Here is a 72,089-nt window from a genome sequence, read left to right as displayed (position 1 = left end):
ACACAAGGACATGCCTTTAAATGCAGCCCCCAACTGCATTAAAAACTCAACTCTGGAGATTGAGGAAGATGATAAACCTTTGCCTGGCCCTAAAGTGGCCCAGGAGTTATTTCCTATTTTTATGCCTGAGATTGGAAAAGAACCCCTGGACAATAAACCGGAGGTAAAAGAAGACAAGGGAAAAAATGGTAAACATATAAATAATAAAGGGAACTAGACGAAGCCAATTCGAAAATACAGAAAGAAAAAGCAGCGCAGGATTATTTTCCAAAATATTGCAGAGACAAGGGAGAATGATGAAATTGATGTGGAGCCCTCTTCTACTTCCCTAAAGGTGGACATTGATTTGAACTTAACTACTTTAACCTCTGTAAAGGGGGATAATGAGCAATGTAGTTTTATGCCTCAGGAAGTTATCCCTCAAACGGGGGGCTCTCTCCCATGCTCTCCTCCACGGAGCGCTTTAGGAGCACCAATTTCATATCCACCTGGGGCTCTTAACCCTTTGCCCCCCCCCTTTACTGCAGCATTTGAATCCGAAAATCGCGGGCCTCCTGTCCGGTCTTTAAATATCACTAAGGCCCCGGTGGATGTGCGTGTGTTAGACTTCTTACCTTTATTTGATACTGACCTTTTGTTAAATAGAGCTTGGCTTCTCAAACGTTTTAGTGAGATTGAAAGTCTCTATCATATTCAATCTAGGGACATAGAATTGGTATCTCTGGTGGGTGGAAGTAGGGTAGTGAGTATACGGGTGAAATTTTACTCGCCTATTATAGTAAATTTGATACTAGAACAAGCCGAAAACTTTCAGCGCTTAGGTATTGACATTCTCCCTATCTTTAACCCAGGCAAGTCAAATCTCTTATGCAACCAGGTGTTTGGGGGTGATGAGCAAAACGGGGTAGCCTCTCCCCTTAGAGACCTAAAAATTTGGGTCTCTAGGGGAAAACGCTCAGTTTCCCACGTGAAGCCACTTCCACTAACTGAGAACTCTTCTCTTATAGACGACAATAACCGGTGGAATTGGCTCCACAGTGCATTATCAACAAAAACAAAGGATAACCCCAAATTGTTTCATCATCTTTAACACCTCATTAAAAATAATCTCCTGGAATGCGGCTGGGTTCCACAGTAGCCCAGAGAAATTTGCCTTTTTATCTTCTCTGGGTGCGGACGTATTGTGTATTCAGGAAACATGGTGCATTGATAGGTTAACGCCATCAAAAGATTTTTATGTCCTGGAAGTACCCGCTGCGCCCTCTAAGAAAGGGCACGCTAGGGGGGGGGGATTGCCTGCTTATTGTCAAATAAACTGCAATGGAGATTCTCCCATTACATTGATCCTAGTAGACTTTTCCACACAATAACCCTTGAAAATTTGTTCCATAATGGTAAAACATATTCTATGGTAATTTTTAATGTGTATATACCCCCTGAGGAGTGTTTTAATGCTAGTCTGCAGCAGGTTCTCCGATATATTGAACAGATTAAAAACACCCCATCTTCTCCGGTAATCTTGCTTGTAGGTGATTTGAATTGTAAAATTTCGAACGCTAGTCTGAAACTTTTTCAGGAATAAAGTTAAGGAAGAGGTACATTTTATTCCCCAGACGCTTTTTCCTGATAAGTTGGTGACAAACAAAAGAGGGAAGATCTTGTTAAAAGAATTAGCGACTGGCGATGGTCTTATTTTAAATGGAAGATTTCCATCCGACGTCCCCGCTAATTATACTCATAAATCCCCCTTTGGGTCGTCTATTTTGGACTATGCTATTGCAGACTATGGTCTGTTTCCCTACATTCAGGACCTTAAGATTATACCTACGTCACTCAGCGACCATAGTATATTGTTTTTAACAATGTCTTTAAACCCTTTGAATACTGTGTCTTGGTCGCTTAATGGCAACGAGGCTACCTTCCATGCCTCTTCTGGAAGGTGCTTCTGGAACCCTGCCGCTATTAATGGGTTACAGGACCTTTTGGCCGACACCCTAATGGTAATAAATGAGTGGAACGGTAGCGAATTAGTTTATTTTGAAGAATTTATGCGAAAGATTTTATTGTACGCAAAAAAAACTGTACCCCCTAGGAAAGGAGAAGTGGTCCCTAATATATATGCGTACTCTGAATAGGGAAATAAATAAACTAGTCCGCGAACAATATTTAGACAGAGTCCTGGAACGTGGGAAAGAAATTGCAAGGTTAAAAAGAAAGAGAAGCAGACTCAAGAAAAAAATTTAAAAGGAAAGGGAGGACAAAGTTTGGATTAATCTGAGGGAATCTGCTGTACATGGTAATATTAAAGATTTTTGGGCAATAATTGGGAAGGGGTGTGGTACGCGTCAAAGTCCCACCCCCATTCCTATACCAGAAGAGGTATGGACCTCTCATATCCGTGAGCTCTACGCAGGGAACGGGACTACAGGTATAGATAACTCCATATATGCTACACCTGAAGATATTGAATTCTATCCCTCAGAAAAAGAAATAGAGATGGCTATAAAAAATATGCGTCCCTCTGGGGCTATGGGCCCGGACGAACTCCCCATGACGGTCCTTAAACAAGATCCTTTAAGATGGAGTAAAATCTTGTACCCCTTGTTTAAGGCTTGTCATCTCTCCAAAACTGTACCTGCATCTTGGAGAGGAAGTATTTTGGTCCCCATCTTTAAGAAGGGTACAAGGGATAGCCCTAGTAATTACCGCCTGATTGCGCTCCTCGACTCCATCGGAAAGGTTTTTGCGAAATGTCTTCTTAGTTCCCTCTCTGATTGGGTCGAGGAAGGCAATATTTTGCCGTTTGAACAGACCGGTTTCCGTAGGGATCATGGTACGCTAGATAATCTCACCGCCCTTCATGTGATCACAGATAAATATGTCCAGGTGAGAGGAGGAGTGGTGTATGCCGCCTTTATTGATTTCTCCACAGGGTTCGATAAAGTAGATCGTGGAACGCTGTGGAGAAAATTGGCGACGCTTGGTGTCCCTACCCTCCTGTTGGAACTGGTTCGGTCTCTACATACTGAGACCTGGTGCAGGGTCTTAATGGGGGGCGAAAGGGGGCTTTCTGCCAAAATACCATCTCGGAATGGCCTCAAACAAGGCTGCTTATTGGCTCCCCTTTTGTTCTCCTTATATACGGTTGACCTCCCTGCCGCCGTGTCTGCCAGTGAGGGGATTGCCCCGATGGTGGGAGGGACTCCAATATCCTGCCTGATGTATGCCGATGACGTTCTTATTCTCGACTTGACCCCAATCGGTCTTGCAAATCGGCTACAGGCTCTCTATGCTTTCGCTGGTGATCATCACATGAAGATTAACATTACCAAAAGTAAAGTGATGTGTATAGCTGGTAAGAAGAAGTGCCGTTCCACAAATTACGGTTGGGCTATCGGGGGGCATAGATTGGAGGTCGTAACCTCCTACACTTTTTTGGGAAAAATATTTACGGCTAATATGAGTGAGAAGCTCCACATAGAGCACTGCTCTCGCAAGGCTCTTGCCCATGGCAATGGTTTAAAGTCTCTATACCAGGCAACGGGGAAAAGGCATTTTTCCAGTCTTCTAGAAGTTTTTAGAGCAAAAATCCCCGCAACTATCTTGTATGGTATTGAACTAATAGAGGTGAAAAACTGGGACTTTTGCCATAAGATTGAGGGGAAACTCCTAAGATCCCTCTCTACCCTAAACAATGCTTGCCCACTTGCCGCTTGTAGGCTTGACTTTGGACTCAGGAGTACCTGGGTTCAGGGTCTTTGTGCCCCAATAAGATGGGTGGCCAGTTTGGCTAGAGCGGGAGTAGGGACCCTGCGAGCTCTCCTCAAAAGTGAATTACTGGGCAACTTCAAAGAGTTCTCTAAACTCGTAAGTAATTTTAGAAGGGCTGTAACGCTACTTAAACTTGATGAAAGTGTTCTGTTCTCCTACTCTCCCTCACAGTTAAAACTTGTTCTCAAGGAGGCTTCGTGGGAGTTTTGTTTCCTCTCTGATAAAAAGTCAGTCGGTGACAAAAGGAACGTGGAACCTCTCATGTCTTCCTATAGGTTGAAGCAGCCACAACCCTATGCCCTATGGAACCTACCGCATGGTATACGTAGATTTTGGTTTTTGTTACGTAATGATTTAGTTCCACTAAATCTACTGTTATCCAAATGGCATGGCACTTCTGCTTTGTGCAATTTATGTAAACTGAACCCCCAGGACTGTATGCATGTACAATTGATTTGTCCCATGCTCCGTAATCTGCGCAATCGATGGCTAAAAGTAATTTGTCTTCGCCTTAGCATTGTCACTTTAAAGGACTTTCTTCATGCACTTTATTGCCCTCCGAACGAAATGTTCTGTTCTTATATTTTTAACTTTTTTAAAGAATTTTTAGTTATTTATTAATATGTAACTGGAGATATCTTGTCTGTCCGACCTTGTTAGATTAATTTTCCGGTGTATACCACTTGTGGATTGAATCTTGTTTCTCAAACTTTTTGATTTCTTGTGTACTTGTTGTTGTTTATTGTATAATTTATGTGGCCCTCTTTGAGAGCCGAAACATAATAAAATAAATTTGAAAAATTTGAGTGGTAGTTTCCTTACAAATCAGTCGACATGTTTCAGCCATGAAACGGTGTAATGTTACTAGGCATTCTTCAGGACTTATTGATGTATTAAACCCTGGTGGTATTGACGCGCTAAGGCCCACCCTTACCTAGGGACGTGAAAGTGAAAATAACAAAAAAGGGTGAAAAAGTGCAAAAAATTTTTAGGAAGTCAGATTTGCTGCCTAGTTACTCCTGGTTTAGGAGGCTTCCAGCTTTATGGTATCTGCACTTTTGTGGTGTCAGGGAAGTACACCATGGGTCACAGGAGTGGGGTGGGAACGTAATTGGCACACCGCCCTCGACGCTCGGCACCCTCAGTGTACCTGCATCACCCTCAACTGGACCCCAACACCACAAAACAGCAGATACCATAAAGCTGGAAGCCTCCTAAACCAGGAATAACTAGGAAGCAAATCTTACTTCCTAAAAATGTTTTGCACTTTTTCACCCTTTTTTGTTATTTTCACTTTCACATCACTTCATACCTTAACTGCTTTAACAACCCTCTGTCTTTATACGAAAGATGTGTTTCCATCAACATAACTATTTGGGGATTATACATTTTTAGTTCCTCTGTTACCAATTGCCTCTTAGTCTTACTGTTCAATCCGGACATATTCCATGCTAGACACTTAAACTGATCCATAAAGAAAAGCAACGCTATCAACGCTGTCAACGCTGTCAACCATACCCTCCATTTGTATGGCTTTGATACTGTATTCAACTACTTTACTAAACTTTTGGTTCCTAATTGTCCTGCCTTTATTTTGTCCCTGTTTTTGCCCTCTCCCTTTCCCCCACCACCCCTGCCCCCAATAAAGCAAACCCCACCCCCCTACTCCTAGAAGGAGGAATCTTCCTCTTCCTTTTGCTGCCACTGATTTTGGTAGCAGACTGAGACTCCGGTCTCCACAGTGGCCCCCAAGACTATTTCCCTATGATCTGTCCATCATTTTATCTGATGTAAAAAAAAACAAGTTATATTTTCAAATGTTAGGGAAAAGAAAAAATCCAAAACACTACAGAAAACGATATCCCAAAAAACTATCCCATAGTGCCACATCCCAAACATTGATCTAATCATAAACCCTTTTCCAAATCCCGTCCCCCCTTACTGCCATCTACACAGTGCTTCCTTTGCCTCAAGTTCAGATATAAAGGCATATGACTGTCCTTCCCTTATTACTTTCAGACGCGCCAGTTCTTGCAGGTATGCTTGTACTCCAGTTGAATTTAATGGGCCGATCAGTAGCCTTAATTGCCAGCGCCTTTCCAGTGTCTCTTTACAAAAATCCGATCGAAAAAAATAGAGTACAATTCTACTGAAATAGGTACTCTAGGTCTAGCCTTCTGTGAAACGGCTTGTCTATGCAAAAAATTGCCTAAATGAATGAGGAAGAAGCGTAGGTATCTAGCATCCTGCCTTCGCTGACTTAATGGTAGTCTATGTGCCCTCTGAATCTGGCAGTCTCAATCCCAGTCTCCCAAATCTGGGAAAGCCTTCTGCATTAAATGTACAACGAAACACCTCGGGTCAGTCCCTTCTTGCCCCTCCGGAATTCCAAACAATTTCAGGTTATTCCGCCGCTGGTGATTTTTCATGTCTTCAATTTTCAGCTGTATTGAAGTTAACAAGTCATGATGTTGTTTGACAGTACTAGTCATCTGAGAAGTTGCGTCTTCTGTGCCAGCAACCCTTAATTGAAGTTCCACTATATCATTAGTGATAGTCCTAACCTTCGAGTTTACTTCTTTTAACGACGGCTGAAAGTCATGATTATTTGCTCTAACTTGAGAAAAAGTTCCCTTGTTTCCTCTCTTTGAACTTTAAGAGACTGCAGTATAAGTGAAAGTAATGATGCTTCCTCCATTGGAGTGTCTTTACCCAGAGGGCTCTTTTGGAAATCTTCTTCTTCTTCTTCTTCGACAAATAGGGCGCAGGCATCTTGTTGACAACATACTGCATCAGATGGCCCCTCAGGGGTTTCTCCTGTTGACAGCCTTAGTGCCCCACAAATATCAGCTGCTAATCCTACAACCAAAAGTCTGGATATCAGGGTTTTAACCCCTCCTTTCGCCTGAACCCATCTCCGTATGGGGCTAAAATCTTCTATATTTTCCCATGCTTTAATCCCTGTTTTCCAGATGGATGGCCCATTGTAGGTTTTCTTCAGCTCTCTTGTATATCCTTCGGTGTTGTAGATCTAGAATTTTTCTTTTTACCTATAGATCTCAGGATTTGTTTTTGCTTTTGCTTTATGCCTTCTGGATTGTGTATTGGAGTATTGATCACCCCCTTATTCCTTTGAATCTCTGTAGGTCCCCCAGTTTCAGGATGCGCACTTTGATTGACCAAGACAAGGCTGACATGAGTGTTTATAGAAGCCATAACATCCTCCTGTAAGTCGCTCTGCCTTGGGGTACCTTCTGCCACATCACCCTTCTCAGCTGGCTCATTTATGAACATTTCACAATTACCCTGCAATGCCTTGTTTAATCCAAACAAGAAACATTCCAAAGTGCCTCCTGCTGATTGTATTTAAACCCAGACTCGAGACTCTTTTCAAGCTCTGTCTCCACATTTTCAGAAAAAAAATGTTTCCCTCGGGATTGTAAGACTGGTTGAGGCTAGAATTAGCTTGCCTGAAGGCTTGAGTCTCTTTATCTGAAATTATGTTACACTGTTTCACGTTTATAGCATGTGTAACTTTTTCTGCCAGTTTCCATCGCATATTTCTGCCCCAGATTCAGACAAAAATTGGTCCGCCGAGCGTTTTGACTGTAAAAACTGCAGCTCTGACCTCCCAGGCTTCGCAGCAGCAGCCATATCGCCTTTTTGTGATTCCAAGCCTTGGCCTCTTCTATACATCCCGCGGTACTTACCAGTAGTCTGTTTGTCGCGCGGGTGTTCCTCACAGTTCCCTTCGGCGGAGACATAGACTGAAAGGCACTGAATATTGCACAAGCCTGCCAGCACACGATAAGCCGATGGCGCAGTCTCGATCTCGGCAGAAAGCGCCAAGCCCACCGCAACCCTCGTAGCTGATATGTGCCTGGATCCAATCGCCTGCATTCAATACGGGATTACCATTCCTGTTTCCTGGGAGAGTATCTGGGCAAGCTTCTCGATCAGCCCCTGGGTTTTTAGTTTTAATTATCCAGCAGATCACTCAAAAGCCGCTTTGTTTTTCACCCTTCTCCTCCTGTTCCTCGTTTCTCCTTCTATCTTTCCCGCTCGTCACTCATCGCTCTGATTCCAAAGCCTCTGGAGCTTCTCTGTGCACCGGAGCAAACAGACAGCGTCAGCCCGCCATCTTGTCACCTCCCCGACACAAACGCCTAAACCTGTCTCTTTCTATTCATTGCTGACCTTTATTTCTCCTCTTTCTGCTCATATCTGACCTTTCTCTTGGCTCTTTCTGCTTATTTCTGACCTTTATTTAGCCTCTTTGTGCTTTTTTCTGATCTCTACTTTGCCTCTTTCTGCTCATTTCTGATCTCTATTTTGCCTCTTTCTGCTAGTTGCTGACTTTATTTTGCCTCTATATACTCCTTGCTGACCTTTATTTTCCCTCTTTCAACTTGTTTCTGACCTTTATTTTGCCTCTTTCAGCTAATTTCTGACCTTTATCTTGTCTTTGTTTGCTAATTTCTGGCATTCAGTTTGTCTCTTTCTGCTCGTTTCTGACCTTTATTTTGCCTCTTTCTGCCCATTTCAGATCTCTATTTAGCCTTTTTCTGATCTTTACTGACATCAAATTTGCCTCTTTCTGCTCATTTCCCACCTTTTTTTACCTCTTGCTTATCGATTCTCAACTTATTTAGCTTTTTCTGCTCATTTCAGATCTCTATTTTTCCTCTTTGTATTCGTTTCTGACCTTTATTTTGGCTCTTTCTGCTCATTGCTGGTATTTATTTCTCCTCTTTGTGCTCAGATTTGACCTCTATTTTGTCTCTTTTTGCTAGTTTCTGACCATTATTTTGCCTCTTTCTGCTCGCTTCTGACCTTTATCTTGCCTCCCTCTGCCTGTTTCTGACCTTTTTTTGCCCGTTTCTGCCTTTTTCTGACCTCTATTTTGCCTATTTCTGCTTGTCTCTGACATTTATTTAGCCTCTTTCATCTAATTTCTGACCTTTTTCTTCCTATTTCTCCTCATTTCTGTCCTTTTAGTTTACCTCTTTCTGCTAGTTTCTGACCTTTATTTTCCTGCATTCTGCTTCACTGGGTGTCCTGGAGCCCACCAGGGCACTGAGTGAGCAGTGTTAGGTACCCTGGGGGAGCCTCAATGCCCTGGCGCTCCATGGCATTGCTCCCACATGCAGGGAGCTGATAACATGCAGCTTCCTGTGTGTGGGAGTAATTCTTTTGTCTGTTTCCCTGCCAGCATGAAACAGACGAAAAGTCCGCTCCCAGGAAGTGGGAGTGGTTTCACAGCTCCCCCTAACTGAGAGCAGAGAGTTTGCTTTAGCATGGTGGGTGCTGACACAGTTCCCACCAAGCAAAAACCAACCACTATCTCCCAAGGGTGGGCTCCTCTGGAGATAACAGAAGCTGGCCCTGGAAGATGGAGGTCCCCAGGGCAATATATTGCTCCAGGAGGGGGCCATACTGCCCTACTCCTTTGATCTGCAGAGCCCAGCCCTAGGGAGGTCATCATCCCAGGTGCTGTATATGGCCTGGGAGGGTGCCCCCCCCCTACATGTATACATTTTGAACATAGACTATGCTAGGTGGTGGTCCTGGGGGCCAGGGGTCCGTTCAGATGCCCCAATTCTTTTTATTTAACCCCAGGGAGGTAGGGGTTTCCCAGGGCTTCTAAAAGCCCTAGGAGCGGGATCCGTGCAACCCCCCTCCTTTTAAAAAAAGAACTCCACAGAAGTGGTTGTCCCTGGGGCTTGCATGCCCCTGGGACTTTTCCCACATGGGGGCTTTATTAAAAACAAGCGCAAGAGACCACGCTTGTTTTTAATAATAAAATCATTGGATTCACGGCTCCTTCATGTTTACGCTGCAACAGTTTTGTTAAAAAGAGCTTTTTTGCCCCTAAGGTATCTCTCTGGGACCCCAGGACCATAGCGAAGGGGTCATGGGATTTCTACCCTGTCCCCTTTTCTTATTATTCTGTGTAACCTCTCCTAAACATGATGCCAAGCCCCGGGGTATGGGGATTCCGAGGCCGAAATCAGCACGGTGTGGAGGGCCTCATGCTCCCCTCCCAATAAATGTGTGCTGGGACCAGAAGGATTGGGACTCTGGGGCCACAATTTGCCCAAGGAGAGTTGTTGCCTGCCCCCCTCCCCCTAAGTATGACATCATGCCTGAGACCAAAGTTTTTCCAGGGAAGAAAGCTGCGTGCCCCTCTCACCATGAACATTGTGCTGTGCCCCACTGAATGGGTCCCCAGTGTTGAAATTGACCTAGGAAGGGGAGCCACATGCCACCCTTCCCTGAAATAATAACGGTGGGCCAGATAAGTGCTTGGGGGCAAAATCAGCCTGGAATGAGGGCCTCATGCCTCCCACAAACCACTATGCAAGGGGATGGGGTCCTCGAGGCCGAATTCTGTCCAGGAAGAGGGTCTTGTGTCCCCTTCCCTGAACAATAGCCCTGGGCCCGAGGACCCAGGGCTATTGGCTATTGGGAGGGTGCCACACAATCCCTCCCCTTACAAAAATAGATGGCCCAAGATGCTGGGGTTCCCCAGGGCCTAAAGAGGCTTAGGAAGGGGGTCGCACTAACCTTTTCCTCTTCATTTAAAAAAAAGTCCCCATGTTTAAATAAGTGGATCGGGGGATCCCCAGGGCAGATAACGGCTTGGGGAGGGATCTGTGTAGCCCCTTCCCCTTTATTTTTAAAAATGAGCCTCGGTTATGGGTCACCCAGGGTCTAACAAGGCTTGGGGGGGTGGCAGTCTGGCCTTTCCCCTTTAATTAAACCAGTCACCCTAGGGCAGTGGTTCCCAAACAGTTTTGACCCGTGGCTCCCTTGACCTAATTGGCAGTTGGCCGTGGCTCACTAAACATAAGGGGTACCTCTAGAAGGACCTATATTGCTTTTACAAGGAATGAATCCTAACAACATTCACAGGGGAAGGATGCTGAAGAGGGAAACCAGAACTTCAAAATATTATCAAAACATATTTTTATTTATTTTTTCGTATATTTTCGTTTGAAAATATTTGTGCATCTGTACATTTCATTTTGTCATATAACATCATTGACAAAAGTTCATCAACATTCATAATATAATTTATATAATTAGATAAAGTGCAAGTTAAGAAAATGAGAAAAGGGAAAGTGCCCCTAACAGTCTAATATATTCCTAACATACATACATACATTCTTACATACCAGTCATACCTTTGCAGTAGTTTAAAAACATACCTAACAACATATATACAAAAACTGAACACAATAAGACAAAAACCCAAAGGTGTTCTTGGTAGTATTACAGTTAGAACCTAGATTTAACAGTTCTGCCAGGTGATCATTGGTCTGTGTGTCGTTGACCAATCTATATCCCGATTATGGATGTACGTCTTCGCTGTGGCTCCCCACCATTTTTTTACCGGTCGGCGGGAGGGGGGGGGGGGGGTGATGTAATCACGACCTCGGAAGAACTTACTGTTGGCTTCCTAATGTAATTGGGATGCAATGAAGGTATTATAATCATATTTGTAACAAAATAAAACAGTTGTTTAAGAAGAACTTGTTAAGTGAGAAACTATACAACAAGATTAATAGCCATATGTTTCCATACACCTTTTTTAACCATACAATTGTTAAATTAAACTTCTTTATCAATGCCTGTTAGTTGCATAAGATAAAATAAATGATCGACAACTCTAAGGCTTTGTTGTTTTATAATATTGAAAATGCTTCAGTTGTGACATGATGAGACTGTCAAAGAAACATAATGAGTATTTTTGATTTTACATCAATATACATGAAGGGTGGTACTGCTGCAGAATTAAGATTTTTTCACCCAGATGGTGAGGGCAAAAATGGAGAGCCCGAAAGAGACCCATATCAGCACCTGCTTTTCAGAACTGCCAGTGTGCACTGGCAGGACATGACCCACTTAAAGCCCTGCATTTGGCATTTTTTTTCCAGAGTTTTATTCAGCACGAACTGGACCCGAAGGTATCAGAGCGCTTTACATTGATTAGCCCTAGTTGCGATGGACACATTCCTTTTTGTTCAGCACTGGGGAGATTCAGTGATTTTCCCCTAGATTAGAATCACAGGATGTTGAGCATTCCAGCTTAGACTCAAACCTGGTTCGAGGTCTACCGGTTTAGCTGTAAGAGGCCACATCCTCTCCCCAGTTGAGAAATGACTGATGTTTAACCCACATGTGCCTGGAAGAAGAACTGGATTATTCGGAGTTCACATCCACAGGTTGCTGGGGAAGTAACTGGGTTTGATAAATCTATGCTCAAATTTGCAGAATGTGTTTACTTTACTAATTGTCCCACTTCTGCCAAAACAGAAATTTAATTAATAATTTTACTGTGAAAAAGGCGGGCTCCATGCAGCGAGTAAAGCACAAATCGTACTTTTGAAGAAGAGGGACAATTAGTAAAGTAAACACTATCCGTAATGCCAGCATAGATTTATTAAACAAGGTTACTTCCCTAGCAACTTGTGGATGTGTACTAAGAATAATCCAGGTGAGTTCTTCATTTAGGCACACGTGGGTTTGGACTGGGTTGGAGAGTTGAACTTGTGGCCACAGTGAACTACATTTAAAAGACACATCACACAGGATCTGCAACAACTGAAGTAGTGAACAACTGCCCAGTGCAGCCCTCACACTTCCCCCCTTCCAAATCCCCCTCCCGCCACCCTATTTCCAGCGCCTTTACTCTAAAATCAAAGAGACACGTCAAACATGCTGTCGTGCGCATACATCTAGATGGCTTTTGGCATTGAGTAGAAAATAAAGATTTAAAAAATATAAAAGGTTCTTGGTTCTTCATTTAAACGAACCTAAATACTGCTCAAAATTCGCATTTTCTCCCTGGCCCTGCTTGCCCACTCATTAAACGGAATCTTTGTTATTTTGGAGTAAATGTACCAGAAGACACACTTTGAGAAATTATTTTCTTGACCACCCCCCTCCAACTCCCCCTTCACACACACACACACTCCTTCATGCTCAGTCTAAGAAAAACACAACTCCAAATGTGCTGAGGTCTCGTCCAGAAAATACCAAACCATACGACAGATTGTTCGGTAAGTAAAAGTCCCCCTGTACCAGCCCCTCCTCTATCTTGGCAGCACTGGCTACACTTTACTAGGCTGTCAGTGGGCAGTTTAGAAACACAAACAAAGAGGTGGCGAAAGTGAGCCCCCTCAGCCCTTTGAAGGGAATAGCGAGCTTTCTCCATGGAGTATGCAGCCGCCGTGGCCTAATACACATTCAGATCCACCGACAAATGCCTGGAATCCCAGTCTGTCCCCCACCCTCACTTTCCAAAACAAAAGAGCCCCAAACTCCAGGGAGGGTAATGGGGAAGAGCATCTTCAGACTGTATCGCGCCAGTACTCGTGGGCAACAAACACCATGTTCCCTGCGGGGCACGTAATTCATACTACAGCTCACACTAAAAGCACTTTCCCACATTGTGAGCGCGGCGCCCCTGGCACCTCACAGTGGCACTCTGGGGTGCCGCGGTGCACAGTTTTTGGAACCACGGCCCTAGGGGATGGGGCCACCAGAACTGGTAATGGCTCAGGGAAGGGGATGCCTGGCTCCTCCCGACTTTATGTTTTAGAAATGGCACTGTGTGATGGGTAACTAGGGCTTATTAAGACCCCACTGCCATGCATGGTTGAAGGCTGTGGGCAGCAGGGGTTGCATTTACATATGGTAATGAAGTACTACTACTTTACTCTAAAAAACTTGTAATTCTCGTAAAAAACAAAGGTTAAATTAACGTTGTAGATAGGTGTTCTAAAAGATCATTTAAAAAATATTAATTCACTGGAAAAATAAAGGTTACTGTCAAAGGATAGTTAGATAAATATGTCAGTGATAACATTAACATTATGAACTAATGGCCGCTTTGCAGCAGTACATGGCCAGTGGGAGTGTAGACTGCTAAACGTGGTCTCCGTTTATATCCCGCGGGCACTACAAACAGTAGCACTGCCGGATCTCGGCAAATTCCTGCTGGAACTCCCTGAAGGGGATTTGCTTGTAGGTGGAGACTTTAACATGACACTCACGAACACCCTTGATCGGTTCCCCACACGAACGCAAACAGATGGCCCTAGCAAGCTCCAGAACTTTCTAGAAGCGCAGGGTTTAGTGGATGTGTGGCGTACACTACACCCAGATCAGCAACAATACACCTAATACTTAGCGACCCACAATAGTCTTTCAAGGATAGACTACTTTTTCACATTGGGTAACGGTCTCCTCAACATCAGCGAGGCAAAGATACAGCCGAGGGGCATCTCGGATCACTCGCCGGTCACTCTGTCCGTAGCTAGCACAGGCACCAAACGTAGGAGGATGTATCCGATCTTTCCAGGGTATCTCAAAGCCCCGCAGATTATTAAAGACCTGAAGAAAGTGACCCGGCTCTATTTTGAGGAGAACCAGTCCTCGGTGGACTCCCCCTCAATACTGTGGGAAGCCTACAAAACAGTGTTCAGGGGTCAGGCTATTGCGGCGATAACGAATCACAAAACAGCACACAGGAAGGAAGCATTGGAACTGGAGTTGGGCCTTGAGAGGGCCAACACTGCCCATATTGCGGACCCATCGGACGACACACTTCATGACCTACAGATACACCAGCGCCACCTCAACGATCACTTGAGGAGTGTGACCATGGCGGACATCGCCGCGACTAAACACAGGGTTTATGACATAGGGGACAAAGCTAGTAAACTCCTAGCGTGGCTGGACAAGAAACAAGGGGGGGTAGGAACATACTACAAATTACGGACTCTTGTGGCACTGTACACACCCAACCGGAGGACATAGTAGAAGCCCTGGCTGCTCACATCTATGAAGTATACACTCCGACGATAGTGGTGACAGAAGACGAAGCCCGGGACGCCCTCAAATGTGTGCCTCTGCCAATACTGACGGAAGAGGCGGCGAAGGACATCGACGCCCCCTTAACAACTGACGAAATTCAGTTGCCCATTAACTCCCTCCACTCGGGTAAGGCTCTGGGCCCCAATGGGGTGCCCATTGAGTGGTTTAAAACCATGTCTGAATCCCTGAGTAAGCCCCTTCTTCAAATGTATGAAGAGAGTAGGATGAAGGGAACATTGCCCCCAGATCAACGGATGGCAACTATAGTCGCCATCCTGAAACCGGGTAAACCGCCCAGCGACTGTAAATCATACAGGCCTATTTCCCTCCTGAACCCGGAGGCCAAAATAATAGCGAAAGTGCTGGCAAACAGAACAGACTTATGCCATGCTTAAGTCAGTTGATTCACCCGGACCAGTCCGGCTTTATGCCGCATAGAAGCACGGCCCTAAACCTTCGCAGAGTGCACGGAGTTGTGGCGCGATTCTCAATGTTGAGGGAACCAGCAGCGATATTATCACTAGACGCCAAAATGGCGTTTGACTTGGTGGAGTGGAACTATCTCTTCGCGGTGCTCACCCGCATGGGCTTTGGTCCAGTCTTTATTTCCTGGATAAGGATGCTTTATAAGGATCCCATGGCCAGGATAGTAGAGAATGGACACATGTCTCGAGCCATACGTTTAGGACGTGGTACGCGACAGGGGTGCCCACTCTCGCCCCTCCTATTTGCTCTGGTCCTAGAACCGCTGGCGGTCACTATCCGTACTATACAACTTCTGAAGGGGATACGATGGGATCCACAGTGGGAAGACAGAGTGTCCCTTTACGCAGACGACATGTTAATATACCTCACAGACCTTGAGAACAGCCTTCCGAATCCTAGCAATCTGCAACTCACATGGGCGAGTGTCAGGCTATACCATCAATTGGGCGAAGTCGATACTCTTTGAGCTCAAGGGGCCACTCCCGCCCCTGTCAGACTCCTGTCCGCTGGAGATAGCTCCCTCTTCCTTTAAATATCTGGGAATCCACATCACTCGAGATGAAACAGAGTTCTCACTGCTCAACCTGCAACCCCCCTTGCTCCGGCTCCGTAACGATGTGCAACACTGGAAAGAACGCCCGCTGACATTGCTGGGCAAGGCAGCATTATTTAAAATGATGGCCCTGCCGCGCTTTCTATACGTCCTTGAAAACGCCCCACACTTGATACCCGCCAACTTCCTCCAGAGAGTAACAGCACAGATCTCAAGTCTGCTCTGGGGAAACCGGCCAGCCCGAATTTCACACACGAAGCTAAATAGGAGCTGGTATGATGGAGGAATTGCACTGCCTAATATGCAATTATATTATTGGGCGGCCCAACTCAAGATCCTCAATCAGTGGGTGCACGCCCCGCAGGATGACCCAGCATTCAAAGCAGACAGGACACAACTAGGTACAAATAGCTTACTGGCACCTCTATACCACTGGGGCACGGCGGCGAAACTCATAGGGCCCACTAAACACACCGTTCAACTGTGGTACAAGGCACAAGCGAAGCTACACTGGGATGGGACCATCACAAAGCTCACACCTCTGTGGGACACCAAGGCACTGGGACATCTACGGCGCACTAATGGCTTCACCCAGTGGGACAATATTGGGATATCGACCGTGGGAGACATGTGGACTAGGGAGGGAGTGATTCCATTCGCGACCCTTCAGGAACAGTACGAACTGGGAGATAGCGAGCTGTATAGATACATACAGATCAGACATGCCCTACAAGCGGCGATCCCACCAGATACGTCTCCACCAGAGTCCTCCCCGCTGGAGGACCGTCTGCTCACAGATTTCATGCAGGAAGGCGCAACCTCATTAACATATCGTAAGCTAATCAACAATTTACCTGACCCGCTGGAGAAGCTAAAAGACAAATGGGTGACCGACGTCGGAGACCTAGACAAATCCGACTGGAACGCAGCCATGGCGTCTCCACGTGAGGCGGGTATATCGTCTAAATTCCGCTTGGTGCAACTAAAAATTTTGCACAGGATCTATTACACCCGAACCACACTACACAAACTGCAGAGAGCAGAACATCCATATTGTCTCAGAGGTTGCGGGGAGGAGGGCACGTTCATACACACGCTCTGGGGCTGCCCACGTATTGTCAGTTACTGGCAGCGGGTACTACGCACTATCGCTCAAACACTTCACACCTCACTCACACTGGACCCACGGGTATGCTTATTGAATGTGTGGGGGCCTACAGATCTTACTTTCTATGAGAGGGTGTGGACTACGATAGGGCTTATCACAGCCAAAAGAGATATCGCACAGAAATGGGGAACGGCGGATCTCCCCACACTGGCGCAGTGGAGCAGGAACATGGATCTGCTTATGTTGACAGAAAGGGCAGTTTACAAACTGAGAGATAACCCACGCAAATGGAATGGGGTTTGGCAACCGTGGAACACCCACAGGGGGGATATTTGTGAGCCATTGTCAGAAGAGGATCTTGAAGGTTCTGAAGACGAAGAGGACACTGAATAGGGGTCGAGGCCAACGGTGGGCAATTCACATGCAGGTGACGGGCTGGTCACATTGCAGTGGGATTTGACAAAGGGGGGGTGTGCGGGCGGGATGTGACTTTGGGAGAATTGCACAACTGGTCTCTCACAGGGCAACTTCGATGCTAGATAACACGCCATGTGTAACTTATTGTCGTACTGACTCATGTGTGCAGTTTTTTAGTTTAAGTTTAAAATGAAAACAAAAACACAAAATGCAAATTGTATTTTCATTGTAAATTTCATTCGTTCCACATGACTGCCTATCCTGATGATTAATACTATCTCTACAACTAGACAAGGCTACAAGGTCTTCGCTCTGATCATCTTTACCTCATACTGCAAGCCGGCCTCAGGGTTGTAGGCGCATATTTGTACTGTGATGGAAAATTCTATATAACTTTGCAATAAAAATAAATAAAATAAAAAACATTATGAACTAAAAAAAAGCACAGAAATTCACCAATTATAATTAGCAGTGCTAATTATAACTTGCACCTCTGCTTACCTCACATACCACATCAGTCATGAAATGTTCTATGACATCATTAATGACATCACTGATAACAGAGATGTTTACTCAGTACCACACTATTAACAGACAGTGAAGCTCACTTGAAAAATACACCTGAGAGTATTAAAAAGTATTGACTAAGCACAGTGTAAACTCTACGAAACACATTCACTTAAAATAACCAAGAAATGAACATGCTGAAGATCATACTACCTGCAAACTTCATACAGATATCCCATCTTCTGATGCAAAACAAGCACATGTACTTTGGTTAGTACCTGCTGCGCACAATCTTCTAAATTGAAAAGAAGTTGTCATGCAGAGGTGAATATGCCCAATAGCTCAAGGCTGCTCACAATTCTGAGTATTTAGTAAGCAGAATATTTGCCCTGTTAGAAACGTTTTCTGCAGTTCCCAAAACCTTGCGTTGAAAATATTGAACACCAGTCATCAACTGTCACCTTACGACAGTTACACTTACTTACAAAGATTTATAACTTGTTCAATACCTCTACACACCTATGATGATGTATGGGATTGTGAAAGTAGCTGTATGTGAGAGTGAGTGGCTGTGTCAGTGGCTGTATTGGTAAATGATTGATTTGTGACTCGTTTTAGGAATGAGTAAGTGGGTATTTGAGTGGTTGCATTTGAGAGTGAGTAGGCATGTGAGTGGCTTAATGAGTCAGTGACTGAGTGTGTGAGTGGCTGTATGGGTGGGTGAGTAGTTGCATGAGTAGCAGTATGGGAGAGTCAGTGGCTCTATTGATGAGTGGGTTTGTGTGTAGTAATAGGGACCTATTAATGGGTATTTGAGTGGTTGTGTGAGTAGGTATACAAGAGTTTGTATGGGAATGTGAGTGGGTGTGTGAGTGCTTATATGGATGATATCATCAGTGATGTAATTTGAATTTTCTTCAGTGATGTCATCAGTGATGTCAATACCCATGTAATGAGTGATGTAATATGTTAGGTCATAAGCAGTGCTTTGCTGGTGTGTAAATTATAGTTAGCTCAGGTAACTATAACTGCTGGATTTCTATGGTTTTGTACAAGTGAAATCTATGCCTAAATATAACATCCTGTTTTTCTCTGTGCATTTCAAAGGTTTTTCAAATTCTATTTTTAAAGTATTTTGTCCCTCTAATATTTAGTTACTTTGTTCAGTTTTCTAAGTGTATTACAGTTGATTTATATAAAAATAGCACCTGTAGTTAATGTAAAGTATATGAAGTGTTTTAATGTAAATATTCAAATTACATTTTTTTTTAATATTTTTTGGAGTCCTGCAGTACCTTAGTAAACATAGGCAGACTACTACTTTTTGGTTTTGAGTCCTGAACACATGATCAGATTGAATCTGTGAGCCTGAATCTAAGGATTCCCAGAAAAGTTTATAAATCAATGCGAATATGTACACTCCTCCATTGCCATAAAACCCATCAGTGTGAACATATTTACAACTATATATGAGCCACCTTCTATCTGTTTTCCAACAAACGTACCTATTTTGCAACATTAGCAAACCCGCGATCTTATGTACCAGATTCGCAAATTAACTTGCAACCACACCTAGACCTTGTCTTCTGATTGGATACATTAAGACACCACACTTGCACATGGAAAACAACACCCAACAGCAATTACTTTTGCAGTGAATTCTCTAGAAGGAGGATTGAAAACCAGCGGTGCTCTGCTTTTACACAATGACTGAAACTACCTCCGCCATCCAAGATGAGCAGCCACAACCTGTTAAGGATGAGGAGGAAGACACACTACCATATAGAAAAGAAAGTGATACATGGAAGCACTTTATTATACTTTCTGGGGAAAACAAGGTAACAATAAAATATGTGCAGTGCAATATTTGTGACAAGCAGTTATCCAAGGGCACTGCGAAGAAGTATTCACATGGGACAAGTTCTATGTTGAAGCACCTAAAAACAATTCATGAAAGGGTCTACGTCCAGATAATGAGAGACAAAGCAGGTGCAGCAGGACAGTTGACCTCTACAGCAGCTTTGGGAGAACCATCATCCCTTGCTGTGATTACAATACCAGCTGCTTGTGAAGAATTGAGTGGCATGATTAGTCACTACGTAATGCCACATGCTTGTCGCTGTAAAAATATCATTTGTGGATGCATTCTTGGATACATTGATGTTAGTTTTTATTTTTTTTACCTCCAGTGACTACATAATGCTTCTTTTCATTTCCCCATCCTTATACTTTTTATTACCTTGTCCACTTTTTGTTCAAAAATAAAAAGAAGAAATAAAACTGTTAAAAATCCTTCCTCCCAAAAAACGGTTCTTTTTCGAACCACTATCTACACAAACAAAGACCTAACTGTGTTTTTAATGTGTCAGTGACTATATCGATGGGAGAGTGGGTGTGTCAACGTGTTCATGACTGTATGCCTGGGTGTGTTATAGGATGCATTAGTGTTTGACTGGGTGTGTGAGTGCCTGCTTTGGTGTATACCTGGCCATCTCAGTGTCTGCATTATTTTATGCCCAGATGTGTCAATGTATGTATTATTATCACTCTGAGTGTGTAATGGTATGCGTCAGTGTGTGCCTGGCTGTTTTACTGGATGCATTAGAGTTAGGTTAGGTGTGTCAACATCTGCGCTGGTGTGTGCCTGGGTATATTAAAACCTGCTTTGGTTTCTGCCTGGGTGTGTCGGTGTATGCATCACTATCTGCCTGGGTGCCTAATTGGCTGCATTAGTGTTTGGATGGGTGTCTCTATGTCTACATTGCTGTATGCTTGGGTATTTCAATGTCTGAATTGGTAAGTCTGTGGGTGTGTCAGTGTGTGCATTGGTGTGTGCATCAGTGTGTGTCTGAGTGTGCTATTCTATGCATTAGGAGTTGGCTGGATGTGTCAGTGTCTGCATTTCGGTATGCCTCCATGTGTCAGTGTCTGAACTGGTAAGTCTCTGGGTGTCTCAGTGTGTTTATCAGTCTATGCCTGCATGTTTTATTGTATGCATTAGTGTTTAGCTGGGTATGTTGGTGTCTGCATTGCTTTATGCCTGGATTGTAAGTCTCTGGGGGTGTCAGTGCATACATTGTGTGTGCCTGGGATTGTCAGCATTTGCAGGAGTGTGTGCCTGGGTGTGCTAGTGTATGCATCAGTGTTTGTCTGAGTGTGTTAGTGTATGCATCAGTGTGTGCCTGGGTGTGCTAGCATATGTATCAGTGTGAGCCTGGGTATGACGGTGTAAGCCTCAGTGTGTGCCTGGGTGTGTTATTGGATGTATTCCTATTTGGCTGGGTTTATCTGTGTCTGCATTGCAGTAAGCCTGGATGCGGCAGTGTCTGCATTGCTATGTCCCTGGGTGTGTCAGTGTAAGCCCCAATCTGTGCTTGGGTGTGTCAGTGTATGTGTCAGTGTGTGCCTGGGTGTGTTACTGAATGCATTAATGTGTGCATGGGTTTGTTAGTGTATGCATCAGTGTGCATGGGGGTTTTATAACATGCATGAACGCGTGACTGAGTGTATTAGTGTATACGTGAGTGTGTGCCTGGGTGTGTTAGCGTATGCATCAGTATATGCCTTGGTGTTTTAGCATATGCATCAGTGTGATCCTGGGTATGCCAGTGTATGCATCAGTGTGTGCTTGGGTGTGTCATTGGATGCATTACTGTTTGGCTGGGTGTGTCTTTGTCTGCATTGCTGTATGCCTGGGTGTGTCCGTGTCTGTCCTGGCAAGTCATTGTGTATGTCAGTGTGTACATCACCGTGTGTCTGAATGTGTTATTGGATGCATTATTGTATGGCTGGGTGTGTCCGTATCTGCAGTGCTGTATGCCTGGGTGTATAGATGTCTGTATTGTAAGTCTCTGGGTGTGTCAGTGTATTCATCAGTGTGTGCCTAAGTGTGGCAGTGTTTGCATCAGTGTGTGCCTGGGTGTCTTAGTATATGCATCCCTTTGTGCTTGGGTGTGTTAGCATATGCATCAGTGTGAACCAGGGTATGCCAATTTATGCATCAATGTTTGCTTTGGTGTGTTATTGGATGTATTACTGTTTGACTGGGTGTGTCTGTATCTGCATTACTATATGCCTGGGTGTGTTTGTACTGTATTGTATGTCCAGGGTGTGTCAGTCTATATGTCAGTGAGTGCCTGGGTATGTTAGTGCATGAATGTGCGTCTGAGTGTGTTCATGAGTGGGTGTATTCGAATATACATCAGCATGTGCCTGGGTGTGTAACTATATTTTTCAGTGGGAGCCTGAGTTTGTCAGTGCATGCATCAGTGTGGGCCTGAGTGTGTTATTTGATGCATTATGTTTTGGCTGGGTGTGTATGTGCCTGCATTGCTATATGCCTGGGTTTGTCAGTGTCTGCACTGGTAAGTATATGGGTGTGTCAGAGCCTGCATCAGTGTGTGCCTGGGTGTGTTATTGGATGCAGTACTGTTTGGTTGAGTGTGTTTTGGTCTGGATTACTGAATACCTGGGTGTGTCAGTGTCTGCATTGTTAAGTCCTTGGGTGTGTCAGTGTGTACATCTGTGTGTGCCTCGGTGTGTTATTGGATACATTAGTGTTTAGTTTGGTCTTTAGTGTAAGTCTCTGGGTGTGTCAGTGCATGCACCAGTTTGTGCCTAGGTGTGTCAGTGTTTGTGTAAGTGTGTGCCTGGGTGTGTAAGTATATGCATACGTGTGTGCCTGGATGTGTTTGTGCATGCATCACTATGTGTCTGGGTGTATTAACATATGTATCAGTGTGAGTCTGGGCATGTCAGTGTATGCATGAGTGTGTGCCTTGGTGTGTTATTGGATGTATTACTGTTTGACTGGGTGTGTCTGTGTTGCTGTATGCCTGAGTGTGTCAGTCTCTATATTGGTATGTCCCGGGGTGTGTCAGTGTATGCATCAGTGTTTGCCTGGGTGTTTTAGTTTATATGTCAGTGTGTGCCTGGGTATGTAAGTGTATGCTTGGGTTTGTTAGCATACACGTCGGTGTGACACTGGGTGTTTTAGTGTAAGTATGAATGTGCACCTGAGTGTGTTGGTATATACATGAGTGTGTGCCTCAGTGTCTTTATTAGTATGTCTTTGGGTATGCCAGTGAATGCAGAAAAGCATGTCTGGGTGTCTTATTGGACGCATTAGTGTTTGGATGGGTATGTTGGTGTCTGCAGTGCTGTTTGCTTGAGTGTCTCTGTATTTGCATTGTAAGTCTCTGGGTATCTCATTGTATGTTTCAGTGTGTGCCTGGGTGTGTCACTGGATGCATTAGTGTTGGCTGGCCGTGTCAGTGTCTGATTTGCTGTATGCCTGGTGTGTCTGTGTCTGCATTGGTAAGTCACAAAGTGTGCATCACTGTGTGCATCAATTTGTAATTGGAGGCATTTGTTTTTGGCTTGATGTGGCAGGGTCTGCATTGCTGTATGTCTGGATGTGTGAGTGTCTGAACTGGCAAGCCCATGGGTGTGTCAATGTGCCAGGGTCTTTTATTTAACCATGGGCTGAGAACTCTGCTCCGCCCGCGGAGTATGCAGAGATTTGACTACTCCGCATTCCTTGGAGAACGCGGAGTAGGCAAATCTCTGCACACTCCGCGGGGGAGCAGAGTTAACCAGCCCCCACCTCCACCCCCCTAGTAAGAATGAAATAAATATACATTAAAGGTAAAATAATAAACACTTATCTTGACTGCGGCATCCCCGGGCTGCTGTCATTCTCTTCCTTGGCGTTTCACGGTGATCTGCACATGTGCACGTGCCCGCGCATGCACATACCTTGAGAGAAATACACGTGCGCTGGTGCGCGCACATACACAGATCACCATGAAATGTCGAGGAAGAGGAGGACGGCAGCCCGGGGGCGCCACAGTCAAGGTAAGTGTTTATTATTTTACCTTCAGTGTATATTCATTTCATTCATACTAGGGGGTAGGGTCGGGCAGCAGAGTGGAGCGGAGTTGGCCCCCAACTCCATGGAGCTCAGTGTAGTACCACTCCGGCATCTCCGCCAGGGTTAGTTTTATTGCTGAATGTATTAGCGTTTGGCTAGATGTGTCAGTGCCTGTATCAGTTTGGAGTAGGGTGTGTCAGAAATTTTATCAATGTGTGTCTAGGTGTTTCAGTGGATGTATAAGTATGAGTTTAAGTTTGTGAGTACCTCTATCTGCATGTAGTAGGGTGTGTTAGTTGCTGTATTGATGGGTGCCTAGGTGTGTTAATAATTGTAGCAATCTGTGCTTGGGTGTGCATCCTCAAAATCTAAAGTTATGGAACAACACTTGAAGAACTAATTATTATAGTACATTACTCAAATAGATGGTGCTATTGACCTGCATATAAAGAAAAAAGCTGAAATGTTTATTAGTTTTAAAATCAATAGAATTACAAAAGTAACTTACAATTTCAACAATCCAAAAGGTCATAATTCAATGAAAAACTTAAACATTTTTCATACTGTAAAGCTGTAAATTAATGTAAAGAAACATTTCAGTTTCGCTTTTTTACTGTTCTCAGCGTCTTTACTCATACACTTTAAATGATGTTCTTTTTAACCGATTATCATTGAACAGTGGGAAAGAAGGATGTGGAAAAAACTACACAATATCTCATTGCATTAAAGGAACACTATGCATTGCACTCCCAGCAAATATACAAATAAATATAACCCAACTTTTTTTTAACTATTTACAAATATCAGTTTTGTGTGCAACCACTTTAAACACATGTAGGTAAACCTTTACACCAGCAAGCACAAACAAAAGTGATGTCTGCAAGCATTTTAGAATACCTTCAGGGGAAAAGAAGATTACAGCTAAAATGTGCAGTGTAATATTTTCGGCATACAGTTATCCAGCAGCACTAACAAGAAGAATTCACTTGGTACAAGTTCCTATTGGATGTGCCTAAAAACAATTCATGAAATGGTATACAGCGAATGATGCAGGAGAAACGAGGTGCATCAGAATACTCCACCTATACAGCTCCCTTGGAAGAACCTTCATGGGCTGCAGATATCAAAATACCAGCAACCTGTGAAGATTTGAGTGACATGGCTACTCACTGTACAAAATGCCACATGTTTGTCACTGTAAACATATGCTCGGTGGGTCAATTTTCTCTTTTACTCTTCTCAGGTTGTATACTCATACACCACAAATGATGTACTGTTGAAATAATCATCATTAATCAGTTGGGAAAAGTAATATTATAAATTGTACCAAAAAACAAAACCTGAACACTATGTGCATTCGAGTAGATGCTTGCATGTGTAAATAGGTCTCTCACTGAGTGTATGGGTTTTTTAGTGGGTCTGTGACAGTGAATGGGTGTGTCAGTACCTGTGTGAATGACTCTGTAGGTGTGTGAGCAGAAGTATGAGTACCCCTATGGGAGTGTTTGTGACCCTTAGCTTGAATTAATAAAAATTATATTTATAACTTAACAAGTACATTTTATTAATATATTAAAATACAATGAAAAGCAAACTGTTAACAAATATAACATAACTTATTTGACTATTTACAAATACAGAAAGACACTGAAACTTGAACTTTTCATTAATTACTATAGGAACTCAACCATATACTTACAATACTGCTGTCTATTTCCTTCACCTCTCCAGGTTTGTTAAGGAGTAAGTCAGATTAAAAGTACAGAATGTAATAAAAAACACCAAATTTGACAAGGAGGTAGAAATATTTTAAAGAAATACGAATAAGAATGTTTAGGAATAGTGTATTGCAGAATTTGCTATGAAGAATGAGGGACACTAAGACGAGGAGAACAGCACTCAAACAAAAGAATATATTGAGAGTGAGGTTGAACAAAGTGTTTGCTCTGAAGAGCAATCTATTTATTTTGATGCTAAATAGAATGAAAACACTGGATAAAACAATATTGTTAAAGAACAAATATAACAGAAAAAAAGTGTAGTAATAATAGTAACTCATGCAGCATTTTCAAAGGAGAATGCAAGCGTATATATACTACTGAGAGTTTCTTTATTGAAGAAAGCATCTTAAAATAGAATAGATTAGTATATGCAGTTGAAATAACTGGTTAATGTTATGAAGTAAAAGACAGTAGTCCCATTGCAAAAGAAGAGATGCTTCTTAGAAAAGTAAAAGAAAAGATAGGTGAAGAGGTACTAGGAAGGTGTAGACATGCTCCTGTTCATAAATAGGAATGCAGTAGTATTTGCCATGATTACATTTATGCAGTAGGACCCCACCCATGTACTTGCAGTGCTGCTGTCCATTAACTTTACCTTTGCAGATATTGGGACAAAGGAGTACCATCATATTGAGCTTAATTAGGTGCATGTTATGAAATTTTAGAACACCAACTTGGTTTCCAACCCTGAGTTGTACAGAATATCCATGGATCACTCACATTCATTTTTTAGAGAAGCAAACTCTAACATTAAAGTTATCATCCTCTGAGCTTCAGAAAGAGCTTCAGGATAGAGTTGTGTATTTACCTTTAGATAAAGGCAACATTGAAACAGTGGATAGAGAGAGAGATTTGGCAGAACCACTTGCTATTCTAGTGAATGGTGTGCCCACGAAAACCAGATCAATCTGGCAGGAACTACCAGATGTAAGTATGGTGAAGAAAGTTACATTATATCTTAAAGACAATGTGTACTATAAAGATATAGATGTTATCAAACATGGAAGTTGCATGGAGGAAGAAATTATATCATCAAGTGGACAGTTTGAAAAAGTGGATAGAAGTATCTGATAAAATATATGAGCATTACAGTATCCATCCACTGCATTCAAAAGAGGTTATTGGGGTTGCAGTTGAAATGTATCAGATGACACAAGCTAAAAAATCTCCAATAAGTATCTGGAGAAAATTTGGGAGGCTCAATAATTTCCTCAACTATTTCAAACTGGACTAGGCCGATGGTATGATGACCGCCCTGTTCAGATACTTTCATCAGAGTACAGGTCAACCAGATTATTTTCTGAGGACCCTAAATTTCATGTTCCATATGTAACAATCTGTTGTTTGAAACAAGTTGCTTCTTCTCAGTTTTCTTTGGAGAAAAATAAAAAGTATAAAACTGTTCCAAACACCTTCTTAAAAACATCAATACTTTTAACAAACATTTCCAACGTACCCCACACAATCCTCCCAGCAGTAGTGACCCAGTTTATGACTAACCCTGGATTTCAACCTGTACTTCACTGGGGTCAATTCAAACTTATTCGCATGGGCCTCCTTTATAGTGGGATACATCAACCTCTTGCCCTTCTTTAGAGCCAGTGTGTGTGTCCCTCCCATCACCATGAAAACGACTCCAGAGGCATCTTTACAATTCTGCTCATAGATCCTCTGTACATCTAGAGATACTGTATGCCAGAACTACCTGGTCTATATCAACCCCACCCCTAAAGTCAGGCACCAAATCTATAAATATATCAACTCTGTTAAATGAAAGTAGCATGGAGACCGACGGGGAGGACCCCAGGAACACTAGGAATGTGCGCTCTAGTGTTTCAGCCATATGGGACACACTCGCATTACTGTGGCTACAGCCACATAGGCTGGAGAAGGACCCGGAAGGGGAGGAGAGGAGCAGCGTTGTGAAGCTGGCGTTGCTACAGCAAAGAGGCAGGCTGGTAAAGCGGAGAGTGGAGGAGAACGACCAAGACACTGCAGGATGTGTCAGGACTAGCAAGAAGGCTAAGTCTGAGTGGTTGCTCCAATCATCGGATGCAGTTGAAAGGAAGAACGAGGCAGTTAGTCCAGAGAACTCCAGGGAAGGCGAAACAGGTGTGGTGGCCGTGACTCCGTTACGGGGTCATGGCTTCAGGAAAGTGGCACGAGAGAGTGCGTGTTGTGTGAGCGACTGTTTCATTTGCGCACACTTATTTAGTTGGCTTGTAGGGCTTGGGTCTGAAGGTACCTTAAAGAACCTTGGAGCAGGTTCTTCTGTTGAACACCTTTTGCATGACGTGCACTCTGAATAGTGGATTAGTAAGAAGTTAAATTCCCCTCACAACACGACTTGCTAAATAGGACTGTTTATCATACCTGAAATAAGCCATTGTGTACCAAAAGTTGTGTAATGGTAACATACACATTGAATCCCATATAGCCAAATGCTAATGGTCCCATGACTTTGTTTCCCTAAGGGTACTCTACTACAGTGGTAAAAGTACCTGGAAGTAAACTTCGAAAGTGATGTAACTTGGAGAATGGAAGATGGTGAAGAGACAGGGACAAAAGGCAGACTTTTGTTTTGTGACTTAAAGAGAACCAGATTGGGTATGAATAAAAACCCTTTACTCAGTGTGTGGTATGGTCTCTCTTGTCCTGTAATATCTTTCTTCTGCCCTGGACAAAGTAGTTGTGTTCCCACCGTTTTTCTAGACTCTAACAGCTATTTGGCCTTCAAATACACCTCCTTGACACTTCAGCCAGCAACACCCTTTTCTCCTCCAAGGCTCTCTTAGCCTCAGCTGTCTCTCCTCTGCACCCAGCTGGGCCTGATGCAGCCTCAGGTCCCACTCGGTCTCTCTGTCACTTAGGTCGGCAGGGGACCGGGTTTGGGAGGAGACAGTACTTGCTGCATATTATCCAATAGAGAAGTATCTCTCTGGAGGAAGGCCTCTCTCCTCTGGACACTGTACCCACTCATTTTGCCACTCCTTTTCCTCCTTCTGAAATCCACTACCCTTTGAGGCAATGATTCTAAGGTCAACTACAATAAAGGTTTACCCTTTTCAAGAGGGCTAAAGTAGTCCTCTTCAAACTCTTCTTGCTGTGCAGGTTGCATTCTGTGGATGTTCCCCCTAGCTCCAAGGGAGAACTAGTGCTGAAACTTGGATGTACACATGAGTACATGGGTGTGTGAATGGTCTTATAGGTGTGTGAGTGACTCTGGCGTTCACAGTCTGGCTATATGAGTGATGGATACATAACTGCTTTTGTGAGAGTATAACTGGGTTTGTAAGTGACTCCCTGACTGTATGTACAAATTACATGCTATTAAATTATATATTACAAACTACCACCTCTAATTTTAAACAGATTCATTCATACTAGCATAATAAAATTATTATACATTCAGCAAAGCTATTCCTCTTTCCTGCTCACAGTATTTTTAGTTTATATTATAACCTAAGCACCCTTCTATTTCCCCTTATGGTATACTGTCAAGAAGCTACACCTTTTCTTTCACCTTAGATACACCATTTAACATACCAGTAATAGCTCTTTTCTATTCTCTCAGTTTTATTTCTGTCTGGTAACATCTAGTTTCTTTCGAAGACTTCAGCCAGAACTCCTGCAAACCACCTCCTCTCACTTTACAAAAGAAGATACAATGGCTACCTACACCATGTGGTCTTACTTATGCTGCTCTAGATAACAAATCACAGGTTTCCTTTCATCCTTCTTTTTTGTTATACCACTTCTAAATTGTCACTATTTTGTTAAGCCTTTCCATGTTTCCTAAAAAGAAAACCACAATGAATCTGTGTGTCCACCACAATGCTCAGGACAGCCCCTGTGTAACTTTACAGATTTACACTGGGGGTGTCGATAGGGCCCTCGATGGCTATGCAGATCTCCTGAGTGACCCAAAAAAAACATTTTCTTGCATTTTACCACCCATTAAACATGCTTTCACCTCATTGATAACATACACAAGAGGTCAGAAAAGTTCTCACCTGGCCCCTTCAATTAGTTTGCAAGCTACATTTCAGTTCTGGGGACCAATCCTGAGATATAAAAATAGTGGCTGCAACATTTATGTCAAGTAGCGGCCAGCCAGTGAGGACCTTGCTGTGGTGCATGGAGCCGCATATTCACCACAGGTGTATCCATGTAGGAACTGCGTCTCTAGAAATATACATTTGGTTTTATTTATTATCTCAAAAACTACTGAACAGATTTACTCCAAATAAGAAAAAGCCCACTTTCTAGACCAAGAGCTAGCATTCTGCCAAAGTTGGTATAATTCCGTTCAGCGGTTCAAGCTGCAGTCATTTTCAAAATCCCTATGGGAAATTGAACATATATATATATGTGACCAAGGCCTCTGGGAGGCCGAAACGTAATGCTGTCCGTGTGTTGCAGAATAAACTAAATTTACTCACGGAAACCTTTGGGTCTGCTGTTTTCTGATGGCGTTGGTGTGATACGATACTTCGGCGCTGTTTGGTGGGAACCCGTGTGGATATATATATATATATGGAAAAAAGAAGGAGAGAACTCTGGGTAGTTCTCAAGTTTAGGTGGAAAGCAGCTCCTGTTAGAGCACTCTCAACACCAGCGACACTCTAGATCTGCTCACCTCAAATATCTGTTTTCTATCAAAGTTTTTAAGCATAGGATTAGCACAGTGCTATCCACGCCGAGATAGAAAAGGACAAAGGGCCTCATTTATGAAAAGTGACGCATCGATGCGTGAAAACAGCGCTCTGTCACTTTTCACTACGCTCTCCCTGCGACACTAACAATGCGTTATATTTACAGTATGACGCATCATGTCGTAAGGAGTTACAGATACATCAGTATTTCTGACGTATCTGTAGAGGCAAAAGTGATGCATTGCTGGAGTGTGTCACAAAAGTGACGCAACTCCAGCAATGTGTACTTTCACATGGGCAAGTCCCATGTTGTTAGTGCATGCATCAGTCTTACACCTGCCATGAGGCAGGCGTAAGATTTTGACACATTAGCGGCCAAGAAATGGCGCAGTGAAATCTTATAGATTTCACTGCGTCACTTCTATGACTCTTTCTTGCGTCAAAATGCCCCCCTTGCATACATTATACCTGGCACAGGTATAATGTGGCACAGGGGGTTTACAGAGTGACGCATCTACCTAGATGCGTCACTTTGTATATATGGCGCAACAAGGCACATTTTTTAACGCCACTGGTGTGTCACAAAAAGTGACGCACCAGCGGCGTAAAAGTGATGCACAGCCTCATAAATGAGGCCTAAAGTCTTTCGCCATTTATACAGCAAACTCTTTAAGCATAGAACTAGTACAGTGCTGTCCTTGCTGAGCTGTAAAATGACAAAAGCCATTTATCACTCCAGGCACAGTATTACAGCTTTGAATTGGTAAAATACCAATTCAAGCCAACCTGAAATGAGTAAAAGCAACCTCTGACACAGTGTTTCACTCTAATTAGAGCTCTTCAGAGAGGTATAGCTTTGTCCAGACACATGGGAGCCCCCAGTATAAGTCAAAACAAAACCCTTTCAGGCATAGAGTGACGCATAAGTTATGCAAAAAAGAAGGAGATAATTTATGCGTCACTCTATGCCTGAAAGGGTTTTGTTTTGATGTATGTATATACTAGCAGCCCGTCCCGACCATGTCTGGGAGCAATCAGGCTTCCCGGATCCCCGCCAGCCCCTACATTGTGCAGCAGCCCGGCCTCCCACCCGCCCTGACATTGTCCAGCAGCTCGGGCCCCTGCCCGCCCTGTCCCCCGTGAGCAATCAGGCTTCCCGGACCCCCCCCGCCCCGACATTGTGCAGCAGCCCGGCCCCCGCCCGCCCTGACATTGTCAAGCACCTCGGGCCCCTGCCCGCCCCGTCCCCCGCCTGCCCCAACCCCCGCCTGCCCGGAGCCTTACCTCAGCCACCGCTCCTCCCCCGTGCTCCTCCCCCGTGCTCCTCATTTCACCGCTCCGCCGCTCCTCGCCGCTTACCGCTCCTCCCGCCTGTCCGCCGGTCCTCACCGCCATTCCGCCATTCGTCACTGCTCCTCCCCCACGCCATGTCCGCCGCTCCTCTTCCGCTCCTGCACGCCGCTCCTCCCCGCACTCCTGATGTCACCACACAGGTCGAGGCCGGTGCTACTTGCAAGGGACTACTTTTATTTTAATCGTCAATTTTTTAAATAACGTATATTTTTTTATTTATATAGCCTATGTCCATCTGCACACCCTGACGATTATATAGATGTATCGTGTGTGTGAATTGGCACCCGAGTTTACCCGCCTCAAAGGTGCAAAGTTCTTCCTTTATTATAGTAGTATAGATATATATATATATATACAGCCTGGGTGGAGCTTGCAGATATGCGGAACTCAGCGAAGCACAAAAAGATACTCCAACCTACCCCTAAAGTCCTAAAGTTAGGAGTCCTAACTTTACTACTCCTAAAATGAGACAAATCCTAACTTTAAGGCTTTCGGTATTAACAGAAGGCATTTAGGAGTCCTAAAGTTAGGAGTCCTAAAGTTTGGAGTCCTCACTTTACTACTTCTAAACTGAGAAAAATCCTAAATTTAAGACTTTCGGTATTCACAGAAGGCATTTAGGAGTCCTAAAGTTAGGACTCCTAACTTCTGTAAATACCGAAATGAGTAAGTGCCTTCTGTGAATACCAAAATGAGTAAGTGCCTTCTGTGAATACCAAAATGAGTAAGTGCCTTCTGTGAATACCAAAATGGTAGTAAGTTTCGGATTTTGTCTTAAGTTAGTTCTGTGAATCGGGCCCAGTGTGTTAAACAGATATATAGACATATGTTACACAAAGTTTGAGTCTAGCTGTTTTTTTCACATATCGGTTTACCTTTATTTTAACACCACATTTATAAAAAAACAATAGTATAAAAAATAACTCAACATCTGAACTCATGAATAGAACACCCACCAAACCACCCATTGTTACCCAAAATCATAGGGATTTAAAAATGGTTGCAGACCTAGTGCAAAGTACAATCTGCGAACCTCACATGACCAGGATAGTTAGGAATATCATTGGATAATATACTTTTCAGTAAAATCAATATGAAGTATAAACCCACTCCTACTTCTTGAATCTTCTTTTCCAGACCTTTACTGTGAGCAGGAGGTAGATTTTGGTGGAGACTTTTGTGGGACTTATGTGGGATGACATTCATGTTATATCATATTCAAACCTATCATAGAAAATGCTCCAATTGACGATCAAGCAGATGGAAGCTGGAGGACCATCTACATCAGTGGCAGCAGCAACAAATCCAGGCCAGAGAGACCCTTCAGCGGTACAGACTACTCCAACTGCTATAACTCCAGAGTTTTAAAGAATGGCCACGTAGTGCATGGATTGTAGTGCTGTTGTAAGATCTGGTGAGCAGTGTGTTACAGCTATTCGGAATGTTGCCAAAATCATACGTGCTAACAGTGTGATGCTCCATATTTACAAGTCCACATAAAGCCACTCTATGTGGCTTTTTGTAGCCTTGTAAATATGGGCCCATTTCACGCAGCACTTTGTGTGAATGCACCATGCCAAGGGTGTTGCTGTGGGTGTTCCCAGGCAACACCCATACACTTTGCCACATTCTCAGATTTACAATGATTCATACACCTGGTAATCTGTCAGAATTCTATGCCTCCCCAGGGGGGTTAGGGAGACACAACAAGGAAAAGTACTTTTATTTCTCCTTGTTTTTTCCTCTTACTATGCGTGCTGCATTCTGCACAAAAACAATCATCCCCGAAACACAGGCACCCTTGCACAAGGCTGCATGGGTGCCTCAATTGGAGCATGACAGCCAGTTGTGCGCCAGCACAGGGGAAAGCACAGTGATCTATCATATTGTTGTAAATCAGACGCATCCTGGTGCTTTGAAAGTAATGCAGCACGACGCAGCCAAATGGCTTGCGGCTCTGATCCGCATTACCCAAGTGTAGAAATGCATACAGTGTCTAAACACTGGAAATCCAAAAACACACCAAAAGAGCTATTTTCGTGCCTCTCTACTACTGTGTCACTGGTGTATTAATATCTCAGTACTTTTCTACTTAAATATATCAGATTTCAATGTTGCGAATTGTTGCATATAAAAATCAGTAAATTAATCTATATCCAACTATATATCTTACTAATTCTTCAGAATTCTTGCAAAGAGCGTGGGACAGGTTACATTTATAATTCCCCACGTCATTCTAAAAGACTACATATTTCTCAGTAAAACTTGCAAATACATAGGTTTGTGGTTGAATACATCACTACTCCCTGGATGATTGAATGAGTGCATAGGAAGTGACTACGTGATTCCCTGAGGATACAAGTAGTGTGTAGAGATTCCCTGACTATGTCATAACTCCATGGGCCATTCCATATCTCCATACTTACTTGAATAGAGCCTGAATGATAAGACAACTGTATGATTAATGCTACAATAATTCTATACATGCATCAATACTGGTGGGATTAATAAATTAGTGCAATTCTAGTGCTTGAATGACTGCAAGAGTGCATACATAGTACATAGGTGATCTATAGAGTGCATGGGTAGTGCATTTATGATTGTTGAAGTCCATGCATAGCACCAAGCCTATTGGATGAGAGGATGAATAGAGTTTCAGTGATTGGATGCTGTCCATTTATTTTTGGTTCAGTGAACAAGTTGTTTAGATAACAATATGGGTAGTGCCGGGAGAATTGAATAACTGCATCAGTAGTGCCTAGCTAATTAGATGAGTGGATAAATAGTGTCTGAGTGGATGCATGATTCCATTGTTAAAGCTTGAGAGATTGGATGAAAGTAAGTGTACTGCTGGGGTGATTTTATTATTGTAAGACTATTATCTCAGTAATTAAATGACTGCATAAGTACTGGATGGGTGATAGGTTACAACAATGGTACCCTCTAAGTAATTATATGAATGCATGAGTAGTGCCTGAGTATTTCATCAGTGCACGCATGTGCCTCAGTATTTCAATGACTGCACAGGTTGTAAGTGGGTGTTTAGATAGCTGCATAGTATCTGCACAAATGTTATAATAATTGTATAGTTACAACCTTGTTAATTGCATAAGTCACTAGTTAGTACCTAAGTGATTAGATGATTGTATGGGTAGTGCCTACATAGTTCAATGACTACATAATGACTACATAATGTCGGCCTCCTTGATTGCAAGAGTAAATGTGTAGTGTCTGGGTGATTGATTAACTCCATGGATAGTGAATCACTGATTTGATTACTGTTTGAGTTGTGGCTGGGTGATTGCATGATTCCCTATATACTGTCTGACTGACTGTGGAGTACCTTCAGTGCTGGCAGGTAGGAAACTATATCGCAGACTCATTTGTTATCTCTTTCTTTCAGTATGAAACTAACGATTTTACTGTATATAGGCTTTTCTTCTGAGTTATGTGTGAGTGAAATCTAGGTATCACACTTGATATATATAATTGCATACATGGCTCTCTAGAAACATACATTGCTTTGTTATTGAGAGTGCACTTGCATCATTACATTTCTAAAATAGAAAATAAAATTTAAAAAAATTCAAAGTGCAAAACCTTTTGCGAATGGCATACATACATCATTCTTCAAGTACTTCTTCTGCTTTTAAAACATATATTCAGCATTTCTGAAACAAAAGTTACACCTGAAATGAAGCTAGCACAAGAACTCTCAAGGCATTCTGCACTATTAATCCTCCTCAATTGTAAACAAACAATGTTTAAAGAGAAACACTACCCTCATCATATACATATCATTTTTATCAACCTTACTGAACATTGATCACCATGTAAACATATATATAATTTCTTAATAGATATACACCTTCAAGCCATCTTTCCAAAAAACATATACCTATCTGCATCTTGAAGTAAACTCAAAAGTCTCAATGTATATATAGCTATGTGCAAGCACAAAAACCATATCTTACCATCTAAGCATATGCAAAACTACCATATGTGTTAAAAACCACATTGACAAACACTTCCCAATACATACCTAACAAATATTACTACTTTTTATTTCATATACAGGTGGACAACATACTCTTGTCTTTTATTTCTTACTGCACTATTCCTGTTTAATAATGTTACTAAAAGTAATACAAGTCTCAGAATGCAAATAACACATGTATCTATTCTGCACAACATGTTTAGACATTTGAAACATTCTTAGTTCCTCATTGCAACTTTCCATAAGACTATACTATTATTTTCCAATAATATGCACAGTGCAATAAAGAGGCACTACTTCATTTTTCCCTTACTTCCCAAAAACATTCACTACTAACCTCCGAAAAACCTACCCTCTGATAGATACATTTCATTGCATATATTTTTTCTCATCACTGTGATACTCCTTTTAATCAAAGTTCCATATAAATCTTCATATCCAATGTACATTTTTAAAATAATTACAACGTTATATACATACCAGTGATTCGAGTTTGTAGATTATATTGTTGTTTTAGCTCTTTCTGGACAGTTTTGACACTGTTAAGATTTGTAAAAAATAAGCACAAGAATGGTACACCACTCTTAATCAAAGCAACTCCAAAATGGCATCCTCTTCAACTTTACACTCTATCATCATGTGAAGACTACTGAATCTCCTCGTGTGAATGGTTACCATATGTTAATCCTTTCCTTCTCTTTCAAAACAAGGTTCCTGTCTGCACATTTTCACAATAGTTTTGCGATCATTGTGGATAAATCGCGTAAAAAAGGGAGTTCAAACCTATATCTAGTTTCATTTTTTTGAAATGTAAATGCTACACAACAGTTTATTACAAAGTCCTAAGCTGGAAATAAAAACTTGCCATTACTTAAATTGTGTCATCACTCCTCAACTGAAAAAAAAAATTCTGTGTCTTTAACACCCATCCCCCCACTTCAGCCTTACCTCAGCGTCCCTAGAAACCCAGTGGAACCAGTAGATCAGAAGTTCACATCACATTCTAAAGAAACATGCTGCTTCCAAATAAGATACAAATGCAAAAAGAAGAGATGATGGACTGAATGCTGAATCAATCTAACATCCACCCCTAATCACAGATCTGGGGTAAATCCATCGTTATTTTGCACACCATGCCATTCCAGTTCAGCCCCTGCCATATGCAAATCAGTCTTGACCCTGTTCCCCATGTGAACAAATCCAGTCCGAACTGCCAGGCCAAGTCTTCCCTGGACCAGAAAAAATAATCCTAGGACCGGTTTCAGGGTTTCATCTCTCATCAGCCAGGATAGCTTGAATCTGGTTGGCTCTGCATTCCTTCAATCATCTGTTTTTTTTCCAAATATGATGCAGCAGGTGTATTTTACTCCACAGATTCAAAAGCATATCCAGGTCTGTATTTCATTTCTTTTCTTAAACAAAGGCCAATAATAAGACTTCTTGCTGAGGTATCCAACACACCACCTAATTGTATTCACCGTCATGCTGACAGCTTCAAATAAAATATTTCTTTAAAAAAAATCTATTTTGGCTATAGTGGCCACAGAGTGGAGGAACATGGCGGCCGCAGTGTGATCAGCTGCGCGCTCGCTCCTCTCGAACTACACATGGCGGACTAGAAACCAAGGCTCAGATGCCTATACAGATACCCGCTTTGATACCTGCTTGACGACGTACATCCTTGTTGCCTGATTTTTATTGTGCTTATCCCCCGGTCTTGGTCCCGGCGTCTGTGTGGTTTGGTGCCCCGGCGATGCGAGAGGACCCGTGGAGGCCTTGGCAAGCCCATTCCCCAGGGATCGTGGTCAGCGCTGCAGGATTCCAGGGCGGGGGCGAGCAGTCCCTGAGAGGCCGTGCTGGAAGTGAGAGGCGGCGGCGGCCGCGAAAGGACAAAGGGGATCGCACTCTCTGCTCCGCGGGTTCTTGGGGAGAGGAGCAACACAGCCGGATCTCAGCACCCTGGTCTCGTTGCAGGTAGGGGGGGCCCGGTCAGCGCAAGAGGCTCAGTCCGAGGCCTCCAAGAGAGTGTGTGTTTTTTCGTGACGCCTACTGCTGGGTGATTTACCCTGGGGGTCTAGGTCTATTAGCGAGACCACCCGAAGTCTGTGGGATTATAGGAGGGGAAGCAGTGTAGAGGGAGGGTCTGGTTGCTTTGAAGACTGCATGGAGGGGGGCACAAACAGCCAAGAGGGCCTATCCTCCCCCGAAGTGAATAGATATACTCTTCGAGCTAGGGCAGCGCATTTGGCGGCTAACAGGGACATTACACACCCTGGCTTTCCGCAGCGAGTATCTCCACCAGTAGCAGCGGCAGCAGAAGTCAGAGTTTAACCTAGAGCAGTATCAAGGCAGCGCAAGCAAGAGCTGGGGGCCCAAGACTCCCCCGGGGAAACAACTTTAGCTAAGCAGCAACATAGCAAGGCAAAATCTCAGGAAAGGAGGAAAAATTCTGCAACTAAACTTAAATTTACTCCATCTTTGAAATCCTTCTATCAGGTTATGTCACTCTCGTCTTCAGCCAAACCACCTCAATCTCCAAATAAAATTATGCTCACCTCAACGTCAGTAGTTAATTTAAACATTTCATATTTAGCCCCTGCCTCGAATCCCAACCCCCTGCTGAAAGAGAAGGTGATGAAAGAGGCAACGGTAAAGTCGGTAAAGACCTGTGAACCCACACAATCAAATCAAGGTCAAATCGCCCTACCCTTAAAATCTGCTTTAGCAAGTGTGGTAGAACGGGATATCCACCCAGAAATCAATCTCACCAATAGATACTCGGTGCTGGGGGAACAGGAAGACGTAGTACAGGAGATGGACCGAGACCAGGGTCAAGAACAAGGGAAGGCTGAAGTGAGGCAAGACCCCAAACAGCAGGATCCAAGTCCCCCCACTTCAACTTCAAATCTACACTCATTAGCAGAATTACTTCTGGCTATGAAGGAAGAGATGGCAACTTGGCAAGCAGATTTACAGGCTCCGAAGTAAACCAGGCAGAAATGGCCAGTAGATTCACCATCTCAGAGGCTAATCAGGAAGCAATTCGGTCTTCCTGTGAGATCCTTGCTAAAAAATTAGAGGCGATTACGGCAAGGACTGAAGCACTCGAGGAAGAGATGCCAAAAATGAAAGAATCAATAGTGTCCATCACATTCCGGTTAGAGACTCTCTCCTCCCACAATAAAGAATTGAAGGACGATCTGGAACGTCTAGAGAAGTACCCAAGGAGAAATATTTTGATATTCCTGAATGTTCCGGAAGCAGTGGAGGGGGAGGTGATAAAGCGGTTCTGGATTACCTTATTGAAGGGCACAGTCCTCAAAAGTCAGTCGAACATTGACCTCAATTACGAAATTCAAAGAGTTCACAGGGATCCTTTCAAAAGAAGACTGGGGAAGCAGAAACCACGCAAGATCTTGGTGAATTTTCTATCATACTCTGTCAAGGAGCTCATCCTGTCTGCTGCATTAAAGGAAGGGATCCTTTCCTCTCCATTCTCCGACCAACCCCCATTCTCTTTCTCCATCAGATCCGACATTTCACACATAACGGCCACAAGACAGTGGGAGTTGGGGAAAAGACTGGACGAGCTGAACAGTCTTGGGGCAAAAGCCCAGTTAAGGTTTCCTGCTACCCTACGGGTAATGTGGAATAAATACATGCACATGATCCACAGAAGAAGTTGACACACTTATTGCCAAAATCCAGCATGTAAAACAGGGTGGGAAGTAATGGAGTGTCATTGTAGCTTTGTCTGGGAGCTTGATTTTTCTGGCCCAGGATACATGTTTAGTTTTTAGTAAGGTATGTAGTCCGAGGGAGAAATGCCCGAATAGGCGTCGCCTGTTGGAAGCGAGGGTTCCTCAGGGTAAAGGGAGGTTTGGGGGTTTCAGGGGGCACCGAGGGGAGAGTAGGGGGAAGGGGGGTAGGGAGCACTGGGTGGGGAGCAGAGTAGGGGAAAAAATGCCTCCTCTCACCTGTCCAACAAGGAAGCACTTCATTATTTAATTGAAGATCTCCACGGTCATGACAAGTAATATGAAAGATGGGCGTAAGATTCTCTATATTTCTTGGAATCTCAATGGCTTGAGGTGCCTACACAGTCAGAGGCTGATTTTAAAGTATTTAGAGCTTTCGTCAGTACATATATGTCTAGTGCAGGAGACCCACCTAAATCCAATAGAGTTTCAGTCGGTCTTTTCTAAGATTCCTTGGGTACAATGCTTCTGTGCCTCGCAACAATCATTGAGTAGTCATGGGGTAGCAATAGCAATAGGGTTAAGAAGGGTGTTCCTTGTAGGATTAAGTCAGTTCAAACTAACTAAATCAAGCAGATGGGTAATAGCCCTCTTAGATTTTGGGGGGGCGGAGTTGAACTGTTCATCCTACTATAGGCTAAATACTAACAACCCAACATTTTTAGTTATAAGAAGAGAGTCTAATAATGGTAAACCCCCCTCTGGTAATAGGAGGGAATTTTAATGTTAGGCTCGACCCAGTAAAAGATATACCCAACTTAAGATGTCCAGCAGCAACTCCTAAATCTCAAAGGGTCATGAAAAATGTAATATCTAATATTAATCTGATGGACTTATGGAGATCCAAGATGGGTGATGCCCAAGGGTATACTTATTATAGCTAAAAGTACAAACACTCCTCAAGGATAGACTACGTGTTGGTCAATAAAGAAGCCCTTAATAATTTTACGAGTATCTTAATCCTGCCAACCCACTTATCTGACCATGCTCCCCTCTTAAGAGCATATTCACTGAGTGGGAGCTGTTCACAACCAAGATGGGCGTTGAACAGAGGAATGTTGTCAGACCCAGGAATCGTACAATTCATCAGCAGATCCTCCCTAGAGTTCAATTTTGGATCAACTTCAAATGATCACGAGTGGGATGCCTATAAGGCTAACCTGAGAGCTGTACTACATGTTCAAATAAGTTCTAAAAACCGAATAAAGACCACAGAACTACATACTCTGGAGAATAAGATATCAGCCTTACAGGCAGAAAGGAGGAATACAACTATAGATGACATGGGGGAACTAAAGCTGATAGACAGGAAATTGGAGAAGGCTAGACAAAATCTCATGCCCTTTTTAGAACTAAAATGTAAGGCCCAATGGCAGGCCAGAAATATGGACATTTTTGAGTATGGGGAAAAGGCAGGGGCCCTCCTGGCTTGGAAGGTGAGGCTCGATAGTGCAAAGAATGAAATCAAAGAGCTAATTATTGACAGCAGCTGGAACAAATCAAGTAATCCTGAAGATATACAAAAATCTTTGTTATCATTTTTATCAGATCTATATAGGGAAGATATTGAACCTACCCAGGGCCAGATAGCCACATGGTTAAGGAATAAGTCCCTATCATCATGGAGGCCTCTAGAGAGACCCTTGATGCACCCATAACAATAGAGGAGATCGGGAATCAAATAAAGAGAGCAAAAAATAAAAAAGCTGCTGGTCTGGATGACCTCCCCAATTAAATATATAAACTACTACAATATGACCTTCTACCAATATTACATATTTTATTTAACTCAGTTTATAGTTCTAATGGGGAAATGCCAATATCCTGGAGCGAGGCCACGGTAGTCCTAATATTGAAACCAGGGAAGGACCCTCTGTTGGCTGATTCCTATCGTCCAATCTCACTGCTAGACGACGATCATAAGATCTTTATGGGCTTATTAGCAGTGAGCTTGGCAAAATTGGCTCCCAATTTAATCAATCCCGATCAGAAGGGTTTCATGGTGGGGAGGGTAATTCAAGAACAAACCCAATTGTTGATTGGTAATATCAACCTAGCAGAGGCAAGGGCAGACCCATTGGCAGTAGTGGCAATTGATGCCGCTAAGGCCTTTGACCGTGTGTGTTGGCGGTATCTTTGGGGGGTCTTGTAGGGTATGGGTTTTGGGCCAGTGTTTGTGCAGACTGTAAAGCACTGTTATCTTGGTGCATCTGCAAAAATCCTTTTGAATGGGTCCTTGATACCAAGCTTCCCTATCCAGAGAGGGACAAGGCAGGGGTGCCCCCTGTCCCCCCTCTTGTTTAATATTTAGATTGAACCTTAGCTCAAACTATCAGATTGGATCATACCATCACTCCATTTAAATCCTCAAGCCACGAATGTAAACTGGCATTGTACGTCGATGACGTGATAGTCTATGCAAGTGATCCAGAGCATGCAATCCCACAACTGGAACATCGGCTAAGGGAATTTGGTAAGGTCTCAGGATACCTTGTGAATTCGGCTAAGTCCGAAATAATGTGTTGGAACATCTTATACAGAGGTGGCCCCGTCAGTAATGAATTTCGATACCTCGGTATCAAAATAGTCAAGGACTTAAATAAAATCCCCTTGATAAATTTGGGGAAAATTGAAAAGGATATTGACTACCTGTTCGCCAAATGGAAGAACCTCCCTTTGACCATCGGTGGGAGGGTAAACCTTGTGAAAAAGTCAGTGCTTCCAAAATTGACATACATTTTTAACGCAATTCCGCTAACCTTCCCCCCAAAAAATATAAGTAGGATTCAGGGAAAAATAGGTAGTTTTATTTGGGGTCAGAAAAGTGCAAGGATGTTGTGGAAAAAGCTATGGGGGAAGCTTCTCAAGGGTGGGTTGGCTCTCCCTGACATTGACTGGTATCTCATGGCCTTCCAATTTAAAGGTGTTAGGATGCTGTTGTCCAGTCCAGAGGAAACTGCCTTGGGGAAGGTACTTGGGGAAATGGTGTTGGCTGAGGGTGGCAGTGGGCAGGGAGGGTTCTTGTAAAAATGTGGTGCCCCAAGATTTTTTAAATGGGGTTGCCTAAAGGTCTTGCGATCTGCTTTGTCTACCTGGTATAAAATCAGGTGCATATGGGGCATCGGTTATTTTTCTGACCTCACCCGTATTTGGGACTCCCCTGGGACCCCGCCCTGCCTGTTTGATAGTTTGGTGATACAGATTAAAAATTCAGGGTTGGTGATATGGTCGGATCTGGTGGATTCAGAGGGCATTCTTCCCTGGGAAGTCCTGCAAGCCAAGATAGGTCCTCTTTTTTCTAGGCTTAAATACCTCCACCTAAGATCATGGTATTAAGCAGAAGTTGGCGCCATCTCCGGGAGGTGGGAACTTGAGCAGTTATTGCAAGACCCCCGACCTAGGAAAAAGAGATATCTCTTTGGGATGCAAGAATCCAAGAAGCAGAGGAAGTTAAGCTCCCTTCTCCAACACTAGTTTGGAACGAAACACCATTCGCTCCTCACATCGAGGAATTTTTTGAATTATTACTCAAGACATTGTATAAATATATAAAGCCTGCTTCCCTGAAGAAAAATAATTTTTTGTGATCAATAGGCTATATTATACTCCAGCCAAGATTGCAAAATTTGCCCCCAACCCGCCGCCAAGATGCCCCAGATGCAGTCTTGCCAATGCCAATGACATACATATCTTTTTCCAATGCCTGGAGTTTATTATTTTTGGGAAAAATGTGGGAGACACGTTAACATCTATTTTTGAAAATGACATCAAAGTAGATTTGCATCTTGTGATTTTTGGTAAGAATGATTTTCCCTGTGTGCTCCCACAGGAACAAATGGGCTGTTGCTATATTTAGGGCTTCTGGCACAGAGAGAGATTTGTATTAAATGGAAGGCCACTACTCCTTCGAGGAGCGAAGACTGGCTTAAAGCCGTCCTCAAAATGGCACGGTTTGAACGAGATACAAAGGAAGATAGTTCACCCAGGGTCTGGCTGCTTTTGACAAGCTGGGCACGTCAACGGCACCTGATTAATGAGTAATATACCAGAACTGTCCTAAACTAAAAATCCTATGATTACACCACTCCTCAAACACGTGAAGAAGGCCTGGGCGCCTAGACGGATGCAGTGAGCTGTAGGGCATCACCCAGAAACTGATAAATCGGCTTGTTAAACCAGCAAATGTCTTTGGTGAGATGAGGATAAAACATTTTTTTTTTTAAATCTATTTCAACTGCTTTTCCTTTGGAAAATTACTACCTCATTGAGCTCCAGCCTTCTCCTGATTACTATTCCACCTTCACTTCAAAATGCTTAGAGTATGGATTATGGTACACAGTTATATCTTTTGGGCTAAAAAGGATGCAAAAAGGTGAGGTCTTGAAAGGGACTTTGGTTTGCCAAATGTGCAGATTACTTGGTTTGGCTAGAGAGGGTAGGGTTAAGGTTTATTCAGCTGCTGGCTTTGGTTGAATCCATTGTGGATTCCCAAGCTCCACACCTCATGATTGTGCACTATGATGGGAATGACCTAGGCACATTGACTGTGGTAGGGCTGGAAATCCTAATGAAAAAAACATTTGCAAAACTGATATTGCTTGTCCCTCACACTGTCTTAGTGTACTCTAATCTATGCTAAAGGCAGAAATGGAAGTGGTCAAATCAATTCTGCCCACAGATTGACAAGCCCTGGAACATGTTAATAAAACTGTTTCTGCATTCCTCAGAGGCCATCGCATGGGCTGTATCTATAACAACAATCTGCGTTTTGACATGCACGGAATTTATAGAAATGATGGAGTGCACTTCATAGTTAAAAGCTGCAGGGTGTTTCTAAGTAACCTGAAACTTTGCATCCCGTCTTTTGTATAGCAGCCTTATACACACAACCAACTTGTCAGAGCCACACTAGTACCAGAAATATTTTGAAGTATTTTTCTAAAGGTTTTTTATCCTGTAGTGTTAAAGGATCTTCGCGATGATGTTGCGATCCCCGCGGATACGTCGCGAAAATGGAAAACAAAAGCAGACATTCAATGAATGTGTAAACTCATATTTTTGACTATGTTTCTTTAAAATCCATCTTTCAGACCAATTTTCCATTTTTGCAGTTATTCGGGACTTCACGATGACGTCGTTAACCGCAACGATCACGCCTTTTCCATCAAGTCTAAAACACATATATCCACACATATTACAGTATTTTACATATTAGCGGTTTCTTACAATTTCTCTAAAGTCATGTTTTTCTAGAGAGTTTCTATAAAAACCATATTTAAAACCTAGTTTGTCTTTTTTTGCTGTGACTCCAGGGATCGCAATGACGTCGGGTATTGCGATGCCCCCGCACACGTCACGAAAATGGAAAACAAAAGCAGACATGCAATGGCCACCAATACATCCCAAAATAATATGTGCAAAAATCAATTCTAAACATTGCCCTGCACATATTTCTATAGACATACTTCTTTCAAAGCATGTTTAAACTCATATTTTTCTACTAATTTGCTTTAAAAACCCTCTTTCAGACCTATTTTCCATTATCGCAGTTTTTCAGGATGTCATGAAGACATCGTTAACTGTGTTGATCGCGCCTTTTCCATAAAGTAAAACACATATATGCACACATATTACAGTATTTTACACACATAACTCAAAATATAAATAACTCTCTAAAAACATTTATCAGCATCTCAATAGAGCCATAACAATGTACATTAATGATTCACAGATTTTTTTCATATTTGTACCAATATTCGCGATGATGTCGCAATAATCATGATGTCCCGATGATGGTACACAGGGAGGGCCATGCTGGCGGTCGCGGCGTCGTTGTGACTATCACGTTTGATAAAAAAATCCATTTTGGACACATAACTTGTGCCACTAGCATCCCCATTTCTAAACCATATGATCAGAGTTTTTATTTTATTTATTTATTGGATTTGTAAGGTGCTCAGCTACCCAAAATGGGTATCCCGGTGCCATAGCGGACGTGGAGCAACAGTCTCGGGCAGTCAATTGGAATTATTGATCAAAAAGCCAGGTCTTAAGAGCTCGGCGAAAGTGAAAGTAGTCAATATATTTACGCATGTTAGTAGGCAAAGCATTCCAGAGAGAAGGACCAAGGTAAGAAAAGGATCTACCTCCCATTCTGGAGAGTTTACCTCTGGTGGCGGGAGGGAAAGTGGGGACGAACAAGGTAGTGGGGGGCAGAACCTGTCTTGATTTTAAACATGTAGCTCAGGGCTTTGAACTTAATCCGGTTCTCCACCCTGAGCCAGTGTAAGTTGCGTAGATGTCCAGAAATGGGGAGCCTTGGGGATTCTGCAGAGGAGTCTGGCAGCAGAATTCTGGACTAGCTGAAGTCTACGGATCACTGCTTTGTTTGAGCCTAGGTTAAGAATGTTGCCATAATCGAGCCGCGATGTAACTAGGGCGTGGACCACTGTTTTTTGCGTGGAAACAGGCAACATCCATAGTATTTTCCTGAGCCATTTCAAAATAGTAAAACAAAGCGCTGTTACTTTGACGGTTTGTTGGTTCATGGACAGCGAGTCGTCATCAATGACGCCCAGGTTCCAAACATGGCTACTAGGTATGGGGAGGTTACCCATCTCAGCTGGCCAGTGAGCAGGGCACCAGAGATCCTTCTGTTTACCCAGGATGAGGACCTCCGTCTTCTCTCTGTTAAGCTTCAGATGATTCTGAGTCATCCAGTTGGAGATATTACTGAGGCCTTGCTTAAGACAGGAGGGTGCTAGGGGTCAGAATTAGAGAGGGAAAAGATGATCTGTGAATCATGAGCATAAGTTAAGAGAGTTAGACCAGCCTGTTCAGCAATGTCAGCTAGTGGTCTGACGTACAAGTTGAACAGTAGGGGGCTGAGTACAGAGCCCTGAGGCACCCCATGAGGGGAGGCGTGGATTTTTGAGCATGCTATGGCCGAAGTGATTTGAAAAGTACGGTTGTTCAAGAAAGAAGTGATCCAGTCAAGGGCAGCACAACAGATGCCAGCCAATTTGAGTATGGATAAGTACTTCATGGGAGATGGGATTAAAAGCCGCACTAAGGTCTAGCAGAATAAGTGCGACTGTCTGACCGGCATCGAGGTGTTGACGTAGCCTCTCGGTGACTCCTAATAGTGCTGTCTCTGTGGAGAAACCGGCACGGAATCCTGACTGCGAAGGATGGAGAGAAATATTAGTTTCAGTGTGCTGTGAGAGAATAGAGTGAACATGTCTTTCTAGAATTTTAGAGAAGACGGGCAGGAGGGAGATGGGTCTGTAATTAGCCAGAACTTCAGGGTCAGCCATTGGTTTTTTCAGAAGAGGAGTGCCCATTGCATGTTTCCAGAGTGACGGTACGGAGGAATTTAGCAAAGACGCATTCAGGATGTTGAGAATTACCAGCAGATGGGCGGTGTCTAATTGCTTCATAATGGAAATAGGGAGGGGATCTCTAGGTGAGCCAGATTTGATATTACCTAGGATTGTTTTGAGTCCTTCCATATTTAATAGAGGCCTGCAGTCTAAAAGGGCTGTGGGAGTAGGGGAGTTAGGGGTACACTCAGAGATTGAGAGAGTAGAGGTGACAGGTGAGGGTAAGTCACAGGTTGAAGTAGCAATGAAGGCCTGTGGTGGTCTACTTAGGTTAGATTTGGCCAATTCCTGCTGAATTTTTTCAATCTTTCCTGTGAAAAATTCGGCAAGATTATCACACTGCTGATGATTAAGGGGTAGAGGGCTTGCGACTGTTTTAGAGCCTGCCAGCTCTTTCACTAATCCAAAAAGTGTTTTTGGGAGATTGGTGGCTTCTGAAATAGTTTTAGGGACAAAGGCAGCCTTGGCCGTATTGCAGAGTTTGTGGTAATAATTTCTTGCCTTATTATATTCGAGTTTCAAATCGGGTGCATATTTCTTGCGCCATTTGCGTTCTAAGTCTTTGCATTTGGATTTTTCAATTTTCAGATGGTCATTAAACCAAGGTGCTGGAGGTCGATAGATGTTACGTTTTTTATGTGATAGGGGAAGACAGTGGTCTATGGCAGTGAGGAGCCAATTCTGTATCTTTAAATCAAGAGCGTCGACTTGTTGATCAGCAGAAGGGGCGTCGCAGTATAGAGCATTATTGAGGGCCTCAAGGTCAAGTTTTTTCAAATTCCTATTAGGGACCTTCCGACGAGAAAGGGGAGGAGTTCCGGAGGTTGACATTGAAGGACTACATTTTAGGAGATAGTGGTCTGACCAGCCAATAGGGATTGCCGGATTGCACCTAATTTCGGAAAGGCTGGAAAAATGGGGTCCAGCAAATGTCCTGCTATATATGTGGCACCCGTATTAAGTAGGTTGATGTTTAGGGCAGCTAAATCGGCAATGACATTACTACATGTTGTGTTTGAGAGATCATCTAGATATAGATTTAGGTCTCCGATAAGAGAGAAGTTTCTAGAGCTCACATGTAATGGGCTAATGTAGCTAGGGAAGGTGGTTGCCCATGATGTCTGGTTCCCAGGGGGTCAGTAGACAAGTACTCCAGAAAGTGTCAAGTTCGGGTTGAGTGCTAATTTAAAAAGAGCGGCTTTACAATTGGGGATATCCAAAGGGTCAAATCTGCATTTTAGCTTGTTTTTTAAAAATAATGGCTATGCCACCTCCAGTTTTCAAAGTTCTATCTTTCTGAGTAATGGCATAGGTAGATGGAAGGGCTGCTGCTATATCAGGCCTGGGGCTCTCATGTAACCACGTCTCAGTGAGAAAAAGAGCATCTGGCTTTTCATCACAGAGGAGATTAAATATATCTAGTTTGTGTTTAGGTAATGAACGGCAATTCATACTAAGAAACAAAAAGTTTTCAGCGGAGGGGGCAGTTTTAGGTTTTGGTGCGGTGTCTTTAGTGGTCTTAGGAGGATAAGGCTGAAAGTTCAAAAGGGAGAGATTGCAGTTAAAACATGTTTCATGACCAGTATGCTTGACTGAGAGAGTTCTACATCCTTTTAGAGGTGGGTGACGGAGTGCCAATAGCTTTTCCGATGAGAGCACCGTTCTATCCTGGAATATTTGTCGAGGGGTCGTGGTCCCCAACAGGCACGGACGGGCGCAGACAGGCTTGCCTCCGGCGCGCCGCCGGAGCGCCCGCCGCGCGTGAGGAAAAGCATCAGCTTTTAAAGGTGGTCAGGGTGAGAGCACTAGTCTGCTAACTTCTGTCTCACCACTGGAAGTAGTAGTCACTTTTGGTGATCAAAATATTTCCCAGTTCCCTCCACAACAATCTGAGCGAACTCAGTGGCGGACCGGGGAACGGGGTGAGTGAAATGAAAGCAGCACAGTGAACTTTTTTTAAAAATACAATTGTTAGATGAGGAAGTGTTGTAAAATATTAAAAAAGCAGTGAGCAGTACAAAAGATTCAAGGTGCAGGCGAGAATTAGATCGTAGAGCGTGATCAGCAGTGGAGCCCTTTGCCAGACGCTCCGCATTGATCAGCTTGATAAACACTGCTAAAGTTACCCTCCAACTTTACAAGAAATGCAAATGCCTTACTTGTCGAGTATCTCCACCTTGACCCCTTTGTGGGAATTTGCACAAAATTTGAGCCCCAGAACCATTCCCGATAGATAAAATGGTGGCTGGCTCTTTCTGTTCAGGTTGCATCCAGTCAATCAGAGCATCACCGTTGGCGGGTGCATTTGCAGTTCATCACGACACCTTTGTGAAATAACTGCAGCCAGAGACACCACTATCATTTTCGGGTTAAATTTCTCAAAAACTACAGAATTAATTTACACCAAATAAGCAAAAGACACTTCCTTAAATTGACATCTACCTCCCTGCCAAATTTGGTTCAAGTCCATTCAGCGGTTTGGGCTGCAGATGTGGCTAAAGGTTCCTATGGTAAGTAACATTACAAATACAATCTTATTTCACACCATAAATTCTTGGTCACCACTGCACAGATCACCCCCAAACTTTCCATGACAATAGAACCCACCGTGACACTGCATTTCCTATGGAAACATGGTCCTAACTATAACTACCTACTGGTGAGAGCCAATTTGCTCAGTGCCCAGTCACCTCCGCTTACTGACAAATGTATCCTGTCAATTGCAATGAAACTCAGTACAATGGTGTCACTCCCATGAAACTACGCGAAGTGCCTGGCTACAGGATGGTCTAAATCACCATGGGTGATATGCCTCACAAGTTACATTTTGAATGGAGAGAGCGCTCGCACTTTAGCACTTGTTAGCAGTGGTAAAGTGCACAGAGTCCTAATGCCTACAACATGAAATCCAGACAACAGGAGAGGAGAAGGCAAAAGGTTTGGAGGAAGACCATACCTAGGCTGTCAGGTCTAGCCCTTGCTTAATTTAAAATTTATTTATAAATAATTGTGGGCCCATTTTACAAAGGCTGTCCCTGCTCTTTTCAATCCTTTTAGTCATAATCAAACCCCCCACATTAGTGTAATATTGCAGATGAGTCAATTCTACACAAGAAGAATGGGTGTCCCAGGGCAAGGATCCCATGGAATGTTTTGAAACACCACAAACTCAAGAGTTTGTGGGTATTCACAAACCTTTCACTGATCCATTCCCATTAGTCTCGGATATTTACTCCTGACAAGGGATAAAATAAAACCTTTCTCAAGAGATAAATGGAATGTATCTCAGAGAAGTCATATTTAGGATAAGGTATATCTAGAGAAAGTAATAACATTTCTTTGTGGAGTAAGAAAAAGAAGCCATTGCACAAATGTTTTCATGTGTCCTCACATAAAATTGTGCACGTCGTACAACCGAGTAAGGGATTCTGCTTAGTTGCAATAGTTAATTCATAAAAGATTTCTAGGAGTATTCCTGGAAAGTTTTCAAGTGATTTGGAGAAAGTTTTGTGAACTCCCAAAAGTTGTAAATCTGCACAATTATGATGGTGCAATTGTTTGGGTGCAGATTTATGACTGACCTTCATTAATCAGACAGAGTGAGCAAATGTACATATTCAACAATATGAGCAGGCAATTTGGGTTTTAATAGGAATTTATAGTCTTTTTGAGCTTAAGTAAGATCATTTCAATTAATTATTTAATGTGTTGGCAATTTCCACAAACATGTTTTTTTTTCTGTTCATGCAGCAAAAAAATCCCTTCCCTTCTCACCTGGGAACACAGATGTTTCCTGCCCATCTCAACATCCAATGGTGGAAAAACCACAGTACCTGTAGATATGGCAGATTGTTTTTAATTACAAACCCTGTTTGCTGTTTTAAAATTTGAACTGCAGTGATTATTTGAATCAGAATTTGAAATTTAGAATCTGAAAGATCTTTTCATGTATTGCACGTCTAAGCTGTAGTTATTGGCACACACATGTAAGGTAATTAATCATGTAATTTTTAGAACTGGTGTTCTTAGATGAAGGCATTAACTGGATGAATTCCTTTGAAACTGAGAGACACCACTTACTAAGAATATATACAATTGAAACATTGCAGACCTGTTTCTTAGGACTTGTTTTCAGCACTCAAAGACTAAATTCACTTGTAACATTGAAGGTGATAGCATGTCATAAACTGGGCCTTTCCATGGATATGGCTGAGGCTATGTCTAGTGAAAGATACACATTACACTCAAAGTTTATGTATGCTGGTGACACTGGTGTGAGCTGTTTTTCAACTGTGGGTTTTGCTTTAGGCTTTTCTGCTGCAATGCTTTTGGTTGGCCATTTCGTTTTCAATAATGATAGCCCAGGTTACTGTCCCCCACTTCACTCTTTGCCGTTCAATTCTTCTGTCAATCATTAATATCCTCGAAGAGCCTGCTTGGTTTGTCCTTATTGCATAATTGTGTGATGTTATTGAAGTGTCATATATCCTGACAAATACCATCTTTACAAAGATGCAGTATTGCAGTTATACCCGGAGAGACTGAAGAAAGAAAAATAGGTGCCAGGGCTGATAAGAGATGGCAACAGCAGTCCCTCAGATATAAACATGGTGTGTTTTGAAATCGTGCTCTATTGCTGCTAAACTAGTGATATTTATTTCTGCCAAGGAGTGCGATATATATTAAAATCTCTATGATTATGCACTGCCTGGTGTATTTATGTACCAATTTGAAATGAGTTCTCCCACATTTGTTCTTATCATTAGTCCAAGACCTTTTTTAAGACATTTGCGCTTCGAACTCTCCCTCATGTTGAGAGTGCATCCTTAAGAATCCAGTGCTAATACGGTAACCAAAGACAGGGGAGCAAAGTTGCAAAGATATTGGTGCATGTAAATGTAGTTTACACTCACAGATAACCACTGTGTTATTCATAACACATGGGTTAACACTTGAAAATAGATTTACTCACTTGTAACTTTAACTCAATAAAGGGTTATTACACTTGGAAGTAAATCTTATGGGAGGGAAAGTCAGTAGACTTTCTAGAGTGAGAATGGCCTAGAAAGTGTATACACATCAATACCGTTGAGAGGTTAGAGGTATAGACAATGGTATACTTAGCCCATTTCCACCCTACACGTAATGGAGTGTATGTGACAAGGAATAGAATATATATATATACACATACATACATACATACATACATGTCTCAATATATGTGCTCCAGTGGATTTTGAGAAAATAACGTTTTAAAAAACAGATAATCTGTGACAGCGCTCCGGTTAGCGTTCCGGTTCGCGTAACTGATGCGTAACGGAACTTCGCGAAGCGAAGCTGATTAGCTCTCGGGTGTCTGTAAACATTCTAAGCAGTCCGGAGCGGCCGCCATCTTGTGTCTCGGTAGGATCGATGATGATGGGGCTTTAAAAGGGCCTCGCGGGGTTAAAAAATAATAATTTTTATATAGTTTTTTTTGCGGGGGGAGCGCTCGGTACGCGCACCGGGAAGCGGTCCGGGAAGCGTAATATTGGGAAAATAGGATGAAAGAATGTTCAAAATTTATGTTTATTGATTGTTATTTTTTTATTTTTTATTTTTTTTATTTAAGTACCAACATGTAGGTACCAATGCAGAGTCTAAAAATAAAAATACATTGTTTCCTTTGTAGATATCTTGCAGGTTGTTTCAGAAGTTATTGAGGTATATGGAATTCATAGCGTAGTCTGTCAGGAAAGCAGAAACACCATGGAGGCAGGAGATGATAAAGAGATGTTAAATACACTTTGGAGATGATATAGTGGAAGAAAGGAAGTAACTATGAGCAAACTTAAAGTTGCACAGTATATTTAAAGTCTGATTTTACATTAAAATCAATTTGCTACTAATTTAAAAAATACATATAAAAATGAATAATGTCTCAAACAATTTTTGAATTATTATATATAAATTTATTATTCTGATTTATTTTCAAAATTAAAAAGAACTTCTAATAATTCTTGGTCAGATTTTGTCTCATTTTCAATTAACAAATCCACAGCTTCAACACATTGCAGAAGTTCTATGTCCATTGATTGATCAAAGAATTCTGAATCATTTTCTTTGTCTTGGTTGCATTCTGCAATTTCCACTTTATTTTTCTGCTCTCCTTCCATTTCTATGCTGTAAAATGAATTTTAAAAAAATATATCAGTACAGATAGGGCACTGTTTATTTATGAAATAAACTCTAAGTCAATTCTTAATTATACAAGACAAGTCTAACTCCATCCATAACTAAAACAGAGAAGTCTATTTTATTCTATAAGTATTACAGAGGGATAGTATTTAACTATCAGAAAATGTTTTCCTAATTAGCTTACAGTACAGAACATACTTCAGTTTTTAAAATAACATCTTACCTTTCAAATAGAACTTCAATTTATCAGTTGAAATGTACTTGATATGTACTTCAAGAAGTAGTAGTCAAAATGGCTGTGTTTCTCTCTCTTTTTTTATATATATATATTCAGGTACATAACCAATCAAATGTCATGAAATAATAGAAGATATTGAAAGTAGCATTTTGATTGGTTGTCAATTCTAACACTTCATAAGTGTTTTGGTTAGGTAATTTACCTCAGGATATTTAATCAGGCTTACAGCATAATTTTCACTATGAAATTCCATCAAATTTGGGGAAATGGTAGGGACTGCTATGTAGTAGGGGCTATTCTGTATTTGATGAAAGTGTCTGTAGTGGTTTTCTGTACATTACTTTCCCACCTTTTTTTATCGAGCGCTTACCGGTGCGCTCCCCGGTACGCGAACCGGCAGCGTTACGGGAGTCCTCCATTTTGTGTATTGGTAGAATTAAGACATAAGATGGAGGACAAACTATGTACGGAATGGATAGAAGGGGGCACGGTAGACACTTTGTGACCCTCCAGGTTTTCGGAGGGAGGATTAGGATGCTGATACATGCAAAAATTAGGAATTTTTTTTTTTAAATTTTCGTGGGGGGAGCGCTCGGTATGCGCACCGGTAAGCTAACCGGGGAGCGTACTTTAATGAAGAAAAAAAAAAGAATACATTTTACATCTTTTGATATTTGCTATTAAAAAACCATTGAAATTCACTGAAAAAACCATAGGTTATAGACCATATATAGTTAGGAATTAGCATTTACAAAACCTTGAAAATTCACTGAAAAAACCATAGGTTATAGACCATATATAGTTAGCGAATAGCATTTACAAAACCTTATTTTACTCGCACAAAACCATTGAAATTCGCATATATAGTTAGTTGCACTAACTATATATCGCGCACCCGCAATCCACTGCTCATGATGTCACATATTACATCATTCATGACATGGTCAGTGACATCACTGATGACATCACTGATGACATCACTGATGACATATCTGGTGGCCTACGAGGCTGCTATTGCCTCACACTCTATCACTGAATAATTCTTCTCAGCAACTGTCAAGGAGCGCAAGGCAAAGACCACAATTTTCTTTTGCCTACCATGTATTTGTGCTAAAACAGCACCGATACCCACTGCACTAGCATTAACAATAATCACCGTGTGTAACTCTGTTCTGAATGGTACCAAGATTCCTCCCTGTTCTATATTATGCTTTATCAGGGTGAAAGCCTTCTGTTGCTTTTCACCCCACATGAACTTTATTCCTTTCCTTAACACTTCTCTCAATAGCTCCACCTTATGTGCAAAACCCTGAACAAACTTGGAGTAGTTCTCCACCATTCCCATGAAGGACCTAAGTTTATCCATATCATCAGGCACTTCCACTTTCACAATGCCACTGACTATGTCTTGTTTGGGTCATATTCTTTCCCTTGTTATGCGGTACCACAAATAGTCCACCTCCTTTGCCGCAAACACACATTTTTCCTTCAGTAAAGTTAACCTTGCCCCCCCTGTGACAGAATGCCTCCCCCAATATCCTGTTATGATCCTCCTCATCAGTTCCATAAATTAAAAAGTTGTCTTGGAAAAAAACTGGTTTGCCAATACCCTGTAAGATTGCTGTAATAATTTGTTGAAAGGCACTGGGTGCCAAACACAAATCAAACAAAAGCCGATTGAACTGAAATGTCCCTTCCGGTGGTCTGAAGGATGTGCCCCTTTTTGAATTAGAATGCAGTTTAATCTGGTGATATGCACTATGTAAGTCAAGTTTTGAAAATACTCTTCCCCCAGACAGCATCAAAATGATCTCATGTATATTCAAAAGTGGAAAGTTGTCAATGATCACATTTTCATTTAAGTTTCTAAAATCCACACAAGAACATAGTGATAACAACTCTGGAGCCAACCATGCTGCTGCCTCCATAACATCTATAACCTTATCATTAAGCATTTGCCAAATAATGGGCCCAATTCACAAAATTAACTTAAGACAAAATCCTAAACTTACTACTTTTGGTATTCACAGAATGCACTTACTACTTTTGGTATTCACAGAATGCACTTACTACTTTTGGTATTCATAGAATGGAATTGCGACTACTAACTTTACGTCCGCACTCGGGCAGGAAATTCCAGCCCGGAGGCAGAGCTTCCGGCTCGGAGGTGGGGATTTAGCCATGGCTGAAATTTCAACCTCTTGGCCGGAAGCTCTGCCTCCGGGCCAGAAGCTCCACCTCCGGGCCGGAAGCTCCGCCTCTGGGCCGCAAGCTCCACCTCAAAGCCAGAAGCTCCGCCTCCGGGCCAGAATTTCCAGCCCGAGTGCGGATGTAAAGTTAGTAGTCATAAATCCATTCTGTGAATACCAAAAGTAGTAAGTGCATTCTGTGAATACCAAAAGTAGTAAGTGCATTCTGTGAATACCAAAAGTAGTACGTTTAGGAGTTTGTTTTAAGTTAGTTCTGTGAACCGGGCCCGAAGCCTTTAACTTGTGTTCTAGCTGCCATAGATATTTTCCTTGCAACATGTTTGACTGGCACCAAATTCTCCTTTAATCTTATTTGATGATGAAATACAATAGTCTCCCCTCAAAGAACTGTGCATTATGTTTTAGAATGTTCTGTACACCAAAATCATCAATAATCATGACCTGTTTTTCTGCTTTTGGATCCACCTTTAATGTTCAAATTATATTGATGAGTCCAATCTAGTATAGCTGGTCCCACCGGGTCAATAGACACCTTACAGGTAGTCTGCCTGCCACCAAATTTTATTGAAACCTCCATATAACCCAACACTCCAATGTCCATACCCTGGTAACCCTTCAGGACCTCAGCAGAAGATATTAGCAGCATGCCTTTCCACACTGCATCAAATATCTCCTTGAGAATAATGGTGCATAATGATCCTGTGTCAGCCATTAAGGGCAACACTTCACCATTGACATCAAAATCACCCTTTGGTCGACTCCTATTCTTAACCATATCACCAGCCAGTTCATCCACCTTTACCATGAGCACACTATGTTCAGTAACTTCATCTTCTATGACAGGTACTTTCCCAGTACTAGTTTTGCACATGCGTGCAGAGTGCCCCTTTTCTCCACACTTATGGCATTCTTTCCCTTGAGCAAAACAGTTCTTCGAGTCTGCAAGATGAAATCCACTCCCACACCTATGACATGCCTGTGTGGAACCGTTCGCTGAAGTGAACACACCTTTACTCATCCTACTTTTAATTATACTGGTATTAACACCAACTGTGTTATTTTTGCTGTGCACTACACTGACATCTTATAGGTCACCCAGCATAGTTGTCACCTCCATTGCTTTCTCCTGTTGAAGAGTCTTCATGTCTATCATGCATTCTTCGGATTCCTCCACTGCTTTTGCTATTGTAATTGCTTCCTTTAACATTGGATTGCTTGCAGCCCACAACCTTCCTTGTACTTTTTTGCCATTGCACTGTACCATCAGCTGGTCCCTTATCATCTCCTCCTGCATTTGTCCAAATTGACATTTTGAAGATAGTTCCCTTAGCCTAGACGCGAATTCATCGACCGTTTCAGTTGCACGTTGTTGGGGTTGTGGGCGTAACAATATTTTCCTGTTTCACAAACCTAGTACGTAACTTCAAGACAGCGTCTTTGTGTACTTCTTCCTCTTCCTCATCTGTCACTGGAAGATATTTAAATTTAAATATGTGTTGCCCCTCTTTTCCAAGTGCTCCTAACAATAAATCGTGTTTCCTTAGTGCTGGAAATATTGTGCCATCCAACGGTAACAATTAGTTCTCAAAGCAGGTAAACTAATCCTCCCATTTTGAAGGAGGTTATCCTTCTGACATGAGAAAGGGAGGTGGTGCTGTAATTGTGCTAGTGGTATTCATAATGGTGATGCAACACTGCATGAATGATCAACACATTAAGCAGTTGTAAATCCCAAGGTGATAGGTTGCAAATCAGTGAAAAATTAAGTAGTCTGCCAATCAATTAATATGGTAAGCAACCAGCACTAGGACAGTGATCAAAACGTAGAAAAGACAACTTCAAAGTGTGCAAATCACAGCAGGAGAGATTTGCTAGCAAATCAAAACAATTGTTGCTTCAAAACCCAAAGAAAGTGTCCCAAACACTGAAAGTGGGGTTTAAACAGCCTTTGTAAACTGAGTCTCAATGAAGAAGAATACTCCTACTCGCTATGTGGCTGCTCTACTGGAGCTGCTCCAACAACATTATGCTGATTTGCAAAATGCTTTTTACAGGTGTGCGTGTCACTGTTGTTAATGGACATATGTCTCTTTAAGGAACCAGCAGTTCCTCTTTGCTGTATGTTGTACACTTCACCGCTGTTTTGAACACACTGTATCTTTATGACGGGAAATGTGTTTGCTCCACCTCACTTAGCCTTCCAAGAAACACCTCAGGCTCCACCCACGTCAGAGCTCTGAACGCGCAAGGGTACAGAGCAAAGACAGTATAGACGTTCAACAAGCAACCCAACGAGTAAGAAATGAGCGTTCACAGTGCGCAGGGAACACAATATTGAAATAAGCAGGAAATGTTGTCACAATCACATGAAGATTTTCCGTTGGTCAACCTAAGCCATTTCATTGATGGCTTATTCGAACTGCCCACTCGTTAGTCCGCCTAGGTGCAGTGCACAAGTTTCTGCTGCGCATATCAAATTTAAAGGCACATACCTTCTGACCAAGCAGTTCAAGTGATCGGTACCCCACAGAAGGGTGGCCGGTGGAAGCTTGCGCGATCATCATTCAGTCGCTCCACCACACACTTGGAACACTGCAAACCAAAATGATTCGCACAGTGGGTTCGCCATGGTGATCCTAGGCCTCTCTCCAGCATCTGGCTCAAATCATCGCCAAAAAAGTAATTAATTAATCGAGGATGCATCTTCACATTCCTCCAAGAGAGTTAGTAATCTGAAGCAGGAATCACCCAACCTTCATGGCCAGGCGCAGTTGCAGCCTCACAACCGCAAAATAATGAAATGTTAAGCATGTCACCTGGAATTTCTACCACGTCATAGCAGTATCAGCATGGCTGGGACTGCCTGATAGTTTCTACAACAGTAATACCATACAATAGTATTTACCATAACAAAAGTGCTACATAAAACAATCATTGGCTATGTCAATTGGTCTTGCTTTGCTAATGTTGAGTGAGCAATGTGATCAGCTTTGGTAATGCCCAACTGAAAACGCTAAAAGTACAGAAAGCAATTAAAATTATACTTTCAAAATGGCCTTCGTATTACATGATAGAACAGTATTTTCACTATTCCCTATACTTTTACCATTGGTGAATACTGCTCTTGGCTTTGCCTGTGACTGAGAACAAGTCTTAAAGTCAATAGCAATTACTACCATGGATAGGGGCAGTAGAAGATAGCGCAACAGAACAACATTCAAGTCATCACCCAGACTGCCACCTGGTTCCTGGCGCACTATGATGGAGCACCAGGAGGAAGAGTGTATTGGGGAGATGCGTAATATGTATAACATCCAGCTCATCACCAAGGCAACCGCCACTGAGGAGCCTGGGGAGAGATGGGGCAAATCAGAGGAATCAAAGTTAAAAGCATGAGCGCACTCTGAAAAGCAAGATATGCACTCTGATGAGTGCTAACCAGGTAATGACATTAAAAAAAATATTAAAAAGTAGTTCCATGATGACAGCATTGGAAGACCACAGCCGAGCCAATCAAAAGCAAGAGTAAACAAGTTATGCTCCAGGGAAGGACAAACAGAGAACAGGGAAAAAAGCCTCCTATAAAATGCAAGAAACTGAGGTTTACAAGAAAGTATAGTGCAAGTAATCATTAGTGAGGATGTATACAATGCAGACCACAGAAGAAAGCAAGCTATTCACTACTTGGTAGAGGCAGTACCTATTGTTTTTGACATTTGCATATTAGCTCAGTCTCCAAACGGCATTTCATTTCAAATCATAGATTTATTTTATCTCCTCTGAATGCCACCTGCAGTTGCAATTGGAAAGCTGTAAATTGCAGAGCTGAACTGGTGCAAACAGGTTGAAATCGCCTAAATTATACCCCTAATTGCTTCAGAGGTCCTTCACCCTCCACCACAGGTGTGCTCGTCTTCCTCCTGAAGTCTGTACATACACAAACATAACATACAAACAGAGCTGTACCCACGTTTGATAGTTGTCTCAGGACTCATTGGCCTGCATGCGCCGCTGCAGGTAGAGCACAAGCAAATTATCTAGGATTTTATAATAGAAACATTTTTTTCCCTTTACAGTGGTTAGGTCAGAGAACTAACAAGGATTATGATAGAATTAGCATGCCAGGCTAGTTTTATTCAAGGATTAAGGCATAGCAGGGTGTAGGTTGTATTTGAATAATCACATGCCCTGGGTGCTTTGTAATGGATGAGGTTTATTCAAGCTCGCTCAGCTATCTGGAAATTACAGTTACTGTAGACTCAGTGTCTATTAGTGAAATGTTATTTATGATACTAAATGGAGTGATGTAAGTATTTTGTTGTACTTACTGATTACTGGTTTCTGTTATCTTTATGATCATATCTTTAACAGCACTCGCCCTATCTTTAACAGCACTTGGGCACTTTCTGAACTCTAAAATTTTAAAAAAAAGTCATTCAATCAATTATAATACGCATTAAAGCCCACAGAGTGCTAAGATAAAAGGTGAGGAATGTTGTGGTCAAAACTGTTTCCAGAAGACCTGCATAGATATACAGGTATGAAGTGCGCCTTTTCCAAAGTGCAGACCAGCATTGAAAAAAAGGCTTGACTTTTAGTTACATTGTCTCTTCATATAAATATGTTATGAGATGTCCATTAATTTGCCATTTTGTCTGTCAAACATTTTTGTTGCTGAAAGTTTACACTGAGCCTGAGGAGGTGTATCAACACCAATCCGAGCAGGCAAGCCATGCTCCCGACAAGTTAGAGCGTCTTTTCACTGGGATTTGGACAAACATTCCCGTACGAGAATAACATTTGCACAATGGCCATTGCAAAAATGCAGCCCTTAAAAGAACAATCACGCCGAATAACTAGTGGTAATCCAGAAAAAGTCTTGCCAATTTTCACCAGTGCAATCTATATGATCATCCTCTTGGTGTCATCCTGACTTCGTGGATATGTGGTATCTCTTTCGATCACCTCTTCTATTAAGTATACATGTTGACACCTCTTCCACTTAAGAACTCATTACATAGCAAAACACACTTTATCATCATATAAAACATACACATCAGATTTTTGAGTGATGTTCTGGAACCCGTGAGCCGGTTCACAAAGAATGGAATGTGAATAGCTATGACTTTTAATTTCAGTACTCCTAGCTTAACCATGATTTTCAGCAGTAAGCCAGGTGCTCACTACTAGAGTTCAGGGGTGTTTCGATCGTAAGTCATATGCAAAAGAAACAATTGGTGGACGGAATAATGGACAATGCAAACATTCACCCCCAGTCACAAGGATCTCGGTTAAATCCATCATTCTTGTGCTCACGACACCACCCCAGTTTTTACCCAGTCATATGCAAATCAGTCTTGACCCTTTTGCTTGTGGAACTGTCCAGCCCGAACAGCCAAGCCAGGTCCTCCCTGGACCTGAAACAAGCATCGTGGGACCGGTTTCAGGGCATCACCCTTCATCAGCCAGGCTAGCTTGAATCCAGTGGTGTGGTGAGCATGGGACCCACGTCTGGGCAAACCCTTCCCACTTAGGGCGACATATGAAAAGAAAGTCATAGCAAAATCTTTGTGAACCAACCCAGGAGTTTAACATCTTGAAGAAAACCTGCTATGGGTACCTCAAAGTCTACATTCAGAAGAATGAACAGAAAACAACTAACTTTGCATTTAAGCTTTCACGTGTTGAATCACATTATAAATACACTTTCAATGTCAAAAATAATTTCTAACAGTTCATTTGTGATTTTCAGTGGGGTAGCCCCATCTGCTGCCTGGCAAAAATGAACTGCACATATTGTGCCAGACCTAATAAGAGATTTTAAGTGGAGCTAACATCAAATGCTGGGATGAAAATAATGCTGAGCATTTCACAATGTCAACTAAAGCACAAAGAAATCACAAGAAAATAGTTTCAATCAATAAAGAAAACAGATATTCCCTTTCAGTCTCAGCAGGCAAAAACTATTCGTGCCACCTGCAACTAAATTAGCAATCCCTCTTGGAAAATAATAAAAGATATCCAGCAGCCAATTGATTGATTTGTTAAAAAGAAACACAGAGACACCTGCAGCGGAGATTTTGCAAAGAGTTTTTAAAGTGGGAAATCAGAAATTAAAAGTGTTGTTTTAAGCACCATATAAGAAAAGCAACATTTTAATTCAAATTCATGTTATTCAGAAGCTTTGTTGTTTAAGATCATCCTTATATTTTGTCTGCTTGCATCCTGTGAAAGGCGCATAAGCAAAATGGGGGTAAATAGCTTTAGCTTTCACTTGGAAAGATGCTAAACGTTGTGTCTTTTTTTTATTTTGCACATGATAACCAGCACCTGAGCCCCAGTGTCCGTGCACCTGTTGTACAAAAGGTAGCTGCGCTCTTGCCCACCATGGCCCCGGAGTCCTACACCTCCTGCTTTCCTGCTACATTCGATAATGATAATAATGTTCATATATATCTACACAGGGTCTTATTTTGTATTTTATTGTGCTTGGATGTGTTTATAACATTCATCAACATTATTTTATGGTTGTTTTATCAACCGAATAAAGATATTTTGATCTGATCTTTTGATAATCAACATAAATCATTTTCTGATCCAGCAGGTGCTAAATGATTGCTGAATCAACTCGCTGCTCCATCTAAACTGTTAAAATCAGCGGGTGCTTTGTCACGGTTCTCTAAACGTTTGGGAGTGAGAAAAACATTTCCATCTGAAGATGCTCAGCAGGCTATTTTGTAAAAACAGACTATACTACCATGACAATTGTCAACAATAAGCTTCCAGGAAGGTATGATTGCTGGGATGTGGCAGCACAACAGAGAAGAAAGGACACCCACCTTTTTAGACAACTTCAAAAATGTGTACATGTATGTATATGTTTTTTCGGTAAACAGCCCTTACAACGAATCCTTCACCCTGAATGCAATTACAATGCGGTTGTTACAATGACCGCATTGTAACAAGGCATAGCATTACCGCGCAAGTGGTAACAACGACTTGCAGAGGGGGGGCGGAGGGGGGGGCGGGAGAAGGTGTTGCATTTAAAATCCAGCACCTTCCCTACTGTCCGCACAGACTGGAGTTGGAATAGTAAAAGATACTATTCCAACATCCAGCTCCCCACTCGGCAAGTCGCGTTGTTACGACTTGCAGGGTAATGGTATGCATTGTTACAATGCGGCCATTATAACGACCGCGTTATAATTGCATGCGAAGTGAAGGCATGCGTAGTAAGGAGGCATATTCTGGTTTTTCTATTGCATGAACCAAGTCAAAAGGCAATGCAGTGTTTTTGTACCTGTCGTAACTTCAGTTCTTGCCACTCATAGTTTGGATTTGCAAGCCCAGCAGCCACCCAAATGTAGGTTATAGCCATTTTCAGCCCATCATTTGCTGAGTGTTGCACACCTGGTGTTTCTGAGAGGAAACCCACCCTCTGTTGGTGCACACTGTCAGTCTCAACAGAGGTCCTTCGCAAAGATGGCTGCTGCAACTGCCTGCAGCACCCCATTGCATCACTCTGCAGCACTGGAGCCGTAACGGTTTCACCCACTTGAACTGGACAGATTCCCCAAAGACTCTTTGGGCCAGATGCATCAAAGGGTCTTGCCCATTCTGTGTCTATGGGAAAATGTGTTGATGCATATGGCCCTTTATCACTGAAAAATGAAGGCCATTGACTGTTTCATCCTAATTGTCAGTTAGTGGTGGGAGGTTGAACAGTTTTATGCTGAGTAAGTCAGTGGAGTCAGCCGTTTCTGCTTCCCTGCTTCCAGCAGTCAGATCCAGGTGTTGAACTAGTTGGATGCCATCCTCCCCAACCACCACCACCACTACTTTTAGGCATATCCATCTGCTATCATGAAAAGGAGCATGACCAATAGAATCTAAGAATTACTTACAGTTGTTTTGGGTCTTCGAAATCACTGGGGAAAGTGTTAGTTTAGGCACAGGTGATGGAAAGGAGACTTGTACAAAGCTTTCAAGAGAACCAACCTGCAAACCTATGGTAGTTAATAAAGTAACAGTGTCAGGGAATAATCCCTCCCTACGAATAGTTCCTCCTATTAGGAGTGAAGTATGTTCACCAATGGAGGAAGAATCTGAGCTTTCGTTGCAACTACTCTGTTTATCATCGGTGGATCAGAAAGGGGAGATGGAAGGAAACCTAATGATAAACTATGTAAGGATATAAGGGCAGTAATTGCCCACCTGGAGAAATGAATAGCTCCCAAACAACTGGGCAGAGGTGCCCAACTCTCTGCACTAGGCTCTTCAATTGCTAGCTTTGAAGCCATGGTTAAAGACTTTTAGAGTGCCCTGAGGCTGCAAGAGCTATAGCTGTTGACTCCCAACGTTGAGGCTCAGGAAGTAGCAGGATCTATTAAAAGCTGTGAGAGAGGAGTTTTACTTTTTGAGGTACAGTTGCAAAACAATTATTAACTGTTTATTATTAAAGGTGTTAGGGCTGCTGTGTTTTCAGAGCAATCATGGATTTGCCCCAAAATCTATCATTTGTTGCATAATCTTCAGATTTTAACTATAAAAATTGTTTATCGCTAAAGCGGATCAAAAGTAACTAAACGCAGCCACACGTGGTGCCACACATTTCATGGCCCTCTGCAAACATTAACTGTTTTGCTTTCTGTTGTTTATTGCTGTATATGGGTGTTACATTGGTACTAATGATGTGAAACCTTTGCCCAGACATTGTAACCTGTGTAAAAATTGACAAAAAAATAAAGTAATACTTTCACTAAATGATCCATATTACATCAAATAATTTGCCTTTTCTTGCCACACAGTTTAGTCAACCATGCTGCATAATTTAGTCCTCCCCACTGCATAATTCCAGTGGTCCTGCAGATGTGGCATTTCTGCCACAATTAAGTGGATGTACCATCCACTCTATTTAGAATGTATTGCTATGTATGCACAAAAAATGGGAAAGACCTAACATCTGCCAATTTTTGGAAGATGTTGTGCATTAGCCAGGCTCTTAATAACCCCATTAGTTTTTAAGTTACTCAGCAATACTCTGCATCTTGAAGGGCATATTGATGTTGATCTGGAACAGAAGGTTCAACTTTCTCATTAGGGTTCTATGGATTGAAACACATGTAAGGGAAAACCAGTGGTAATCTCTATCTTGGTTTAGTGAAAGCGGTCTATACGAAAGCATGCATATTTAAATGTTTTCTCCATCCATAAAATATCTCATTAGCCATGTAATGCTAATAGGCATTGAAGTTTCTATTGACCTCCTTTATTATTAATTTGATACAGTTGATGAGTATTGTTGGTGAGTGAAGACGCATTGCTAGGCAAAGTACTTATGACTGTACATAAACAATTTTTCAAGGGCATCTCAACTTTTCAAAAAAGTCTTGCTAAGCAATTCAAGGAATGCCTTAAAGAAACAGTCCAACAAGGGGACTTAATGTTGTTTTGTCTCTTTTTCTCTGTATGTTCGTCTGTTTTCTTTCTCTTTACAGCAACGATCTTAGGCTAGTCCATTAGGTGGTATCCTCCATTTAGCTACAAGGCAGTAGAAAATGCAAAGTTTATTTGATTGGCAGGAGGTTATGGGGGAAAGGTGTGACTGGTGAAGGAACATGTCTTTGGGAGAGTATGAGCAACAACGTAGAACAGTGGAGGGAGCAATTGGATGTTGAATCTATTTAAACAATGCGTTGGTATTAAGATTGAACATCACAGAATTATTAACATGTTTTCGCAGATGGAGTGATTTTGAGATATTGGAAATAAATGAGCAAAGAAGATCAAGAAAAAACAATCAGGGGAGCCACAAAAAGGCTCCCCAGATAAAGGAGAAGTGTTGGCATATCCTTTGAGGGAAATACAAGGAAAAGCATATGTCTATGTACCCTAGAGCAGGGGAGAGCTTACAACATTTTTGAACAATTTTCCAAAATTAAGAGAAATGCCCAATGCAGTGGCAACCACAAGTTGACAGATTTCTTAACATTTCCAAAGTGTTGTGTTTTGATTAAAATAGTTTTTTTGACATTGTAGTGCCAAATGATTTATGAGCTAAATGAAAGGCGGCAGTACAATGGCCACATGAAGAGCCAACAAGAGATATTTGTAATAATGCACCATCTCCTGAGATAATGGATAAATATGAGGCAGTGACTACATTTATGAAAGTTAAAGTTCCTCCGAAGGATCTGGATTGGGTAAAGAATAAGAGAACCTCACAAGAATCAAGAGAGTGAGTACATGATTATTATGAGTGGTTCCTTCAAGTGTTTCAACAACACAGGGGAACGGAGTATCCTGATGCTAGTGATATGGGATTTGTCATGTGTTAGTTTTTTATTGAGTTAAAACCAGAGGTTAGCACTCACATACAACAAACATTTATGTGCTGGCAATCAAAGTCGCAAGAAATTAAGCTGAAAAAGATTAAAGAGAAATTTATATTGGCCCAGACAAAGTTTGCTCAGAAAGGTTTCCGGAATCAGAATCAGTCTTTTGCAGCAAATGCTGGTGGCATGTAAGTTGTCAGAATACAATCCGGAGAACAAAGTATTAAAGGAGGTTTAGTTCAACAGTTAGAGGTGTTCAGGTTGATTTGAATTCTGTTGTCGACATTGCAACATCGAGGAAAATGACAACTTGTCACCTTTGTAATAAAACTAGACATTGGGAGAAGGAACATAGGCTTAATCCAGCTTGATGAAATGGAAATGTTCAAATGCAAGGCTTAAATCAAATGCAGTTGGCATTTTCACTGTTTTCCTGTTTGAGTGTTGCTTTACACATTGCCTCTTGAGTTAAGACTGACTGCTCTGTGCCAAGCTACCTGAAGGTGAACACAAAATAATTTAGGTTGTGTTTTGATTTATCCTAACTAGGAATCTGGCTCCTGCTAGGACAGGGTGCATACTCTGCCAACCAGAAACCCTATTTCTATAAGTCAATATGGCTTCAGTGTCGTCCATGACTTTGGACAATTATGGTCCTAGAGAGTTTTCATGACCTCTTCAGGAACCTCGATTAGTAATGGAGCATATGTAGGAGACTTGTTAGGCGCAATTCAGCTGCCAGCAGAAATGGCAGAAGTTAAATGTGCAGCTCATAGGAGTGGCAGTGGATATGTCGCAGTGGGAAACTGGTTTGGTGATGAAGTTGCACAATATTGTGCACTTATGGCCTGCCTATTTAATGGGACTTATACAAATGCTTTTGCTTTGTCAATGTTGTTGTCAGTAGCTGATACTTGGGAAGAGTTAAAAGAATTGCATGGAAATGTTTCAGAGTTAGAGCCGCGAAGGTGGATCTGAGCAGGATGTGAGAAAATGCATATGACATTTATATATCAGCAGATGAAAGACCAGTGTTACCGGACAGTTTAATATATCCCATGAAACAACACTACCAAGGTGAAATACACATAAGGAGAGATGAAATGCAATGCTATGGCTGTTTAGACACATTTGGTTTAGTTTAATGCTAACTTTAGGATGTTCACAGAAAAACTGTGCCACAGATCTGTGACCTGCAACAAGTGAATGTGGTGGAAAAATACACCTGTAACACTAAGTCACATACAGAGGTCAGGTGGTCCCTTTATGCCGGTTTGTAATGGGTTGAGACACATCCAGATTATAGTGTATTTTCTCTCGGTGGGTGGAAGCCTAACCAACAAGGATAAATGACAACCTCTTTGTAGCCAAACTGTTATTGCATGAATTGACACCCAGGTACAGCCTACTAGTTTCTCTGGATTTAGATTGAAGAACTCATTTCAATAATGAGATCCTGAAAATGATTTGTGAAGCATTACAGATTAAACAGAGATTACATTGTAGCTATCAACCAGAGCCTTCTGGAATAGAGCAGCAGCTCAATAGGACTATAAAAATCCCAATTACCAAATGTTTGTGCATCAACTTCAATGAAATGGCCTGATGCTGTGCCTTTGATGTTGATGAGTCTCCGAAATATCTCAGAGACGAAGACAGGGTTATCTTCATTTGAGATTTTCATGGGACGTGCAATGAGACTGGCTGCTGTGCCTGCAAATGGCCTTTTAAACATTACAGATGACATAATACTCGATTACTGCAAAGGATGGCTTATGTGCTGCTTTCTGTCTCTCACCAGTTTGTAGCTGCCACTTTAAGTCCACATCAGGAACAGTGCCACGGGCTCAGCCCATGTGACTGGGTAGTGGTGAAGAAGCATGTGCAGAAGTCTTGTCTGGAATCAAGATGGAAAGGCCCATCTCAGATCATCCTAACTCTGGAACCGAGATGGACAGGACCCTATGATATCATCTTGACAGGCAATACTGCTGTTCAGTGTGGTGGATTACCAAATTGGGTGCATGCATCACACATCAATTCAACAAAGGGGGTACTGTTCCTATAGAAAAAAAGAACTAGGCTGTGGACAGGACACAGAAGGCAATCCTCAGATACTGTCTCGTGTTGCCCTCACACACCCCTAGGGATGTCATGTTTCATCATCGAGCCTGTTCTCCTTGTTGGGCCAGTGCTGCCCTACGGGTCCCCCAAAAGATCACTTTGATGAAGATCTTGTTGTTGGTAATGCTATCTGATGAGTGCAAGGGTGTCCAAAAAGTGGGTTGGCAGTGATTGTGAGAAAATGTGAATTAAAACTGTCTAGGGGATATCAAATCATTCTGCCATATAATGATTCTCCTGACAGAGTTAAAAAACATAAATTGTTAAGGCTGCTGTGGGGTATAATTACATGAGTAGCTCAATATGTGTAGGTGAGGAATAGGTGGGCCAACATGTTTTGTTGCCCAGGCACTTCTTCATGATCAGAAAGGAAAATAGGCCTACTTCATACCTATAGTATATTACAAGAGGGCCACCTCTAAAAGGGAGTTACCTACTTTTTCAAAATTAATATGAGCATCCAACCTAGAGAGACAAAAATAAGAAAACAGTAAAAGACACCAATAGAGAGGTTATCAAATATCTGGTATAGGGTATCCTTAGAAAACCAGAGTTTCCCTATTAGTGGACCAATGCATTAGACTAGTACTCAGTGGTTACCAGGAATAAAAACAGAAATACAGGCACATTGGTAATGTGTGGGCACAACCAACAAAAAATGGAAGCATGCATTGTGCAGCTGTTCGTGGTGTCATATGACAATTCACATTGACATCACAGTTATGAAAGAACATCCTGATGAGTCCTGCCCTGTAAGTAAATCAATACAAGACCCACAACTTGCTGACTGCAGCAGGCACATACCAGTGTGTTTGGTGTTTGCGGTCCTTGATAGACTGACAGGTCCTTGTGTGTGGACCCACGTGTGAAATAAATATTCACCGAATAAAAGAACATACAGTAGAGAACATGCACAGTAGTAAAGTTCATAGAGAAGATCAACATGTAGTGGAACAACACATGCATGCATTGTATAGTAGATTGTCTTGTCACAAATTACTATCCTGTGTTGTTAATAAACAGGAAATTCTGAGCAGTCTTACCTTATAGATCGATCAAAAAGTGACCTATAAGTCAGGGCAGAGGTTAGTGCAATGTTGCTAGCCAGGAAAATATAAGGAGAGCACTTTGTAGTATGTGTACTTCATGTAAGGATAAAGCAAGGCAGTGTAGCCAAACATGCCCCAGTATCAAGAAAGAGATCAGGCTACTTACGTGGCTTGCACACGAAGAGTGCAGAAGACCTACTTTCCTCTGCTCACCCAGGTGGTCCATATTTGGGAGTGTTCAATGCAGGAAGATGGGTGTCAGCTGAATTCCGTAGATTCTTTGGATTTAAATCCATCTACCATGCGTTTCTGGCAACCGTATCAGAATGGTGTGTTTCATCAAGACAAGACTAATGTGGTGGTGTCACAAGGCAAAGTAAAAAGGCCTTTCTGGCAGCCATTTTGAGATGTGTTAAAAAGTGTACTGGGCAATTACTGTAATGGTATATCCAGGAAGAAGTGTCATGCACAGCTTTCCCAGATAAACTAAACATACAAAAAAAATCAGATGTTGACAGAGACCTGGTAAACAAGCCAATACAACTATCAGATATTATCAAAACAATCTCTTCCATTGCTGTTGGTTAACCCTTGACCCTGACCTTTAGCATGTCGCATTCTATAATCCTTTTGCTGACAAAATTCTAGGTCAACTTAAAATTGTTCCACATCATTCTACCAAAAATTGAGAGGTCTTGGGCACAGCTACAGATGCAAAGATTCTTGTCATGCCTAAAGAGAACAAGGACAAAACAATACAGAATAATCTCCTTACTTAATTCTGATGGAGGCAATTAGTTATGTTAGTATTCTTGCATTTAGACTAGAAAGCGTGATCTGTAAAGGGAACCACCCATGTCAATCAAGTTTTCTTAAAGGCAAAGTGGTATTTGAAAACATCAGCATCTTGTATCATTCAATAGAAATTCCTATAGGCCGTCAACCAGGACTCTACAGCCATCCCTGATTTGGGCTTTACTTTCAATCTAACTCCAGATGTAGCCCAACATCTTGCAGTCAACCTCGAGACCTCAGCATAAGGTATTTTTTGACCGTCCTCTTTCTTTCTTTTCCTTTTCACATTAGGGTTCCGGGCCAGGGCTTGCCTTGTGGTGTTAAAATCAGGCTTGTGGAGAGTGTGACCTAATCAGCCCGAGGGTCTTTTCATGATTTCTTAAAGGCCACGGAGTTGTGTAGTCTGGTGCCATATGTCATTGCTGCTGATGGTGTTTGTCCAGAGGATTTGGAAGATATTCTTCAGACATGTGTTGATGAAGGTCTGGACTTGGTGGTGGTCACCGATTTTATGGTGATGTCAAAAAGGCTGAACTTGGTTTGCCATGTTAGGTCCTTGGAGCTCCAGATATTCTTTAGTTGAATAAAGGCACCTCTTGATTTGCCAATTGTTTCCTTGTAAAATTGTTATTCTGTAATATTTTTGTTGATATTCTGTCATGCAACCCTGGGCACCCAAACAAGTGTCCCAAGCAAGGATGGAGAAGTAGCACTGAGAGTAAGGAAGGAGGAAACCCTGCCTCCAGAAGTCCTCGGAGAAGTTGCAGGAGAAGAAAATCAAAGACTGCAGTTTTTTTTCATTCTACAGCAATCAATGCAAGACATAGGGCCCGATTTAGCCTTTGAATAGAGACACTTCAATCTGTATGGCCAGAGCACTTCACTAAAGCCATACTAAGGGTCTTCTTCTCTCGCCAAATGTAGAGATGTGCACCTGCCCAGCAGACATCTCTAAACATTGGCAGGAACTTTAGTCTCAGTGTTCCCTCTCAATGTATTTAAAGTTTGATGCACAGTACCATCAAAATGACAGTACCATCCATTAAAAATTGTAATATCTTTTTGCACTTTCATAAACAAAATCCGAAAGCGGGATTTTGTTTTTTAGAAATGAAACAAATGAATGACCCTGACACAATGAAGCTGTCTCCTATGGTGTGGGAGTAATTTGGCAGTTTTTACTGCCAGGTTTTATATGGCAGTAATGGACAGTGAAAACTGGCCACATGGTTGCCCTCTCTAAATCTGATGTAGGATTGAAATGCCAAACCTCCATAGGCTCTTACTCTGCCTGGCCATCAGAGAAGTATGTCAATAACAGAGCCAGAGTAGTCTGTGTTGCTGACATGCTTCAGGTCCCCCGACCGTAAATCAGATGCGTGGACCTTTCTGTTTGACAGAGAGGATACTCCATTACCATTGTGATAGAGTGCCATCCCCCCAAATCTAAATCAGTCCAATTATCATTTTTTCGGGACACATGAACAAAGCCATAATCTCCTGGACAATGAATATACACACATACAAACACTTTTTCAAAAGTTCAAAAACATTAAACAGCTGAAGAAAAGGTTTAAGAAAAAAGATGGAACAAAACCTAACAAACAAATCAAAAAGTTAACCACAAAAACTCAAAAAGAGTTTCACAATTGTAACCTTAAAAAACCCCAAAACAATTGGCTGTCCGCATTGGGTTATCTTCAAGACCTAGCTGCAGGTTGGACCAACTAAGCAACTGTTTCTGCATATGGCAAAAGACAGTCCTGTATATCCTTTGTGCTGTAAGTGTTATTCATTGACTCAATTGATTTGTAGGTGATTTTTTTGCAGAACCTGCAAGTGGCAGTGTGAGGTGTATGATTTACTCCAAGCCTTCACTGGAGTAGTTTGTTTGGACTTCACTACTGCTGAAGTTGTTGTGGGTGTACCTTTATTGAAAAGTATGTGAGTGGGTTGAAGTTGCATGTCCGCTATTGTGCCCCTTCTTAATTTTCCCTTTTGTCCTTCCTTTTTGTTGTAGATATACCTCATTTTCCTGCCCTCATTGTCCCTCCCACATTTATATCAAAAACATATACCTATTCATGCAGAGTTTTCCACACTTATGGTTAAGAACTCAGCACATGAGAAATAGAAAAGGCATAGCAGAAGATCACTGCTCATAACGTTGTGAAAAGAATTAAAGAGCATGTGAAATAGTAGTACAGTTTACATACTCAAAATACTATGGTGAATATGACCTAGTGTTTTCAGGTGAGACAGCCATTCATTCCAATTGCGTCTTTCATTCAAGGACACATTTTTCTGGTTCCCTCTGGGGACCCAGAAAATGTATTTTCAACAGCTGCCTTTTTTCTTCTATGATGTCTGCATGTGCCAGACCTATAGTAATTAAACTTGCATTGCTGTCCTGGGTCAAGGTACATTGCAGCAGCTCTTTAACTGTATTGTGATCGATTTGTGCCACCTCATACTATACTCAAGAAGAAGTCAATAAATAAAGATCAATGTTGTTCTCTATCTGAAAGTGCTTTATTAGAAAGAAGAGATTGGAAATATTATACTTTGAATCTGGGACTAATTGTGTCGTCCCTTGATAAATACAGTACTGGAGAAAATGAAGACATGCCTGCACAAA

This window comes from Lissotriton vulgaris, chromosome 6 (assembly GCF_964263255.1).
Source record: "Lissotriton vulgaris chromosome 6, aLisVul1.2, whole genome shotgun sequence".
Lineage (NCBI taxonomy): Eukaryota > Metazoa > Chordata > Amphibia > Caudata > Salamandridae > Lissotriton > Lissotriton vulgaris.
Note: the sequence above shows the minus strand (reverse complement) of the source record.